General features: G+C 32.7%; 6 protein-coding genes and 1 pseudogene across 9 annotated transcripts; 6 read left to right on the forward strand and 1 right to left on the reverse strand.

The window, feature by feature from the left end:
• The first annotated feature begins 13,139 nt into the window (after positions 1–13,139).
• LOC141613393 (protein REVERSION-TO-ETHYLENE SENSITIVITY1) lies at positions 13,140–16,344 on the forward strand. Of its 2 annotated transcripts, XM_074432133.1 has the most exons (4): positions 13,141–13,368; positions 14,178–14,618; positions 15,685–15,943; positions 16,073–16,344. In XM_074432133.1, the coding sequence occupies exons 2-4, from the start codon at positions 14,334–14,336 to the stop codon at positions 16,105–16,107; spliced, it is 579 nt and encodes a 192-aa protein (XP_074288234.1). In that variant the 5' UTR covers positions 13,141–13,368; positions 14,178–14,333; the 3' UTR covers positions 16,108–16,344. The 2 variants fall into 2 exon arrangements, with proteins under 2 accessions (XP_074288229.1, XP_074288234.1); XM_074432128.1 differs by having other exon boundaries at positions 13,140–13,368; positions 15,685–16,344.
• Positions 16,345–28,072: 11,728 nt separating this feature from the next.
• On the forward strand, positions 28,073–33,151 carry LOC141613404 (pentatricopeptide repeat-containing protein At4g32430, mitochondrial-like; annotated as a pseudogene).
• LOC141613411 (uncharacterized) lies at positions 32,257–33,688 on the forward strand. Its single transcript, XM_074432145.1, has one exon. It carries the CDS (start codon positions 32,408–32,410, stop codon positions 33,515–33,517), a length of 1,110 nt encoding a protein of 369 aa, XP_074288246.1. The 5' UTR covers positions 32,257–32,407; the 3' UTR covers positions 33,518–33,688.
• A 1,203-nt stretch (positions 33,689–34,891) lies between these two features.
• Positions 34,892–36,007, forward strand: LOC141588856 (uncharacterized). Its single transcript, XM_074410246.1, has one exon. It carries the CDS (start codon positions 34,892–34,894, stop codon positions 36,005–36,007), a length of 1,116 nt encoding a protein of 371 aa, XP_074266347.1.
• An 839-nt stretch (positions 36,008–36,846) lies between these two features.
• On the forward strand, positions 36,847–39,480 carry LOC141613419 (pentatricopeptide repeat-containing protein At4g32430, mitochondrial-like). Its single transcript, XM_074432155.1, has one exon. The coding sequence runs from the start codon at positions 36,847–36,849 to the stop codon at positions 39,088–39,090; it is 2,244 nt and encodes a 747-aa protein (XP_074288256.1). The 3' UTR covers positions 39,091–39,480.
• Positions 37,409–46,234, forward strand: LOC141613428 (phosphoinositide phosphatase SAC2-like). Of its 3 annotated transcripts, none has more exons than XM_074432168.1 (14): positions 39,147–39,236; positions 40,233–40,437; positions 40,794–40,998; positions 41,089–41,251; positions 41,654–41,876; positions 42,488–42,564; positions 42,839–43,026; positions 43,113–43,213; positions 43,425–43,555; positions 43,645–43,773; positions 44,167–44,434; positions 45,359–45,480; positions 45,662–45,766; positions 45,853–46,234. In XM_074432168.1, exons 2-14 carry the CDS (start codon positions 40,306–40,308, stop codon positions 45,869–45,871), a joined length of 1,863 nt encoding a protein of 620 aa, XP_074288269.1. In that variant the 5' UTR covers positions 39,147–39,236; positions 40,233–40,305; the 3' UTR covers positions 45,872–46,234. The 3 variants fall into 3 exon arrangements, with proteins under 3 accessions (XP_074288273.1, XP_074288269.1, XP_074288264.1); XM_074432163.1 differs by lacking the exon at positions 39,147–39,236 and adding an exon at positions 39,996–40,116; XM_074432172.1 differs by lacking the exon at positions 40,233–40,437 and having other exon boundaries at positions 37,409–39,236.
• A 17,828-nt stretch (positions 46,235–64,062) lies between these two features.
• Positions 64,063–65,345, reverse strand: LOC141588873 (protein REDUCED CHLOROPLAST COVERAGE 3-like). The gene is made up of 4 exons (XM_074410247.1): positions 64,791–65,345; positions 64,627–64,689; positions 64,435–64,536; positions 64,063–64,257 (listed from the first exon to the last, which is right to left on the reverse strand). Exons 1-4 carry the CDS (start codon positions 65,328–65,330, stop codon positions 64,063–64,065), a joined length of 900 nt encoding a protein of 299 aa, XP_074266348.1. The 5' UTR covers positions 65,331–65,345.
• Between the last annotated feature and the right edge of the window lie 6,744 nt (positions 65,346–72,089).

Genomic DNA, 72,089 nt, shown 5'->3' on the forward strand with positions numbered 1-72,089 from the left:
ATACAGTTGTGATGACATGTTCAAACTATCTATTAATGAAATAAATAATGTGATTTCTTATGTTGTTGATTACTCCCCTTCCATTTGGCATTCTAGATTAGCACACATAAATTTTAGAATGTTAAAGTATATGTCTAAACATGGATATATTGCTTGTCATGGGAATTTTCCTAGAAAATGTGAAATTTGTGTTCAAGCAAAAATGACTAAGAAACCTTTCTCTAAAGTTGAAAGAAATTCGGAAATTTTTGACTTAATACATAGTGATATTTGTGAATTTAATGGTGTATTGTCTAGAGGAGGAAAACGTTACTTTATTACATTTATCGATGATTCTTCTCGTTTCACTTATGTGTATCTTTTAAGAACTAAAGATGAAGCACCAGAAAAATTCAAGGAATTTAAAGCTCTGGTCGAAAATCAGAAAGAAAAGAAGATTAAAATTCTTCGTAGTGATAGAGGAAGTGAGTACTTCCCTACATCCTTTGATAAATATTATGAAGACAATGGTTTAGTTCATCAAAGGACCACTCCTTATAGCCCTCAAATGTATGGAGTGGCAGAAAGGAAAAATCGAACTTATATCGATATGGTTAATTACATGTTATTGAATGCAAGTTTGCCTCCGTCCTTATGGGGAGAAGCACTCAAAACAGCTTGTCATGTAGGAAATCGGATTCCTACTAAAAAGACTCATAAAGCCCCTTATAAGTTTTGGTTTGGTCGAAAACCTAACTTGAATTATTTTCGGGTTTGGGGATGCATAGCTTATTACAAAATTATCGACCGAAATCTTTGAAAGCTTGGATCGAGGGGAAAAAGGGGCGTTTATGTAGGCTATGCAGAAAACTCAAAAGCATATAGAGTTTTAGACTTGGAGACAAATGTCATCATAGACTCGATTCATGTTGATTTCTTTGAAAATAAATTCATTAAGGACCCAATCTCTAATGAGCAACATGTCCCAAATGATCACAATAATGGTCAAACTAGTGAACTTCCTAATGATCAAAGTAATGTCGATATAGAAAATAATAGCATTAACAAAAGGAAACTTGTACCAGAACAAGTTGAACAAAGGAAAAGTCAACGACCAAGAAGCCAAAAACGTTTGGGAAAGACTTTATTCAAATGACCTCTTTGGCTTACCTTGTTGAAGGTAATAGGAACAAAATTTTGAATTCAATTCCAATTGTTTTACATGCTGAGGATGATCCCAAAACATATCAAGAAGCCATGACTTCAAGAGATTCACCATTTTGGAAAGAGGCTATTAATGATGAGTATGAATCATTAATGGCTAATGGTACTTTGATTTTATCCGATCTACCTTATGGCTCAAAAGCTATTAAGAACAAATGGGTTTTTAGGAAGAAATACAATACTGATGGTAGTGTACAAACCTTTAAAGCAAGGTTAGTTGTCAAGGGTTTTACACTAAAGGAGGGTATTGATGTAACACCCCCATACTGCAAGTGCCTTACCAGGACCACTTAAGGCATGAAAGTGCTATCATCTCGGTTACCTGAGTCAATGATAATCATAAGACAAAAAAGAAACGTACTTTAAAATAAATATAATTTAAATGATTACATGTCTCAAACCAAACTGTCAAATGAAATACAACCAAACCAAAACTGGCTACTAATAAAACTGGACAACTAAAAGACATCGTCTGACAGAGCGGAAGACTCTTCTAACTGCAAGTGATGACTCATCCCAGCTAGCCCATATGCATCATATCAAACCTGCTCAATAACTGCTCACATCCCCTAATGGATCACCACAATTTTTAAAACATTAAACGGGGTCAGTACTAATTACACAATACAAACCAATACAAAACATATGCCAAACAGCTCAAACAACACATCAATCCCCAGTCTCCATCATCAATCTCCACACAACTGACTACACACTAAAGTGTGTAGCCCTGCCAGAGTACCCATCGCAACAGGCACTTCACACCGCCAGTGGGGGACCGCAGCCGTTCCCACCTAAGCCCCGCTCATCTCATCGAGCGATAAACTCATGTTCCTTAATGTGCACATCCTTTCTGCGGTGGGTTCCACAGAAGGCGAATCAAGGGCGTGAAGCCACTCCCGCAAGTGACTCCACTCAGTCAGGGACGCACCCCGAAGAACACAGACAGTTAAACAATAATCACAATACAACCTCAACAACCGTCTGAAACAATCAACAATATGAAATCACAACCGTCTGAATCAATCAACAATCACTAACTACAGCACAATCACCACAAATCATGTAATTAATACTGAGCAGGGAAACCCTACCTGGACAAAGCAACCACCACAGACGGTCTATCAGCTAATCAAAATCGTTATTCAATTAAATCACCTCCTATCAAACATACAATCATACAATCATACAATCAACATCTAATAAACACAATACCCCCAAAACCCCAATTTACCCAATTAGGGTTTTAACCAAACTCAAAGAAACAACATAAAAACTATAGAAGGATCTTACCCTCGACACGACGAACTCAACGGTGTAAAGAACATGACGATCCGACAACCTTAGCCTTTGGGATTTTATAGTAACGCGATGACGGAGACAACGTAACTTCTTTTCTCTTTGAAGGGTTTTAGAAAAAGTAAAAGTGATGAATAAAGTGACGGAACCTTTAAATATGAATCACGCGTTATTAACAAATTTCGTCAAAAACAACCATGGAAACTGAATTTATAGCTTTGACAGCTGCAGGCAAGGAAGCAGAATGGCTAAGAAATTTATTACTTGATATAGAGTTGTGGCCACAACCGATGCCAGCTATCTCCTTATACTGCGATAATCAATCCACAATGTGTAAAGCTTACAATAACGTATACAATGGAAAGTCAAGACATATTGGTTTAAAGCATGCCTATATACAAGAATTAATCTCAAATGGAGTGATCACAATTGTATATGTTAAGTCTAAAAGTAATCTAGCTGATCCACTTACTAAACCATTACCAAGAGATTTAGTAAGTTTAACAGCTAAAGAAATGGGGCTTAAACCCGTTAAAGAAACCAGCAATGGGAACCCAAACATGAATTAGTATCACTAATTCAGGTTCAAAGGGTAATAACAAATTGTTGTAATGTTTATGCATGTCACCTATAAAGTCCCATGAAACTAATAAATGAGTGAAAGGTGACGACAGTTACGATGGTAAGATGAGCATATGCTCTTAATGGAGTTATGGTTGAAGTAACAGCATCTAATATAACTTCACCTATATGAACATAGAAGTGGTGCCACTTCTGCAACAAGATAACGGGTATCTGTGTTGTAAATGTTCATGAAACGGATACAGCAGCGCATGGCCATATACGCGCTGATTTATATTTAAGCCTATAAACATTAAAGTGTTATGTGCAGTATGTCTTCATTCTAACTTTGTAAGTTTTGGTTCAATCTTCGGACACCTAAAACTTTGTTAGGATCTTTGACATAGTTGCTAAGTGAAAGATCAAATCGAGAGATACTTTCATAATGCGTGATGTTTCGCATGATGAGTAATATCGACAAAACTCACAAACTAGTGGGGGATTGTTGGAACAGTTTGTTTCTTTGTCCCACATTAGTGGGTTAAGAGGAACTAGTATAGACCCCGCGCGAATGCGCGGTTTTTTTTATAGTTATATTAGAAAATTTAACAATTACATCATTAGTAAGTTATTATCAAAAGATAGAATAATAGGATTATTTAGAAAGTGTTTGCTAAAAAAGTGCTCGTGACCATCATACAAAAATAATAACAGTAAAGTAAAACATTTCTATCACATCATACGTATAATACTATAATTAGTTCAGTACAATTTCATTTATGTAACAAAATTAGAATATCTAATTAATATGTCAATATCTCTTGTTTGTAATAGCATCTATAAATATGATATAATAATTATAGAATACTTCATTTAGGTGGAAAAATTTTATTAATCTTTTATTCTTTTAGTATAAGAGAGATGAAAATGTTTGCTAAATAATTGCACGTAGTCATCGTGTTTAGTTTTAAAAATAATAATAGTAAAATATTTTATCACATCATATGTATAGTTAGTACAATTTTATTGATGACAAAATCAGAATATCTTATTAATATATTTATGTAAATTGAAAAATATATTATATATTATATATTACAAAATATAGATATTTATTGTTGGAAAGTATGGCCCATTGTAGATATAATAATGTGAAATCTAATTATAGAATAAATCATTTAGGCGGGAAATATTTAGTAATCTTTTATTCTTTTAGTATAAGGGGGATTAAAAGAGTTCAGCAACTCTCCTATAGGACCGTCCTATAGTATAGGACGGGCCCAAATAAAAAAGAGTCCAATTGTTAAATTGGAATTGCTAAATAGTAAAACTAAAAGGAAATTAAAGGCAGTTATAACTTCATTAAAAGAACAAAAAAGAAAAAGAAATAAACTACGTATATTTCATAAAAGTGCAGTAGTTTCTTTTCTCCGAAAAAAGGGAGCAGTTTCAATGATAAATAACCACCCATAACTTACTTTGCACGTTGAGTACTAGTTTAATTTTGACTCTTTTCTTCTTAAAAAGTGGTTTTTTCAATTTTATGGTATGAAACTCTAGCTCAAAGCATAGTTGTAGGCAGAGTTACAATCTTGAGTTTTCATCCTTCCAATGAAGAGTTTTCACATTGTAACAATGAGTTTTGACTTACTAGACCCTTTACTTTAAATTAATAGGTAAGAATTTTCAACTTAAATACGTAAATTATTAAGGTGCAACAAGTTGAGAGCAAACTGAAATCCTCAACTATCAAAACTCCTATATACTTTGTGTTCAATCTAAAGCTATGAGTTGTCAAGTTTAATACAAGAGTTTATTAGAAAGTTTTTTATCGTAAAAGTTCAATTTGAATACTAGGTTTTTTAACTTTAAAACCCAAAATTTTCAAAATAAAATCTAAATTTTCTTAATCTAAGTTTTAGTATTAAAATACCATGTTTTCAAGTTAAAAACATGAATTATCATTGTTTCTTAAGAATTTAATGTGGGACTTCATTTTTATAGCCGATGTGGGACTTGAACCCACATATTGTGCATTGCACACGCTCTTCCATTTGAGCTAATCAGCTTTAGTAATTTTTTATTTTTTATTTTTTTTTACTCCACTATAATACAAGATTAATATCAAGAGTCGTCAAACTAAAATCAACGTTTTAGAACCTAAAAATAAGAGTATTGAGACTTGACTCACTTGTTTTAAAACTGAAAATTTTTAAATTTAAAAGACATCTTTACTTGCATCATTAAACTGTACAATAAAAGTAGAAGAAATGGCGACGTCGACGACAACAACAAAAATTATTAAATTGACAATTTTAAGCTAATATCCTATATATTTAAGTTAAAATCATACAAGAGGTCTCGACATTTATTTTTTTTCTATAAAAGGGCTTTAAATTTTCAATTTAAAATCTTAATTAAGGCACCTACTTAAAACCAATGCTAGTTTTTTTTTCCGAGAAAAAGTTTCATTTTCACCCAAAGTCTATTGCTTTAATCCTAAATTATTCTATGCCAAATCCCTCTTATGACGATGAGTCGTCATCTTAAAGGCACGCGATTTTTGAGTTAATATCCAAAATTTTCGACTGAAAAATCTAAACTTTCAACTTTTTGATGTCAATTAAAGTACACTATCAAAATGAAACAAACAGTACTTTAACAAAAACTTTAGGTTCTAGGCTTCTAGCTTAAAAGCACCATAATGAAACCAAAAACGTAAATAAATATAGACTTACCAAAAAACATAAATAAATTCATGAATAAAATAACCTCTTTCGTCGACTTTACAAAGTAAATCAAAATTGCAAACATAACCGCTTGATTGCAGATGGTATTCATGGTCCAAAAGGCAAGAGTGGAGAAATAGTTTAAAAGGTTGGTTGAGATGGGATGTAACAAGAAACAAGATAAAAGAACGAAAGAAAAATGGTAAATATTAAATAGTACAGAGTAAATGAGTGGGGTTATTAAATTGTCAAGCAAAGATTTTTGGGCCTTTAGTTAGTGGACTGGTCTTATAGTAAGAGACCGTTTCATATAACAATTTGTGAAGAGAGTTTATACGTGAAACTAGAATGATTATATTAGTTAAGATAAATGGGCCATTAGTGAAACAAGTGTGAATTCACTAATATGGGCCTTGATCTTTAACAAATCAAGACTGGCAGTTGGGCACTTGGGGCGTTGGGTGATTCCGTATCACTTCAAGGTCTGTTTTGCAATTTCCGAACTGAAACCAAACCCTTGTTTTGCCCAAACAGAATGTCTGCACATTCCTGAATCAATGCAACTGTTCATTATGCCTCCTCTTCAACACTTATAAATACAATGCTCTCACAACAATTCAGAATATACAAAAAATAGTAATCTCATCAATAACAGAATAATTATATTGGCTTACAAAGAAAGCAGTATTGTATCCTAGAGGAATATTACCCTTATAGTGGGGGATAATTTCCTTAAGGAAAGTATAATTAACGCCTTACTGCAATTCGTTTCGATTAATTGCTCTAACAGTTAACCTCGTGGAATCTGCAATTTTTCCCTTTTTGTACTTTTGCAGAGAGTGTCATTCTTTCTCAAGTGATAATTTCCGACTCCTACGAATTCGCATTTGGATTCGTTAACGTATACCCCTTCCATTTCAATCAAGAAAAGTTTTATGCGAGAGACAATATAATTTTTTTTTTTTTGGCAGCTGATAAAATAATAAATAAATAATTGGGACGGATGAATTAAATTTCATGACATATAAGTGATATGACGTCATTGTATTTAACTATTTAATTGTGAAATGGATTCATTGTAATTGTAGACAAGTATCTTTTATGTTTGAGAAACAAGCGCGTATTTAACATATTTTACAACAACATATACATATGCATAGGGCTGGACATCGGTCCAGAACCGGACCGGACCAGAACCGGTCTCAACCGGAACTGGAATGGTGATATTGTATGGACCGGTGCTTGGACCGGTATCAAAAATTTAAAGACCGGGACCGGACCTGTAAAATTCTGGGTTTAGACCGGTCCGGAGCGGCTAGGACCGGAATTGCTGTAGCACACTACACACCTAGCACTCTGGCAGTTCTTAATTCTTATTTAATGATGTAAAACCACATCTAGGCAGCAGTTCTCAATTCTCAACAAGTCTTTGTGCAAAATTCATTAAGCCTTTTCTAGTTTGCTACACATAATTACATAAGTGCAAACTCCAAAAAATACAGTATATCAATGGCTCCAAAATTAGAATACTAGTACATCATTGAGACCATTTAAAGCTTTAAAAATACAGTCCCAGTTCAAATGTCCATTGGTACCCAAAATAAGAAAGATGTTATCAAGAGCCCCAGAGGTGTCGACGCAAAAAATTATCCACTTCCGTTCCGCGACTTCATGAAACAAAGATCGTGTCATCTTCCGCCTTCATATTCTCAAACTCTGCCAAAGAAAACAAGAGGTAAAAAAAGGTAAAAACACTAAATAGTCAAGTTAAAAAAAATACAAGACGCCAAGGAAGTTATATCGTAGAATAATTTGATAAGAGTATAGTACTAGTGACCTTTGCCTAGTTTCTCAAGGTCTTCCAAGCTCTCTTCCATATCAAGTTTATCTACACGAAGTGATGCTCGAATCCAATCTTGCCCACATATTTGAGCTTGCACCATCTTACACAAATCAAAATAAGATAATGACCAAATTAATCCATTAAAAAGCAAAGAACCAGTCGGTCAGAATGTGGTTGATAAGTTGGACAATCTGATTGAACAATATAAATCCAAGTTTTCACAAAAAAAAAAAAACAGATGTAGTGATGGCAAAAAGCAAGGTTCCAAGTTGCAGATTAAAAGATGGTTACGGTCATAAGTAATTCCCTTATGTTGAAGATTATGAGTCAATAAAATCTTAAATAGTACGAAAAAAATAGTGTACTTTACCTTTGGTGTTAGAGAGCTCCTAAACGAATCAAGAGTGCGCCCTCCAGCACTAAATGGAGATTCAGATGCCACGGTTGATATAGGAATTGCTAGAACATCCCTAGCCATGTGCTTTAAAGTTGGAAATCACATAGCGTTTGCTCTCCACCAAGGTAATACCTCCTTCTCTTCATCTTCTCCTTTGTGCTCATTCAAATAACGATCAAACTCGCTTCTAATAAGGGGATTTGAACCACTCATTTTTTTTTTAACTTGCTCCTCAATATTACTCATATACCGTAGGGCTGTCCGTGAATTGGTTGAAGATGTATTAGCTAACTCACCACTTTCACCAGTTTCACCCGTCATAGGAGATTAAATGCGTCTATACTCATCATACATATCATAAGCAAATTGCTTAACTTTCTCAGCTAACTTTTCCCCGTCCTTTTTCCCATACATTGCACATAGAGCAATGCTCACCCAAGAAATTTGAAACTTGGATCCAAAATCACAGCCAAATAGATGAGCATATTCATTTTATCCACCTCACCCCAATATTTGTCATACTTTTTTTTCATTTTAATTGTCATAGTCTGAAACTCAGCCAACCAACTATTAAGCAAATCAGGAGTATGAGCAATTTGAAAGAACAAAGAGTTACTTGTTACATACAATGAACCTTAGATCTGTTTAGTCAAATCATAGAACTCTTTTAGGAAAACAACAAGTTTTTCAAGTTTATCCCAATCTTCATCAACAATAGGACCCAAGTATCCCTCTTCCAACTCAACCGGAAGTCTAATCCTACCGAAAATAGCTCTATAGTGTAAAGCTCTCTCCAACATGTCGTAGGTTGAATTCCATCGTGTAGGACAATCAAAAGTCAATTCCAACTCACAATCAATTTTACACTTTTCCACTTGTTCTCTAAACAAGAGAACATATTTAATTGCACTTCTTATCCTATCTATGTATTTCCCATGTTTTTCTAAATCATCCCAAACAATAAGATTGATTATGTGAGCTATGCATCTAATATGCAAATACTTTCCTTCACTAATGCCACCATTTTTCTTCACAACCTTTTTCAAATAAGCACAAGCAACATCGTTTGAACTTGTATTATCAACTGTGACGGTAAAAAGTTTATCACCTAAATCCCATGCATTCAAACAATCTTCAACAGCTTTGTCAATTGCTTCTCTTTATGACTCGCAATTGGACAAAAATTCAAAATTCTTTTTTTTGAAGTCTCCAGTTATTATCAATAAAATGTCCAGTAAGACCCATATAATTTTTCTTTTAAATTGAAGTCCAACTGTCAGTGGTCACACATATCCTTTGGCAAGATTTTTTAAGAAAAGCTTTAAGACTAGCTTTTTCATCAAGATGCTATTGTAAGAAATGATTTTATATGTTCACATTGGCACTGTTTTAAAATACGTTTTTTTTTTGACAAAAGTGTACTAGTTTTATATATATAAAAAAGTTCGAGTACAAACGAAGCCGTTACAAAACAAACCGAGGGCCAGAAAAGACCCCTAAACTACTAGAAACACAACTAACATAACTACTATTACAAACCGAATTAACAAGAACACAAAGACGACACTTTTTAAATGGGGGATGGAAATGGCTATCAAAATGGATTGTGTTTTCCTCATTTCTCTTAAAACTCGTAACCTTCTCCACAGCTCCAAACCTGCAAAAAACAGATGAACCCCTATCCGTCAGCAAAGACTTACCCTTTACCTTTCCTCGAACCCAGGTTGAACATTGCCGGCTAAAAGTCTTCGTCTCAAATCTGCTACAAGCCTTATATGAATGTGTCTTCATGGCTGTGAAAATAAACATGCTTTGACATGGCGCGGGGATAGAGTTGGTGTTCCCAGGCTGGTCCAAAATGGCGCCTTCAATCATTGAAATATCACTACAAGTCATGCTTGAATTATCCCTAATAGGAGCAAATTGAAATTGAAATTGAAACTGATCCACTGAACATTTGCTAACAAGAGAAATGTTCTGCGAAAGGCGCTTCTTCTTCTCAATATGGATGATGGCCTCCTCTTCAACCAACTTAACCTCCGTTGAATCATCCGTTGAGACAACTGTAGATATCTAATTACGCATCTCGGGTAAATAGCTAGAAAGGGGAACTGCTGCTTCCCTTGAAGTCACTTCATAGGGAGTTCTCGTCTGGGCTTCCTTATGTGGAAGCGAGTGAACACGAACTATCATTGTAGTAAAAGATTTATTATGGTGAACATGAACTTCCTTACCTTGTAGAAGGTTATTGTAGAAGGTGGCATCAATTTTAAGGTGGGAATGACCTCCACCTTTCTTGTTGAATTTGTGAAAATGATCCCTTTGATTCGGAGTAGCGGAATCAACAACATTCATGTCTGAGGATGAAACTTTACTACTAGCACCACTACTACTATCAAAATGCATATGATCGACGGAGGATGTAACATTCTTATTATGACACAACTGAGATGATGTATGCTTGATGTCCTCATCCATTTTTGTTACCAAACATGCTTCTTTAGTTTTGAGAGAAGAAACACACTTTTTTCCCGGGCGAACCGTATCTTCAACCAAAGGGTCGATAACAACTCTCTTACCATTTTGATTAATCTCGAGGCCCTGCGTAACTTCATTCAATTCTCGAATAATATCTTTATTATGAAGTTCTATCGCCTATGCCTCCTTCAAAATAACACATGTCTCTGAAATCCTATTCAAATTCCTAATAGCCACAGCCTTGCGAAAGAGGGCCTTAGAATTATTAGGGAAGAAGGTTAAAACCATAGAACAGATAATTAGAGCACCCTCAAATGCTCGAAGCTTAATGGAACAGGCCGCTAAATTCAAACACAAAGATATAGCTAAGGATACGGTTGAGTTTAAATCAAAATAATTCCTATCCTTAAGATTCACACACAACTGACAGCATGCCTTATCATAACAATCTCTCGCAAAATCAAACTGATGTTGTCGAAAAAGACTATTACCAAAGTCTTTAAGAGCATGAATTTTAGAAAGGGGAGAACCATCCAATTGGATAAAAAGCTTCTGAAATTCTGCATCCTCACCCACCAACACATCACTCCCAAAAATAAAACCAAAGTATTGGAGAAAGTCGGTACCGGAAACAGACGACATAACTGGAAACGAAAATTGAGATTGATAAAAGAGGAAGCTCAACAATATCTGAATTAGATCTATAAAGGAGAAAAGCACTTAGCTAAGACCAGGAAAACAGATGGTTGTCAGAGATGGAGAAAATCGACAGCTACCACCACAACGAAAATATTTAATCGACCACCAAAAGACACCGCTTTGGAGTTGGAAGAACAACGACACACAACCAAGCCTATAGAGCAGAAAGGAAAAAGAGTCTCCCGCCGGCGATCTGAGGTGAGTCGGTGAAGGTCGCCGGCGAGGCAGAAGTTTTTAGGTTTGGCGGTGGGATTAATTGGGTTTTTCTAGAGAGGTTTGGCGGTGGGATTCTTTTCTCTCAAAATCACGAGAGTTGGTATTTGATATTTGTTTTTTTTTTAAGATGTGAGATGTCTTCTACCATTTAGAATTAGTATAGATGGTACATGGGAATGATGGGATATGTATTCTCCTTTTTTTAAAACTAGTATTGGTGCCCGGCTTCGCCCGGGCTACCTCTACTTAGCATTAATTTTTTTTTCATAAAATAAAATTACTTAAAGTTTCATAACCCATAAATTTATCATTAATATATTTTTTTTATGGCATACCCTAAAATTACGATGAAATAAATTTTGAGACAAATTCACTACTCCTGCTATTAATATTTTACTCTTATTAATGAAACAATAGTAATAACATTTCACAACTTGCCCGTAATCATTGTTACTTTCACTACTCCCGCCGTAATTATTATTCTACATCACTCGCCGCATTAATATTGATAATTTCACTACTCCCGCCGTAATTATTCTTACTTTCACTATTGTCGCATTAATATTGATTATTTCATTACTCCCGTTGTTGTTTCTACCACTTTCACCAATCTCGCTGATAATATTGTTACTTTTACCATTCAAATGAGTGACTATTATCATATAACTATATCCAATGTTACTACAATTCTTTTCTTTCTTGTGAAATTATTTTTACTACTTAGGCATGCAATTTTAAGAGGAGTATATATTTATATAAATATATTACATATATGCATTAAATCAAATCGAAAGAATTATGCAATATTATATATTATGGAATCTAACTTGAATTATTTATAACTTACTTATATTATTTTTTTGTATGTTAAATAATTAACATCTCTATACATCTAATAAACTATAAAGTTTAATAAAATTGCATAGATTTTAAATTAATATATAATTTTATGATGATAATAATTAATACCATAAGTGTGCTTGTTTATACTAATTAACTATTTTATTTTTAAGTAAATTGACCATCTTTTAGCCTTCTATAAATATTTAGAAAAATTACCAATCATCTTGTTTCTTTTAATCTCCTTGAAATTGACTATCTTAATTAATTATTTGATTTTAAGGAATTTGACCCTCATCTTAATTAATTATTTTATTTTAAGGAAATTAACCATATTTTAGTCTCTTACAAAGGTTTAGGAAAATTACCAAGCTTCTATATAATTTAATTATAACCCAAACTATATAATATTTTCATTGAGATCCCTTAATCAGGTCCATCACATGGTGCTAGTGATTTAAAATTATATAGTATAATAAATTTGTATAGATTTTTTAATTACATTGAAGTCCATTGGTTTCTGGAATTAATATATAGTATTGATTGATTGATTGATACGTTTTGATTAAGGGCTCGCCTGGAATCCATGGAATAATTCGGGGGTAAATTTTAATTGGGTGATAATTACGGGAGAAGTTAATTAGTTGGGTAATGAGTTAATTGATGATAAGTTTGGCATAAGGGTAATGATTACTGAGTATATGTTTTACTCCCTTAATCATTACCCAGAGAAAGGATAGATAATGTATTACCCTCATGGTGAATATTTTTTTTTTTTTTTTTAATTACCCTTAATTATTATTCTCATATTCATTCCTCTCATTTTACCATAATCCAAGCAAACCATAAAAATAAAAATGGTAACGAAAAAAAGCCCCAAAAGTAAGAATAAAACCCACAGTAAGACAAGTTTCAATTAGTCAATCAGCTCAATCTCTCTCTAAGTCTCAATCACACATCTCACTAACACAACGTCACTAAGCTGTTGCCTCTATGCCACCCGTCGGTCTCCACTCTGCCAACCGCCGCTCGCCTGTCTGTCGTCGCCGTTCGTTTTTGTCGCAGTCCGTTTCTGCTGCCGTCGCATCCTCCGTCGTCTACTGGTGGGTCTTTGTTTCTGGCAGTTTGTTTATTGTATTTGATTCAGTCATGATCTGATGATCTAAATATGTAATGATGTACTTCCTCCATCCCGGTCATTTGTTTACATTTTCCATTTTGAGTCAATTGTTTACATTTCTATGTTGGGAATGCTTTTGATTGACCCCTCCCCTTTTCTTGCTCTTTGTGCGAAAAAAATGCCCGGGATGGAAACGCAGATGGTTTTTGCAAATTTCTATGTGCGACCAAAACAAAATGAAAAAACAGTAGAACTGGTTTCGGATAACCGACAATCCAAACCAGTTTAATCGGTTCACCAAACTGGTCAAAACCGGATTTATTGTCATGTTAGTAATGTTGGTAGATTGATGATGAAAAACAAAAAGTTAGCATATTTTTGGAGATCGGAAGTCGCAAAGAAACACTTCAACGTCTCGCCCTCCCCCTTCCTCAATTTCTGCGTCTGCCCTTGTTTTGAGCTGTGGTTTTGATGGATAAATTTATCCTGTATCCCTTTTTAGAATAATATATACCATCAATTATGACTAGTTCTAAGCAAACTTACTCCTATGTCTGAAAGACTTGATTTGTTTCATCCAATTTCTCTACCACGATCCGTCTAAGTTTAGTATTGTAGCATATCAAGCTCTAATTACTGCCCCTTTCACCGTCATTAACTCATTAAGTACTTAAGGTTCACTTAAAAATATTAAATATGAAGTATTCCCGCTTAGGTCAACTCTTCTGTCTTTTTTGTTTCGAGAGCAATTATTTTCAGTTTTTTTGATTGCTTTTCATTTTTTTTTTTCAGGAGTATTATAATGTGCTTGAAGAGTTGAAGTAGTGTTCTAGCGTTGCACTGAAACAATCTTGTTTAATGATATGATAATGAATGAAGGAAGCAATGGAATGTATCTGATTACATGATTTTATATTTTGATAATCTCGACTGATCTAGGAAACCTAAATGATACCTTCAGCTGTTTCTGCTATGGTTCACCTTGATGAAGAAGGATGTTTGGAAAATGAGCTTTGGCCTCTTTATGAAATTGATTCTAATAAGTCGAGGTTCCCTTGTTGTTTAGTTTGGACACCACTTCCTGTTGTTTCTTGGTTGGCACCTTTTATTGGACATATTGGCATTTGTCGGGAGGATGGTTCTGTTTTAGACTTTTCTGGATCTAATCTTGTAAATGTTGACAATTTCGCATTTGGACGGGTGGCGAGATACTTTCAACTTGACAGAAGACAGGTAAATTCTCTTCGTAACACTTATTTCTGTTTGTACCTTTAACGTATACCTTCTGATGCAAGGCTTCTATTTCTTCTGCTTGCTTAAAAATTTTCGCACAACAATTCCATACAATAGTGTTATCCGATGAGGAGAGCTCATGGCCATGTCACTTTAGAATTTCTCAAACGGGTTATACAGTTGTGTGTCTTCTATTTGCTGGTGAATCATGAAAAAATAGATAATGACTAATGTTACTTTAAATGCTTTATTGAAGTGAAGTACTCCGTAATATGTATCTATGAATGTAGTTTCTAGAGAGGAATATGAAGTTATGATAGATTGTGTATTTTTGGAATATGTAATGCTTAAATTGGTTTCTTTTTGCAAATTTTTAAAATATCAAGACTAGTGAGTAAGAGTCACATAGGGGTGATAATGAGCCGAGCCTGTGCTTGACCTTGCTCGGCTTGTGCTCACGAAACATAACTTAGAGCTTGAGCCGATCTCGATCTTACTTGAGCTTGAAAAAAATTGAGCTCATTACCATGCTCGCGAGCCTTAACCCTAGTAGGACAGTAAATTACTGTTTAGATTTGCTCATAAATGTCTCTTGAGATTCGGTTGATGTATTAACTCTAAAGGCAACTGTCTAGAGGAACATAGTGTAGTCTGTTTGTCCATTACATAGAAAGATTGCCGAAGGCATATTATTGTTAGTGTTGTAGTATCAGCTTATTTCCATCTTTCAAATGGAGCCAGACTCATTACTCTTTGGTTCTGGATCATGTTGAAATAAATCAAAACGGCTCTCACTAAAGTATCAGTCCTCGACGCAATTATCATCTTAGGTCATTCTAAAACAATCTCTTTGTGTTATTTACACAAGCATAAGGTTGCGTACATCCGAACCCCCCTTACCCCACAGTTTGTTGGAGCATTGAGGCATTGGGGTAAATGGTAATGTTGTTGATGTGGTACCATAATTTATACTCCATATAATTGTTATATGTTTCATTGACTGGTTTTACAGTATCTCATCTGAGGTTAAAATTTTTTCACAAGTGACTGACTTAATTTCTTGTAGTGCTGCTTTCCTCCACATTTATCAGCGCACACATGCAAGCAGCGGTACAAGCATCATGAATATGGGACGACAATATCTTGGGACGATGCTTTGCACACGAGTATGCGTCACTATGAGAGTAAATCGTACAACCTCTTTACGTGCAATTGCAACTCTTTTGTGGCTAATTGTCTTAACCGGCTATGTTATGGCGGATCAATGGGCTGGAACATGATCAATGTGGCGGCTCTTGTTCTATTCAAGGGAAAATGGGTTGACGGTGTGTCTATCTTACGATCTTTCATGCCTTTTCTCTTTGTTCTTTGCTTGGGTATTTACATGGTTGGTTGGCCTTTTCTAGTTGCATGGCTTTCTTTCTCCTCACTCTTGCTCGTTTGGTTTATTGTAGGAACATATTTTGTAAAGGATATGCTAGACTGTTAGGACATTCAGTTTTAAGTCTAACTTTGTGGGGGAATTAGCTTTGTCGATAATGGTGGATTTCCTGATAAATGTACATGGATTTCTCTAGGATCTTTTCGATGGGAATGTTGTGGAATTAAGTTTGTATTAGTAACATTTTAATTTTAATTACTCAATATGTTTATTTGTAAGGCTTGTAAGTTGTAATGCTCGTGTTTTTCGATTAGTAGTTTTATTAAGGGCATCTCATAGTTTTGCTATGTTCTAGGTTCTGCTAAGTAGTGCTAACTAGACATTCTCGCTTGTATTATCCACCTACTACTTGTAAACTTCGTGCAGTTGAAAACTGCTAAATATATTTGCGCAATTGTTCATTCTACAATAACTTAAAGGCAACGAAGAGCCGCATAGAATTAGGCTATTGGTGTGAGTAAAGCTAAAGCAACATACTGTAGTATTTATCTCACTCGTGAGTTCGACCAACCCCCCGTGTGGTAAGCGTATTATTTTATTTTCCACTGGAAAAGAGCCCCTAACCAATTAAAAACTAAAATAAATAGAACGTAGTTCCAATAAATGGAACCCAAGGACATTTTCTTCTTCTCCAATTTGGGTTTTGTTCACGTCTCAATTAAATTCAAGGACATATTCCAAAAAAAAATTGTAACCCTTTGTCAGAATGGTTTGTGGATTTCGAGAAGCAACTACAGCCTACAGCTGAACCTAGTAAGATACCAATTACACAGAACCCAAGAAGTCATGGATTTGGAAACCCCCTGTTTGGGCGATTCTGTTGGTGATTTAAGAGTAATTACCGGTTCATTTGGCGTAATTAAGGTCGGTTCATTGATGGGTAATTTCGAAATAATATAATACGAGTTCGGGAAGTACGGAGTGTACGCTCTTATAATTATTTACGGGATTGCGGAATAGTTTTCGTTCGAATAACTATGACTGGGGTCTCGCTGCCCGGTCAGCAAGTCTGGGCCCAGAGGCAAAGCACCCTGGTTTAGGGGTTCGGGGACGCAACGTGGTCCCCGATGGGGGTTCGTGGACGCAACGTGGTCCCCGATGGGAAAACTTTGGCAGTAATTAAATTCCGCGTAATTTAATTAATTGCATCTGAATTTCTGAAGAGTTGCAACTCTTCAGAAATACATCATCACCCTGTTTCCCCTTTTTTCCTCAAATCCTTCATATATATATAGATGAAGGATGAGAAGAAAATATAGAACAGAAAATAATAATCTTCTATCTGCATCAAAGAACGTATAACATTCTACACAAAATATTTCTATATTACGTCTCTGATTTTTGTGCCAAAAACCAGAGGGCACCGTCTTATCTCAGTAGAAAGTTCGATTATACCCAGTCACTGTTAAGGGTCGAATTATTCTATTAGGAAAGCGGAGTCGATTCGGTGCAGTTTTATTGTCAATTCCTTTTTCGTACATACTCAAACTCTAACAGATTCTAGAATTTGGTCGTTGAGGCGTGTAATATCTATATATATATATATAAAAGAGAGTTTTTTCGAGCGATCTGAGAGCGTCCACATCATCAAAAATAAATTTAGGAAAGTATAATTTTTGATGTAAAAAATAAAGTGGAGAATCTTTTAATTATTATAGTATGTATATTTCTTAAATTATATTCAAGTGATATTTCCAATTTTTATATCAAACTTTTACATTTCATTTGTCAAAAAAAATATTGTTAAAAAAATTATGAAAATAATATAATTAGCTTTGTGGTAAAAAATGCTATCATTAGAGTATAAATTTCATATTATTTGCACATATTAAAGATGGTGTACTTCTTAATATGAAAAATTGTGTACTTTTTAGTATGTTTTGTCCCACATTGAAAAATAAGTAGGTGTGGTGAATATACTACATATAAATAGTAGAATTGTCCCACATCGAAAGATTAGTATAAGGTGGGTGATTCTATAATTATAAATATGAGGCATACTTGGAACTTAGGCATCAACCCAAAATTTTTTGAGTCTCTTAAGTGTTGTCTTGGAGAGCTCTTAAAAGTTTATATCATTATATTTTCTACCTATAGATTTTACATGTCCCACATTGAAAAATAATGTAGATGTGGTAAATATACTACGTTTAAATAATATAATTAGAATTGTGTTAAAAAAATTCTATCATTAGAGTATAGGTTCATATCATTTGCACATATTTTAATTATGATAAAAAATAAATAAAAAACAAACGTATGAATATTAATAGATCAGATAATATAGTATTTGCTTATTATTAAATCGGGTTGGATGTCGAATTAGGTTCAAAAAATATGGTGTACTTTTAAATATGTTATTCGTCTCACATTGAAAAATAATGTAGGTGTGATAAATATATATTACGTATAAATAGTTGAATTGTCCAACATCATAAGATTATCATAAGGTGGGGTGATCCCATGATTATAAATAGGATTTATCCTTGGAACTTAGATATCACCCAAAATATATTGAATATCTCAAAATATACTTATTATATAAGAGACTTTAAACATAATCTTGAATTAAAAGTTAAATTTTTAAAGTTGTAACATTTTTTTAGGTGGGAGAAAGATCGATAAAATGGTCGATATTATAACGGAAATTTTTCATGGTACCCTCGAATTTTGTTAGATTACACATAATACCCCTAATTTTAAGTTTGTACATATAATACCCTTGTGTTTACTTTTTTCATAACGCCGTTACTCCTTTGAGTAACTAGATGAGTAATTGAGCATGCCATGCTATTTGTGTTTTGTTATTTAGGTATTAAATGTTAGTTTATTAAATAAAATATGGATTTAAGAATTACATGATGAAGTGTTTGTGTAATAGATAACAAAATTAAAGAAAAAGGCGTCAAAAGTCATAGACGTTATGACGGACGTTGTCAAATGGTATTCTGGGAAAGAAAAAGGTGAACACAAGGGTACCATTTGTAAAAACTTAAAATTAGGGGTACCATGTGTAATCTATCAAAATTCAAGGTTACCATGAGAAATTTCAAATATTATAATGATATAGTTAATTAAATTTTCATTTAAAAGAGAGAAATATTCGTACCAATAAAACAATAAAGAGGGTATTATTTTTTAATTGTTATTTTATTGTCACGCCATCAAACTTAACGTCTATTTAACAGCCTTTATATTAGGGGGTGCCATGGGCAAAAAAATGGAACTTCAAGGATACCATACGCAGATTCTTAAAAGTAGGGGTAACATGGAAAATCTGACAAAATTAAGGGGTACCACGAGAAATTTCCGTATCTCAATTATGATAAAAAAAAAATGAAGAAAAACAACGACAAATATTAATGGAGAGTACTTAATCATATTATTAAATTTAAATATAACTATTAGATATAATGAGTAACAATTAACCGTATTCGGGATCTGGTTGAATGTCGAACTAAGTGCAAAAAAGATGGTGTAATTATGAGTATGTTATTTGTCCCACATTGAAAAACAATGCAGGTTTGATGATATACTACGTATAAATAGTAGAATTGTCCCACATCAGAAAAATAATCCAAGTTTGGTGAATATATTACTTATAAATAGTAGAATGGTCCCACATCGAAAGATTAGTATAAGGTGGGGTGATTATATGATTATAAATAAGAGTTAACCCACGTATATATTAATCTTTTATTTTTTTTGAAAGAGATATTTTAATAATATGTAAACAAATCATTAGACATAGAATATAAACATTAAACCCTTATATTTTTTTGACATTATAAATAAGTTAATTACCCCGTTGCAACGCACGGGTATTCAAACTAGTTTTTACTAAAACCAAGAATGTAAACAAAAATTGTTCAATACAAAAATTGAACACAAGACCTTTTAACCACCAAATAACACTTGAGGCCAAATAACACAATACAAGGGGGGTTAGTTCATACCATTGATATAAGTGGGAATTTTTTTTTTTTTTTGTTGGAACAAAAGCGGAATTAACCCAAAAATTAAAAGGCAAATACAAAAACGGGGATGTAGCAAATTACCCCCATAACTTATGAACTATGTGCAAATCAGTCCCCTAAATTTCTCTTGTAGCAAATTAGCCCCATAACCTTCCAAAAATGTGCAATTAAGCACAAATCAAGTTTTTTTTACCATTTTTTTAACTAAAACCTATTGTTTTCTATTATAAAAATTATTATAAATATATTTCTTAAATAATTAAATAAAATATTTACATATTCAACAATATATGCGAACCAATTTTAGTATAAATAAAAATTTGGTCATGTAACTTTTCATTGTAACATCATTAACAATTCTCATATTAGGAATATTTTTCGCCAAAATAAATAAAAAAAATATTTGAACATTTTTTTATTAAACAAGAATTTTAAAGTTAAAATCTAATGAATAATTTTGATTTTCAATAATAGTAAAATATTTAGCTTAGCAAATTTTATTCTTAAAAATAAGATTTGTGGTTAATTGCATATCAAGAGAAACTTATGGATTCGATTTGCTACATTTATAAGTTAGGGAGCTTGATTGCACATGATATCAAACTTATGGGGTGATTTAGGGAAAAAAGAACATACATCGGATGTATTATCTCCAATTTTTTTTGTTTTTGAGCATATATATATGTATATTTTTTGAGCTTATTGCCTGAAATTTTATTTGTTTTCGAACATATTTAAATTTTTTTTGAGCTTTTTAAAATTTATAAGTTAGATTTTAATTTTTTCCATCAAAACTCAAATTTTACTAAATTTATATGTAATGTCCCTGGGTTTTATTGTAATTTTTTAAGAATTTAATATTTAAGTCAATAAACTCAGAAATCTACCTAGTATAAAAGTCGAGTTCTTTAAAGGACTCTCATTGGCTGCTGCTTTTTAGGGATGAAAAAAACCATTTTTTTATGTAGGGACCGCCACTATCTTAGTAGGTTTAATTACACCTCTATTCTTTTGTTACTCTTATTTAATTATCGATTAAAAATTTACACCAAACTATACATTATACAATTACTGACATGATATTTTATAAATTTTCGTAAACATAACCTATTACAAGAAGATCTGAAATTTTTCGTAAAAAATAAATTAATAAGAGATTTTTTTTTTTCAAATCGAAAGATTATAAACTTTAAAATAAATACAAACAAATATTAAAAAAATGAAATATAACATAACCAATATAGTACAAGTAGGCTTGAAAATTTTCGCAAAATAATACTCCATCCTATTCACTATATTCTTCCCTATTTCCTTATTCGGGTTTTCTTCCCTATTTCCTTTTTTGGGTTGATTTGTGTGGTCCAAATTAAATTATATGTGGGGTAGTGTGTTTTGTGTGGTCCAAATTCACTTTCTTATTTCTTGTGCAAAAAGGAAAGGGGAAGAATATAGTGAATATGAGGGAGTATAAAAATAAGACTTTTTTTTTCAAATCGATAAAATATAAATTTTAAAATAAATGCAACGGAATATAATAAGAACAAAATATAAGCTTTGTATCATACTTACATGAAATTTTTCCGATTATTCTCTTTAATTGACCTCAATATTAAAGTCAAATACTTTAAATTTGATGAATTATAAAAAGGTAGCTGATAAAGAGAGAGAGAAACGGAGGGTTTGATGTATGTGCGGCGAAGTACACAAATTGATGGAAATGGTGAGAGTAAGAGAAATATCTAAAGTTGTATTTCAACTATTCTTTTTTCTTTTTCTTTTTACGTAATTTTTCTATGACTTATTGGATGTATGAGGCAATGATGGTTGTATTTTATTGATTAATAGCCGTTATTAGAATAACTACTAGGCTTCATGCTCCTTCCGTCTCATTTATCTATTTATTTTTTATTAAAATATTTCTCATATTATGAAAAAAAGTAAATAAATAAATAAGATGGAAATAATACTAATTTGTGTTAAATAAATATGGAAAACAATATATAATTGTAGACTTACTTTTGTGATTGTATGTTAACAAATACACAATCAATACTAAAAAAAATTAAAAGTTAGTATATGTATGAAATTACTTGCTTGAAACTAATGCAATAAAGTTTTAAATACATCTAACTACTAGTTTGATTGCCCGTGCGTTGAAACGGGGTAATTAACTTATTTATAATGAAAAAAAAACGTTATAAGTATTTAATGTTTACATTCCATGTCTAATGATTTGTTTACATATTATTAAAATATATCTTTAAAAAAAATAAAAGATTAAGATATACGTGGGTTAACTTTTATTTATAATCATATAATCATCCCACCTTATACTAATCTTTCGATGTGGGACAATTCTACTATTTATAGGTAATATATTCACCAAACTTGGATTTTTTTCTGATGTGGGACAATTCTACTATTTATACGTAATATATATTCATCAAGCCTGCATTTTTTTCAATGTGGGACAAATAACATACTCAGAATTACACCATCTTTTTTGCACTTAGTTCGACATCCAACCAGATCTCGAATACCGAATACAGACAATTGCTACTCATTATATCTAATAGTTATATTTAAATTTAATAATATGATCAAATACTCTCTATTAATATTTGTACGTTGTTTTTCTTCAAAAAAAATTTAACATAATTGAAATATGGAAATTTCCCGTGGTACCCCTTAATTTTTTCAGCTTTCATGTTACCCCTACTTTTAAGAATCTGCCTATGGTACCCTTATGTTTCCATTTTTTTGCCTATGGTACCCCCTAATGTAAAGGTTGTTAAATGGACGTTAAGTTTGATGGCGTGACAATAAAATAACAATTAAAAAATAGTACCCCCTTTATTGTTTTATTGGTACGGATATCTCTTTCTTTTAAATGAAAATTTAATTAACTATATCATTATAATATTGAAAATTTCTCATGGTAACCTTGAAATTTGATAGATTACACATGCTACCATGGACGTTTATTTTCTATTTTTTTTATCATAATTAAAATATGTGCAAATGATAGGAAAATATACTCTAATGATATAATATTTTTAATACAATTCTAATTATATTATTTAAACGTAGTATATTTACCACACCTACATTATTTTTCAATATGAGACATATAAAATCTATAGGTAGAAAATATAATGATATAAACTTTTAAGAGCTCTCTAAGACAATACTTAAGAGACTCAAAAGATTTTGGATTGATGCCTAGGTTCCAAGGACGCCTCCTATTTATAATCATAGAATCACCCACCTTATGCTATATTTCGATGTGGGAAATTTTATTTTTTATATGTAGTATATTTATTACACCTATATTATTTTTCAATGTGTGACATATAACATACTATGGAATACACCATCTTTAATATGTGCAAATTATATGAAATCTATATATACTCTAATGATAGCATTTCTTACCACAAATCTAATAATATTATTTTCATAATTTTTTTACCGACATTATTTTGTCAAATGAAATGTAAAAGTTTTTATATAAAAATTAGAAAAATCACTTGAATATATAAAATAAGAAATACAGAGTATATATTATAATAACTAAAAGATTTTCCAAAGATTAACTTAGGTTAGAAATCATTATTGTAGAGATAGTAATACAAACTCTTTTAAAAGCTCTCTCTGACAATACTTAAGAGAATCAAAAGATTTTGGGTTATGACTTCTATTTATAATCATAAGATCACCCTGCCTTATGACAATCTTCCGATGTGGGACAATTCTAATATTTAACATAGTATATTCACCACACTTACATTACTTTTCAATGTAGGACAAATAACATACTAAGTACACCATTTTTTTCACCTACTTTGACATCAACCCGATTTAACAATGAGAAAATACAATACAATACAATCTACACTCTAATGATAACATTTTTTTGTCACAATCTAATTCTATAATTTTCATACGATACTTTATTGTCAAATGAAATATAAAGTTTTTATATCAAAATTATAAACATCACTTTAATATAATATAGAAAATGCATATATATGGGACAGTTCTATTATTTATACATAATATATTCACTACATCTACATTATTTTTCAATTCGGGGCATATAACATAATAAAAAGTACATATCTTTTATATCAAAAAACTTTGGGTTAATACCTAAGTTTCAAGGATGCCTCCTATTTATATTTATAGAATCACCCTACCGTATACTATTTTTTCAATGTGAGATACATAATTTAATTATTTAGACGTAGTATGTTCATCATGCCTACATTATTTTTCAATGTGAAAGATATAACATACCAAGAAATACATGCCTCTTCTTAAAAAAAACCACTATTGTATACATATTATTTTTCTTTGAAGATAAAACCACTTAGTCTCGATCATTCGATAGGGATCTCTACATCGTACATATAATGACTCATTAACGCTCTATTAGTACATTCAGAAGACAACCATTAGTAAAATCTTTAGTTTTGTACTGTGTCAGAAGACGACCATTAGTAAAACCTTTAGTTTTGTATTTTTTGATTTTCTTGTTCATGTTCTTAAATCTTTCTCGGGTAGTTCCCATCGATTTCCACTTTATTTTTTATATCATATCGTAGATAATGATAGAAAATCTTGAGAGCTCTTTAAAACAATATTTATGAGACTCAAATTTTTTTGGGGGGATACATAAGTTCCAAATATGTCTGCTATTTATAATCATAGGATCACATCACCTTATATTAATCTTTCAATGTGGGACAATTCTACTATTTATATGTAGTATATTCACCACACCTACTTATTTTCCAATGTGGGACAAAACATATTAAAAAGTACACAATTTTACGTATTAAGAAGTACATCATCTTTAATATGTGCAAATAATATGAAATCTATACTCTAATGATAGCATTTTTTTTATCACAAAGCTAATTATATTATTTTCATAATTTTTTTAACGATATTTTTTTGCCAAATGAAATGTAAAAGTTTGATATAAAAATTGGAAATATCACTTGAATATAATTTAGGAAATATACATATTATAATAATTAAAAGATTTCCCACTTTATTTTTTACATAAAAAATTATACTTTCCTAAATTGATTTTTGATGATGTGGACGCTCTCAGATCGCTCGAAAAAAACTCTCTTTTATATATATACTAGATTTAATGCCCGTGCGATGCACGGGCCATTTTGTAATATCCTATAATCTATGAATCGATAATAATTCGGTACTTATAAACATAGAAAATTTAGATTTAGAATATAAATTACTTTTAACAAAAAGCTCGAAAAGTCCCCCCTTAGCTTAATAAATTAAAATAACTTTCAACTCGATTCGGTTTTAAATTTTGATTTTTGCTCTGATTTATTGAACCCGTCCACATATTAACACGAAATTATTATGTGTGAATTGACCATAGTCTCAACTCCTAGGCATAAATTTAACTTTAGGGATATACATGTATACCCAACATATATGTATAATATTTTATACTCACACCAGTCTAAGGACAAACTTAACTCTACTTATAGTCGCTATAACCGAAACAGATGCAATGTCGTATTGACTCTTAACTTCAACATTAACATCCCAACTAACGTACATATACTTATAGTCGTTGCAGCTCGATTAGAGTTTCACTTGATTCCAGTTCAGCTTGATTCTTCACAAAATTAACTCGTATTTCAACTTCATTCACTATATTTCAATTCAGCTCGTTTCAGCCGAAAAGAACACGGTCTAAAACAGACCATTTTTTAAAGAAACATACATTTCATTGTAAAGTCTTTCCAAAGATCTACGAATCTCATTGTTAAAAAATATGTTTCATTAATATTGAATAAGCAAATAAATTGTACGACTTTGAATAGATCGTAATTAGTTATTTCAAAAAAAAAAAAAATAATAGATCGTAATTAGTTTAAGCGTATTGAAACAAACACCAAAAGAACAAACTTCATGAACCGTTTGTGATGCACAAATGCACTCTGATCGTCTCTTTCTCTATAAATACTATTAACAGTCACCTGTTACAAAAGAAAACGGTTTCATATTGGACTCATTAGTTAGAGTTCCAAGAAAAAAAGGAGTCTATATTGCACCACATAGAAAAAGTTACTCATTAATTCAATAATACTTGCAAAATATTATAACTAAAACTCTAAAAAAAATTACAATTATTATTTAGGACGGTTTTAACTTGTAAGCATGATACGTATTTAAATAAACTCATTACCCATATACTCTAATACTCCGAACTTAGTAATGAACATTAAGTAGGCGATATATAAGTGGAATTTATCATCAATGATACAAACCTTACGAACTTTATAGTGGAGAATTGTTAATGGGATGCTATTTATATACAATCTATTTTTTTTAGGAATGTATAAAATCAATATTCAAGAGGCGTGTTGTAGTTTGAATGTTTGATTAGCATAGGAATTTGTATATGATTCCATATATAGATAATCACGCATGTGTTCATCGTTTCCTCATCAGGGTAAGACTCACCCATATAATATTATATTCTATTAATTCATTTTATACAATTTTAGCTAAATAACACTAAAAAGAACTTCAAACAAATAATATCGCCAAGTAAAAACTTGTACTATTCATACTAATCACAATCATAATGGCTAAATGGTGAAAACGGAAAAGGGAAAGAGCCGAATACCTCTAATATTGTGAAACGTTAAATATCATCTTCGCCAGAATTTACTCCTATGGACATCACAAAATTAAGCATAGATTAAAGGTCTAAACTCTAAAGGTTAGATTTTTATATGCAAATATGTGATTACAGTACTTACATAAACTCTCTACCATCACCCATGTTTTTCACAACACCATTAAATAATTTTTTTGAGAAAGAACGTAAGTCTCTCTTTCATTAATTAAATCACAAATTTATTATACGTGTGAAAACTACTACAGTACAACAATAACATTAGGCATACCCGGTAGTCGGGTACTCCTAGACATGTACGTAGACATGTAATCACCAACTTACCTTCAATAACATTGATATTATAATAATAAAAATACTAAACTGATTGTTGATGTTGCAATTATTCAACCCCTTTCCTGCAAAATTATAAAAAGTACAATACAAAATTAGATTTCATTGTATAATAAAATAATAATAATAATAATAATAATAATAATAATAATTATGTATATTAAACATGATAAACTAAACAATTAAAAATATGACACATTCACAAAAGTTAATTTCTAGGGATGGGGGATGGGGCATTGAAAGTTAATGAGCAAATATTCATCCGTTGTAGGATTTATATATACTAATTCTTTGGTAGTTCTATTTCTAATTAATTTAGCTACGTAAAAGATAATACAGAGTAGAATTTTATTAGCAGTACACTCCATACGGCTGGGTTTATGATTTACATCTTGATTATTATCTCTAAAATAATGGAAAATATTTTAGGTAGTTTGTAAAAGTTGGAGACTCTGAAATCGCTCGAAAAAAGCTTCCTTTATTAATATAGATAGAAGATAGATAGATATAGATATATAGATTGTATTAGCTAACATGTTTCGTATGTCATAATCTAAAAATTGACCCGTGCATTTTTTGCACGGGATTAAAACTAGTTTTATAGTAAAACTCATAATTTTTAATACAAAACTTAAAATTTTTATTATAATATTCAGAAATTATAAGATTAGTAGTAATATATACTCCCTCCTTTCAACTCCATTTTAGATGTTTGCTTTATCACGTTTGCCAATGCAATAAAGTTTTAAATACTTCTAACTTTGTACTCTTAAAGACGAATCAAATAAGATCCCACATGAATATATTTTAACTTATGTATCGAAAGAAAATTGGAGTTGAATGTTCGCTTCTGAATAATGTGCAAAAGAGAAACATGTAAAGTGGAGTTGAATGGAGGGAGTAGTGGAGTACTAAGTAAGAAACTGAACAACTCGAGGCCACGCCGAAATAACAGGATTATTGAGCTGTAAATTGACAAGAAAAGAAACAAGAACAGAAAACCTCTAAAGAAGAGCCCTCAACCTAGTAGAAAAAACCCGCGAAACTTCACCATTGTTGAATGCTTCAAAATCTTGACATCCAACGTATATTTTCTAAAATGCTTCAATATTTATGTTAATTGCTAAATTTAATTCTATTTAATTCCTTGCAAAAGCTTGTAGCAGCTCAATTAACGAGTTTGATTGTGTTTGCTGGAATTAGAGTGTTGCATAGAAGGTGTTTGATGAATTGCTCGAACCAAAGATTCAATATTTCGCTACGTTACTATAGTTCTAGAGCCCTTAGGGTATTTAAAACAGAAATGATGCATGGTTTTAATCGCGGTATTAGTGAAAAAGATGTGGCTATGGCCATCAAAGATTATCGGGGTGACCCGAAAATGGGTCTGGCCTTCCACAGCATTGCCGTGGTATCCGGTTTCATTCGATATCCGTCAGTCGTGAATTCGTTGATGAGTAAGTATTGTAAAGCTGGGAAATTAGATCACGCTTTTAAAGTGTTTCGCAGCTTAGATGAGCCTGGTATTGTCTTTTACAACACTATATTATCGGGTTTTCGGAATAGAGATGTTGCATTGTGTTTTGCAGCAAACATGAATGCAAATGGTGTTGTTTTCAACCCTGTTACGTATACTACAGCTTTGTCGTTTTGTGTGGATGATCGGGGGTTTCTATTTGGGTTTCAATTGCATTCTAACATACTAAAGTCGGGGTTGGGTTCTGAGGTTTTCGTAAATAATTCACTCATTACATTGTACTCTAGATGGGGTCGTATTTTCGAGGCTGAAAAAGTGTTTTATGAGATGCCCACCAAGGATCATGTATCTTGGAATGCTATGTTGTGTGGGTATAGCCAAGAGCAAAGTTGTGGAATTGAAACGATTCGGACATTTTGCAATATGGTGAAACAAGGAGTGAGGGTTGATAGAGTTTCTTTAACTGCTGGAATTTCGGCTTGTGGACATGAAAAATATTTAGAGACGGGGAAATTGCTGCACGGCTTGAGTATAAAGATTGGTTATGGAAAATATTCTTCGATTTGTAACCTTTTGATGTCAGCATATGCAAAGTGTGAGGTAAATGGAGATGTAAAACTTGTATTCCAAGATATGGCTGAAAGAAATGTCGTTTCTTGGACGACAATGATTTCAGTATTTCCGGAGGAAGCACTTGGCCTCTTCAGAGGGATGAGAGTGGATAGCGTCTACCCTAATGAGGTGACCTTCATTGGTTTACTCCATGCAATTACACAAAGGAATATGGTCAAGGACGGTCAAATGATTCATGGGTTTTGTCTGCGTAGTAGTTTTGTATCGGAGTTACATGTTTCAAATAGTCTTATTTCAATGTACGCAAAGTTTAAATCAATGGGAGATGCAATGAAGGTTTTTGAAGAGCTCCATTATAGGGATGTTATATCTTGGAATACTTTGATATCTGGGTATGATCAAAATGGATTGTATGAAGAAGCTCTTGAAGCATTCCGATCAGCTATATTAGACACCCGTCCTTATCAATACACATTTGGGAGCATATTAAGTGCAATTGGATCAGCTGAAGCTATTTCACTGAGATATGGACAAAGATGTCACTCTCACCTGTTCAAATCCGGACTAAATTCCAATCCAATTGTTTCACTTGCCCTCTTTGACATGTATGCAAAACGAGGATGTCCCTCCGAGTCTAAGAAGATATTAAAGGAAAGTGTTCAAAAATCAAATTTGCTTCGGAATAATTTCAGCCCATGGCAGTCATGGGGACTACGATTTAGTCATGGCGATATTTTATCAGATGAAACAGGAAGGGGTAAGACCTGACTCAATTACCTTCTTGTCCTTGTTTACAGCCTGTGGTAGAAAGGGCATGGTTGATAAAGGTTGTCAAATTTGGGACATGATGTCAAAGACAATCTCATTGTTCCATTACCAGCACATTATGCTTGTATGGTGGATATGCTGGGTCGTGCAGGACGTCTGAAAGAGGCAGAAGAGTTTGTTCTTGGGACTCCGGGAAAGCCGCCATTCTTGCCATTGCAGAGTTTGTTAGGAGCATGCAGGACACACGGGGATATGGAGTTGGGTGGGAAGATGGCTAGTGCATTAATTGAATTGCAGCCTCAGGAATCAAGCTCTTATGTTCTGATGTTGAATCTATATGCTGAGAAAGGGGACTGGGATATAGTAGCAACAATGAGGCGGCAAATGAAAGATAGGAGAGTCAGAAAGGAAGTTGGATTGAGCCGGGTTGACGTGGGTTGTAATGATGGTTGCATGATTATGCACGTGTTCTCTTCGAAAGACACGTCCCACCCCAGGTCTGTGGAGATCTACCATTTGGCTAGATGCATACGAATAGATTGAAATTCCTAGAGAGGGAGCCAGGGAGTGACCTAATATGACCTTGGTGGACGGACATCTGTTGAGGTGGTCATAAATTAAATGATGTAGGGTTAGTTGGATCACCAGAACTCGACTTTAACGACAATTTAGCATGTGAACTTATGAGGGTTTTGGAGGCTCCAGGGGATGCCATTACACAACAAAATGTGGTTCCCAGAACATAGTAAGGTACTATTCAGTCCAAGTTCAAGTTCATTGTTTTAACATATTTGGCACCTGAATTGTAGATTATACTGACATGACTGACATCTAGATCTTGACAAAAAGTCTAGATATTTTGTAGGATTTGGCAATTCACCATTATGACAAAAAAAATGTCAACCAAACAAGCCGTATTTTTGCAATTCGTCGGATTTTCCCTATCCCATGATTTTTTAGCGTCAGCCAAACAATACCTTAAAATTGCTCAAACTTTACTCAGTAAGTCAGTAGTAGCAAGTCTGAAAATACAGTAATATATATATATATATATAAATTTATATTATTGATGATAAGATGGACTTTTTTCAATTCTCATTATGCCTATCACTCTCCCCCTCAATTTCACTATTCTACGATTATAAATTGTGGGTTTTTCCTCGACTGTTTGTTGGTTTTGATAAAAAAAGGGAGGGAGAAGCTTAAGGAATGGTTAATTGGAAGAGCTTCATGTTCCTTTGACGGAGGAAATATGGCCTGGGAGTGTTTCTTGCAGCGACAGTGGTAGCGGAGATGGCGACAGTTAGCTAATTTTCCATATAAACTTTCTTTTATTGTTAGTATTGTTACTTTTATTACATTCATTATTACTACGGTTACTTTCACTACTCCCGCCATAATTATTGTTACTTTCACTATTGCCGCATGAATATTGATAATTTCACTACTACTTGTTGGTTCTATTACTTTCACTACTCTTCTTGCTAATATACTGTAGTTACTTTGACTATTCAAATGAGTGATTACTAACATATTCACTACTACTTGTTGGTTTTATTACTTTCACTACTCTTCTTGCTAATATACTGTAGTTACTTTGACTATTCAAATGAGTGATTACTAACATATTAATATATCCAATGTTAGTACAATTGTTTTCACTAGTAACATAATTACTTTCACTATTTAGCCATACAATTTTAAGAGGTTATATATTTATATAAATATATTACATATATGTATTAACTCAAATCGAAATTGTTGAATATTATATCTTTTGAAAATCTAGCTTGATTTATTTACCTTTTAATAGTTTCCAAAATATAACCTACATATATTATATTTGTGTATATTAAATAATTGTATAATTATATGATGATACTAATTAATAACATAAGTGGGGCATGTTTTTTTTAAGGAAAATCACCATATTTTAATATTCTCTACATTTATACTTCAAACAAAACTATATAATATTTACAGTGAAGTCCCTTGGTCGTGTCCATCACACAGTGCTATCGATTAAAAACTATATAGAATAATTAAGTTGTATAGATTTATTTAATTACATTGAAATCCCTTAGTTTCTAGAATATATATATAGTATTGATACGAGTATTTATATGTTTTTTTTTGTGCTGACTAGGAGTATCTCCTAACGAGAGTTGGACGATTTCCTTTGAGGTACTGAAGATAATTTAATAGGTTGACTCCTCTTAAATTTGACTTTTTTATTGACAAGAGTCAGTAATAAGTCTTGACGACTCATACCAAACAACTTTGATACGAGTGTTTATGTGTAACCTAAGTCAAGTTGAAAACAATAATAAGTTGCCAAACAAGACTTTTAGGGAAATGTCTTGGACATACACAACATTCAATTCCAAGCTTTTTAAATTGAGGTGGAAAAGCCAGGGTTGACTTGGAATAGTCAAAGTCAAGTGTCTATCTAGTAGTGATTGAGTTTAAAATGAGTCTTTAAAGTCTAATACTATAGAATACTCAGTCTGTATTAGCAACATAGCTGCTATGAGTGCACCAGAGGCTGATCAGGCTCAAGCTCTTCTAATCCCTCACCAAGACGATGTCGACTGTCGAAATGAGATGCAAGAAGCACAAGGGGATACCAGATTGATTGGCATATGCGAAGCTATCTGTAATTTCAAGCACTTGAAATGTTTTCATATTATGAAATCTGCTCTTACTATTATTATTACCACTAGTACTAAGCTTATGTCCCTAATGATCTTTTCAATTATCCCTTTATATGTTTTCATGGTGTTTTATGAGATTCAACTACTCAAAGCAATAGTTGCTGCACCAAATGCTCTTAAAGACCATCATAATATCATTACTATGTATTATTCTAGTAACGGGTCTCGTTCTCACTCTCGCATCTCTAGAATCCATGAGTACGACGATAAAGTGGGGTTTCTAACTCATGTTCTCCTACTTTGCCTCTTGTATTTTGTTATATACCCTCTACTAGAAATCCTAAGTATGACTATTACAATACAAATTGCTGCAAAGGTATACGCAAACGAAAAACCTGCAGCTACTCTAAAAGACGTGTTTTACCGGAGAAATAACCTCAAAGGGGTTCTTATTACTTGTGGTTATGTTCACTTGGTTTCGTGTTTGACTCTACTTGGCTTAATCTGGGTTGTTATGAACTCTCTACTTTTCAGTGGCACTGGCACATCGGTATATTGGGTGTTAGACGACCCAGGGAGTTACTGGCATATACTCTCAGTTGGGATTCATACAATAATATTTGTAGCTCTATTATACAAGTATTCAGAATGGAGTGCATTTTGGAGCTTGTCCATGGTGATCTCGGTTTTGGAAGAAGAAAGCGGGTTAGATGCATTTGGAATGGCCAATTATTATGGCAAGCAGTTTAAGCCAACCAGGGTCCAATTGATGGCTGCGTCCGTGGGATTCGGTATTCTTCTCAGACTGCCCTATCTATTTGGTGGATCAAGTAACTGGATTGTCCCCGGTGTCGTAATTGGATTGGTTTGCTTGGGGTATTTGATCAAATGGGTTGCTTTTGTGTTGTATTATTTTGATTGCAAGCACCAAACCATGGAGAAGAAGAATGATGAGGAGATTGGCAAACCTGTCAATATTGGATGATTTCTACATTTTCTTGTTGGAATGTCTGTGTGTAGTACTACATGTGTTATGTAATACTTGTTCTATCTATGTGGATTTCGTTTTTGTTTAGTACTCCCTTCAATTCAATGTAAACCTCTGTTTTCTTCCCTATTTTCTTATTTGAAAGCTTTGTGTGGGCCATATTGAATTGCATGTGAGTAATGTTTTTTGTGTGATCCAAATTCATTTTCTTAATCCAAGTGCCAAATGGTCCAAACAACCAAATTGGTAAAAAAAGTGAAGGGTATTCGCCAAATTGGTAAAACAATTATGACTTGTGACGAATTGTTAAAAAAAAATAAAGAATTGTGATGAATTGGCCAAAAAAGTTACATTTTGCTTAATTTTTCATTATTCCAAATAGAGTCGACAAAACTACCCTTACACAAGTAGTCCGATTCAAAAAAAATGATCCGAGACTCGTCCTTAACAACTCAATTATGATCCCAAATTTGAAATAATCCAACCTTATTAAACTCGATCGAAATCAGATACTTCTCCATTCTCCCATGACCCATCCTTTTAAGTTATAAATTGACCACAAAAATGATGAAATTCAAAATGGCCTTTATTCAATTGACGCATAGCCAAATAATTGATTTTGACATAAATGACTCGTACTTAGACCCGGTAAAAATGATCCAAAACCCGAGTTATCCTACCCAATATAATCAACCCAGATGCTTATTGTTATAAACTGATTATTGTTCATAAATAACTTGATAATGACTGACTCGAAAATGACTCGAATTCAAATGACAAGACCTGAATTATTGCAAACCCGAAATCGACCCGACTCGAAGTGACTCGTCCTTAGTTGGGTCATTGATTTGGCAAGGGTAGTTTGGATTATATCGGAACTGAGATGTCTCAAATTGCCATATTTGCCAAGATTTCGATTAGTGTTTTTAATTGGGTCATTAATTTGGGCAAAGGTAGTTTGGTCAAATTTAGTTATAAGAATAGTAAACAAAACATGGTTATTACTTTTTTGGCCAATTTGTCACAATTCCACATTGTTTTTACCAATTCGTCATAAACCATAGTTTTTTTACCAATCCGGCAAATACCCTCCACTTTTTTTACCAATTTGGTTATTTGGCCGTGCCAAATGAGACTGTTTTTGTCATTTGTGATCATTGTCGATTTAAGTCTACACATTTCGTCACATCATATAAAGAAAACATCCAAGCCTATTGTGATTTGTGAGGTGCAAAAGCAAGGGCTGACTAGAGTATTCAAAGTCAAGTGTAGTTCTTTGAATTAGTACTGCAAATGCATGTCTAACATTCAGCTTAAAAAGAAAGAAAAAAAGTGAATCGTATACTTATAAGAATATAGTTACGACTTACGATGAGTACATCAGAGGCTGATCAAGCTCAAGCTCTTTTACAGCCACAAGAAGACGATGTTGAGAAAACAAAGGTGGTTAACAGGTTAACTGCCAATTGGGATGTTATCCATAATTTGAAGCTGGTGAAAAGCTTTGATATTATGAAATCAGCTCTAAAAATGTTGACAAGTAACACCAAGCTTATGTTGTTAATGATGTTTTGTATTATCCCTCTATATGTTTTCATGGTATTTTATGAGATGAAATTACAAAAGGTAATAATTGCTGCACCAGGTGCTTTTAGTGACCCTTACAGGATTACTACCGTTTATGTTGGTGACGATGAGTCTCGTTCTTTTGATCAGGTCACTAAAATCCATAATGATACTGATGGAATGGAGTATTTATTTGATGTTTTCGTACTCTATCTCTTGTATTTGGTTATATACCCTTTACTAGAGCTCCTTAGTATGTGTATTACCATACAAATTGCTGCAAGAGTTTATGCAGGAGAAGAACAACCACCAGCAGTTGCTCTGAAAGAGGTGTTTTGTGGGAAAATTAACTCGAGAGGGGTACTAATTACTTATGGTTATGTACACTTGCTTTCATCTTTGACTCTGCTTGGCTTAATCTCGGTTGTCGTGACCCATCTGATTTTCACCAGAAACTATGAATCACCATTGGGTGATTTTCAGTCGTTAGGCATAGGAGATTGTTTGTGTTTACTGTTATTAGGAATTCATATAATGATATTTGTAGCTCTCTTATACAAATATCTTGATTGGAGTGCATTCTGGAACATGACCATGGTGATCTCGGTTTTGGAAGATGAGACTGGGTTAGACGCGTTTGGAATGGCCGTTCATTATGGCAAGCAGCATTCTTCTAATTTAACTGGGTTGCAGTTGATGCTCGGCTTCACGGGATTCAGTACCCTTCTGAGACTGCTATGTGTGTATGGTGGATTCAGTAAATGGAGTCTTACTGGAGTCACTTGTGTTGTAATTGGTTTGATTTGCGTCGGGTATTTGGTCAAGTGGGTTGCATTTGTGCTGTTTTATTTTGATTGTAAGCAGCAAACCATGGAGAAGAAGAATGATGACGAGATTGGGAAAGCCGCTAATGTCGGATGATGATCAAGTATTTATGTATTTGGTGAAGTGGGTTACAAACTCAATTCATAAGAAGTATCATGAGTCGATGACTTTCTCGTCTCATATAAATATAACTAAAAGTTTTTGTACTCAATTCATATGTATTCTGTTGTTCTATTGTACATGTATTATAGATTTGTTAGCTTGGTTGAAAAAGAGCATAAGGATTTTCGTTTTCAAATAAAGGCTATGATATTGCTTCATATGAAAAGGCAGCTAAGTATGGGACGCATTTACAGCAGACGTACTTGAGTCGGATCGTCTGTGGTTTTTTTTTTTTTTTTTTTGCATATAGACTTGTTACAGTATGTTACTGACTTACTAATTTTGGGTTTTATTTTGTTATTATTCTCAGAATTGTTAGTGGACCAATTTTTATATCAATTGGTCTCCCTTGTGACGGTTACCATTTGTGGCGGATATTTTGTGAGATAGAATGGTTTCAAAATGGGTTAGTGGAGAAAGAAGACCACATAAATAGTGTTGCAGAGAGAGAAAAAGTGGGTACTTTGTGAGGTAAAATGGTATCCGTCACTCAAGAGTGATGCTCAAGAGTGACGGATATGTGCCGTCACAAACAAGAAATTGTGTTTTTATATTGGGCTCATCCTATGTTATACTCCGTACGAGAATTGCTGAATACCCAATAAAAATTAATAAAATAAAATGGGCAGAAAAAACCCGCGAAACTTCACCATTGTTGAATGCTTCAAAATCTTGACATCCAACGTATATTTTCTAAAATGCTTCAATATTTATGTTAATTGCTAAATTTAATTCTAGTTAATTCCTTGCAAAAGCTTATAGCAGCTCAATTGATGGGTTTGACTGCGTTCGCTGCAATTAGAGAGTTGCATAGAAGATGTTTGATGAATTGCTTGAACCAAAGTTTCAATCTTTCGCTAAGGTACTATAGTTCTGGAGCCCTTACGGTATTCAAAACAGAATTGATGCATAGTTTTAATCGCGGTATTAGTGAAAATGATGTGGCTATGGCCATCAAAGCTTGTCGTGGTGACCCGAAAGTGGGGGCTTCCTTCCACAGCTTTGCATTGTCATCCGGGTTCATTCGATATCGGTCGGTCGTGAATTCGTTGATGAGTACGTATTGTAAAGCTGGGAAAATTGATGATGCTCTTAAATTGTTTCGCAGCATGGATGAGCCTGATACTGTCTCTTACAACACTATATTATTGGGTTTTCGGAATAGAGATGTTTCATTGTGTTTTGCAGCAAACATGAATGCAAATGGTGTTATTTTCGACCCTGTTACGTATACTACAGCTTTGTCGTTTTGTGTGGATGACCAGGGATTTCTATTTGGGTTTCAATTGCATTCTAGCATACTAAAGTCGGGCTTTGGTTCTGAGGTTTTCGTAGGTAATTCACTCATTACATTGTACTCTAGATGGGGTCGTATTTTCGAGGCTGAAAAAGTGTTTTATGAGATGCCCACCAAGGATCATGTATCTTGGAATGCAATGTTGTGTGGGTATAGCCAAGAGGGAAGTTGTGGAATTGAAACGATTCAGACATTTTGCAATATGGTGAAACAAGGAGTGAGGATTGATAATGTTTCTTTAACTGCTGGAATTTCGGCTTGTGGACATGAAAAATATTTAGTGGCTGGGAAATTGCTGCACGCCCTGAGTATAAAGATTGGTTATGGAAGATATGTTTCCGTTTGTAACCTTTTGCTGTCAGCATATGCAAAGTGTGAGGTTAATGGAGATGTAAAGCTTGTATTCCAAGATATGGCCGAAAGAAATGTCGTTTCTTGGACGACAATGATTTCAGTATTTCCAGAGGAAGCACTTAGCCTCTTCAGAGGGATGAGAGTGGATGGCATCTACCCTAATGAGGTGACCTTCATTGGTTTACTCCATGCAATTACACAAAGGAATATGGTCAAGGACGGTCAAATGATTCATGGGTTTTGTCTGCGTAGTAATTTTGTATCTGAGTTGCATGTTTCAAATAGTCTCATTTCAATGTACGCAAAGTTTGAATCAATGGGAGATGCAGTGAAGGTTTTTGATGAGCTTCATTGTAGGGATGTTATATCTTGGAATGCTTTAATATCTGGGTATGCTCAAAATAGATCGTACGAAGAAGCTTTTGAAGCATTCCGATCTGCTATATCAGACACCCGTCCTAATCAATACACATTTGGGAGCATATTAAGTGCAATTGGATCAGCTGAAGCCATTTCACTGAGATATGGACAAAGATGTCACTCTCATCTGTTCAAATCCGGACTAAATTCCAATCCAATTGTTTCAGCTGCCCTCCTTGACATGTACGGAAAACGAGGAAGTCTCGCCGAGTCCAAGAAGATATTCAAGGAAAGTGTTCAAAAAACCCAATTTGCTTGGACAGCAATAATTTCAGCCCATGCCAGACATGGGGACTACGATTCAGTCATGGCGATATTTTATCAGATGCAGCAGGAGGGGGTAAGACCTGACTCAATTACCTTCCTGTCCTTGCTTACAGCCTGTGGTAGAAAGGGCATGGTTGATAAAGGTCGTCAAATTTGGGACATGATGGTCAAAGACAATCTCATTGTTCCATTACCAGAGCATTATGCTTGTATGGTTGATATGTTGGGTCGTGCAGGACGTCTAAAAGAGGCAGAAGAGTTTGTTCGTCAGATTCCTGGGAAGCCGTCATTCTCGGCATTGCAGAGTTTGTTAGGAGCGTGCAGGACACACGGGGATACGGAGTTGGGTGGGAAGATGGCTAATGCATTAATCGAATTGCAGCCTGAGGAATCAGGGTCTTATGTTCTGATGTCGAATTTATATGCTGAGAAAGGGGACTGGGATAAAGTAGCAACCCTGAGGAGGCAAATGAAAGATAAGAGAGTCAGAAAGGAAGTTGGATTGAGCTGGGTTGATGTGGGTAATAATGATGGTTCCATGATTATGCACGGGTTCTCTTCAAAAGACACGTCCCACCCGAGGTCTGTGGAGATCTATCATTTGGCTAGATGCATAGGACTAGAGTCTAAATTCCTAGAGAGGGAAGGACCTAATATGAGCTTGGTGGACATCTATTGAGGTGGTCATAAATTAAACGCTGTAAGGTTAACCGGATCACCAGAACTCGGCTTCAACTACAATTTAGCATATGAACGTATGAAGGTTCTGGAGGCTCTAGGGGATACCATTACGCAACAATATGTGGTTCCCCAGCACATAGTAAGGTACTATTCAGTCCAAGTTCAAGTTCATTGTTTTAACATATTTGGCACCTGAAGTGTAGATTATACTGACATCTAGATATTGACAAAAAGTCTAGATATTGGGTCCATTTTGTAGGATTTGGCAATTCATGTGAATTTGCAAGTCACCAATTTGACAAAAAAAATGTCAACCAAACAAGCCGTGTTTTTGTAATTCATTTTATGAAAGAAATCTGAGCTTTGATTTTCAAAGCTATAATTTTAACTTGGCTTTTGTGTTATGTTTCACTCCCCATTTTCTTTTCACTCCCCATTTGCTTTTCATTTTTCTTTTTCTATCTTTTCGGATTTTGAGGCGTGCAATCACCTAGGGATGGTTCCAAAGGATGATATATGTCGGCCCACCCAAAATCATTTTGGTATTAAGACTGATGTTGTTGTTGTTGTTGTTGTATTGAATTTTCCAGTTCACATATTTTTTTTAGTGGCAATCAAACAATACCTTAGTATTGCTCAATCTTTGACTCATAGCAGGTCCGAAAATACAGTATAATATAAATTAATACTCCATATTATTCATGATGAGATGAACTGTTTTCACTTCTCACAATGCCTTATCACTCTCCTCTCAATTTCATTAAATACTCCCGTTTGACTTTCTAGCTAAGATTAAAAATAGAAAGTTCAATAAAAAATTCATAAAATGGGCAGGAATAAAACCCGCGAAACATTTACCATAGTTGAATGCCTCAAAATCTTGACATTTTAAACTCCATAAACATGGAATAACACCAATTCAAATATCAATTCTACAATTCTCCCTACACTTTTGATCACATCTTCTCTTCCATTTCTTCTAATTTCCCTCTTAATTTCATTCTTCTTTAGCCTCTACTACAAGGTTAATTTTCTTTCTCCTCCCCTTTTTCTTATTTTGTTACTAGTACTCTAGTAGTAGTTTTGCTTTGTTCCTCAATTTTCACCATACTACGATTTTAACATTTGGGTTTTTCCTAGACTGTTTGTTGGTTTTGGAAAAAAAGGGAGAAGCTTAAGGAAGGGTTAATTGGAAGAGATTCATGTTCCTTTAATGGAAGAAATATGGTCTGAGAGTGTTTCTTGCGGTGACAGTGGAGGCGGTGGTAGCGGCAGTGCTGGCAGGGAGATAGATTTTGAAGCTTCATATTGTTTGGAGAAGTTTTCCCTCTATGAGACCTCATCTGTATGCATGTTTTTTTTTATCAACTCCCGAACTTATATTTGTGAAAATTCCCCTTTTGATGAGTTCAGGGTTTTAGGAAATTCCAAATTTGTGTCATGATATTTACAATAGCATCATGTTATGTGTTGTATTATTGCTGCACTTAACTACCTTAAAAATGTCCTCAATTTGATTTTTTGCGAGTCTTGTGTGAGACAGCTGGATGGTTGATGATAGTACTGTTAGATTGGTTGATGATACCATAAGCGAGCAATGAAATATGATATTCCACCAACTATACCTACTCAAATGGATTTGGCCCCAATTGTATTTCACCTTCTCGCGGTATGTATTATCTGTCTGATTTTGTGGAGCAGAAGTTTTTTATGATTGGAAGAGATAAAAGAAGAAAGTACTGGAGAGTGTTGAAGATTGATAAGTCGAATCCTTCCAAGCTTGTCTTCTTCGAAGATCCCACAGTTTATTCATTTTCTCTTTGCAAGGCTCTGTTGCAAGACATAAAGGAAGCTAATAAAAAGAGCGGCGGACTTAAATTTGTCACCTATTGCTATGGGATTGTAGGTAAGTGGGTGAGAACATGAATCAGAATGAACAGTGTCTAGCTGTCATTTATGCGGTTTCTCTTAAAAAATTGATTTCTTTGTTATTCAGGGTTCATCAGACTATTGGGACCTTATTATGTCATCTTAATAACAAAGAGAAGGAAGATTGGTCAGATTTTTGATCATCCGATTTACACCATTGCGGAATACAAGATTATTCCATTTGCTCAGCCTACATTCTTGTCCATGGATGAATTTGAAAGAGAGAACAGGTTAGTGTGTCATCCACTTGTTGAATGTTCGACATGTCAAAGGTATTCTATGTTCAAAGTATCATCTTTGGTTTAGCTATTTGCTACTTTAGAACAGAAAATATGTACTGTGTGTTAGCTTATGTGGGTTGGGGGTGATCTCATACTGATAGTTTGTCTTTGTACATTAATAATTACTAAACAAAAAATATCTCCTGTGGTGAACGTTACTGTTGTAGATTTATTTTAGTGATTTATATTATACTTTTTCCAAAGTTGTATTTAGTATGAGATCACTGATCCCATTAAGAAGCAGGAAAGAGATCAAGGATCAATCAACGACCAACAAAAATGGAGATATCTTTTTTCGGTTAATTTGCTAGGTTGTTACTGAACTGTTCTTCTATGTTCAATCATGGATAGGTACAAGAAGCTTCTAGAGTTGGTGGATTTAAGGAAGGACTATTACTTCAGCTACTCATATCCGATTATGCATAGCCTGCAGGCTAACTTGAGCCATAATCAAACAGAACAAGACACTGCGGGAACAAAATTTGTATGGAATGAGAACTTAACTCGTAAAATTCGTGATAAACTCAAGAGCTCTCACTGGACAGTTGCATTACTGCATGGGTTCTTCAAGCAGGTGTTTTTAGTACCTGATCAAATAGTTGTCGGCATCTTTCTTATGTCATCTTACAGATGATATTTGCTGATCTTTATAATAAGCATTCTTTTTCAGGAAGATGCTCAGCTAATCTGTTAGCCAACACATAAATAACTAGATTTCAGAATGTTTAATGTGTATTCAGTGTACCACAACAAATCGTAAACATGGAAAAAATGACTAATGCTTCAAGAGACTCAAGACGTCACAGGAATAGGTCTTTTCTCAAGACAATCAATTTTTTTGGTTATTATCCGGTTTTCCTTGGATTCTAGCCGGATAGGACCACAGCTGCGGGAGAACTTTCCCTCTAATATTTAGTTTTAACACTGCGGCACTCCAAGGAATCGAAATTGAGATCCTTTGGTTAAGTTAGATCAACCCCTTACCATTTGCTTTAAGAATTTAAGTGCTCAGGGGGTCAGGCTACAATATTTAAGGTTTTGTTCTTTTCAACTAAAATGTAAATAGCGGAGGCTTCCAATTTTGTGAACAAGTCACAGAGAGAACTTGTTATGTTCAAAATATTTAACTTTTTTTAATCACTATTGACAATCTGTTACTCACACTTGTATCTTTTCCATATCCAGGTGAGGCTATCGGCCAGAGGAAAGACTTTCAAGCTAACCCTTATTGCAAGAAGGTCATGTCAATTTGCAGGAACCAGGTTAGATCAAATGTCGGTGGTGGTACATCTTTACTGCCAGTCCCATTTCTGCATGGAAAATACTCATTATGTGCCTGGTGCAATATATCTTGGAAACTATCTAGTCTTTATTTGAAGCTTTAAAACACATCATTTATATATTGCAATATTTGCAAATACACATACTTTCTTACTTTCAGAAGTCATTCACTCTTTAGATTCTTTGTACTCAGTTATAGAGCCTGCGTGTGTTGTTTTAACTCGTTTTCCTTTCTATCTTTTAAATTTGTGCAAGATATCAGAAAAGGGGCGTTGATGAGAAGGGTCATGCTGCAAATCACGTGGAGATTGAACAGATTGTCTGTGAAGAAATCAGTGGTGAAGGCTCACACAAATGTACTTCTGCTGTGCAGAACCGCGGTTCAATACCCCTTTTCTGGTCACAAAATCCTTCATTATTAAATCCTAAGCCTGACATTATATGTATGTATGAATTTTCTTTGAGATATACTTTCTACTATGTTTTGTAATTTTGTATATTGTTTGACCATATTCTACATCTGCTATAGTTTCTGATGAAGGAAGCAGCAGTGATGAGGCCACAGAACTTCATTTCCAGAATCTCCGTCTAAGATATGGAGATCCATTAATTATACTGAATCTCACTAAGGTATTACTCACATGACTGAATTATAGCCTACTATATTTCTTACGCGTAAATCGGAATGTCAATTTTAGCTGAAACCGGACCCACTGGATTTCGTTAAGTTGATGACGAAGTGGGTTAAGGTCCAACCAACTGCCACTCGACCCATTGTCATCTCCAAGCTTAGTGATATATCTAATACGGAGTACATTTCATGGTGGCTTCTGCACTGTAGGTGGATGAAATGCACCCGGAATCACTTCTTCATAATGCATTTAATAATGCTGTTGAGTGCATTAACAAGGATATGGACAAAGAGAATCAGTTAACCTTATGGAATCTGGACCTTAATACAGAGTTTCGAACGTATGCTTTTTTCCCCTTTTGTATTCTTTCAGAAAACGCCATTATCATATTCAGAAGGGTAATGAGGAAACCCTTTTTTTACTTTGCAGTGAAGGTTCTGATGTGCTGTCAAAACTGAAAGATGTGGCTACAAATGCACTGAGTCGGATCGGGTTCTTCTCTTGTCAGGCACCTCAATCAGTAAACTTCAAGGCATCATTTGACTTGTCTTGCCTCTGGTAATTAAACGTCATGAAATCCAATTACATTTGCATCAACGTTGGTATTTCTTTTGTGTTTTAATTTTGCCATTATTGGCAATTACTCCCCTCTTAACAAAGTTTTTCCACATTTTCAAATTTATTTTTAGCAAATTTACAATGATTTTTCACTTTCATTTCTTTCCTTCGTTTGGTAAGAGTAATGACCATACTGTTCTGATGACTAACTTCAAAATACAATTTCATTGAAAAACCCATGTTATCTCCACTTGCAATTACATCATTTATAAGTATTGTTTTAATCACCATAACAACACCATCTATACTTTCAACTTTTTTATATTGAATATTTTAAAACTTGTGCTAAATTATTTCGAAGGAGAGAGACATGCTTATGAACATAAATTGTAGGATCAATGGCGAAGATGGGAATCTTCAGAAAAACAAATATCAGAATGGGGTTTTAAGAACCAACTGCTTGGACTCTATAGACCGCACAAATGTTGCTCAATATGTGTACGGCTTTGTTGCCCTTGATCAGCAGTTAGATGCTTTAGAGATCACTGACTGTTCAGTCCGAGATTCTGAGCACATTTTAGCAAAAGAATTGATGAGAATATATGAAGCTATGGGCAATGCCCTTGCTCGTCAGTATGGGGGATCTGCAGCACACAGTCAGGTATCCTTGAAAATCTTGCTACTAGATATTGTCCAGTAGAATAATTAATAGCTGCAGATTGACGCATACAACTGAAAAGTTAAATAATTTTGAGATATACTCCTCTATTCACTATTTCAAAACACTGGCAAAAAAAAAATCATAATTTGTCTTTTAAGGATAACAATTACTCTCCCCCTCCCAATCATGCTTTTACCTTGCACAAGAAGATTTATTTACTGCTTTGTAATCTGTTTGAACTTTTTGAACAGATCACGCTGTAGTCTGTCATCTGTATGGTATATTTCTTAGTTTGAAACATAGACAATGTGGTTTCCATTTCCAACTGAGTTAAAGACTCACTATTCTTTGATTTTGCATTATGATGACACACTGCAAAAAAAAAAAATGGTTCCTCTCTATTCATTGTGAAGTTGCAAACTTGCAATCGTTAGATGTAATCTTCTTGTAGTTTTCATTATGGATCATCTAGAAACGGCCACTTTGTGTTGTTAACATAGAGGAAAGGCTTTGTACATCTTGCCCCTTACCCCACCATTCTCGGGAGTCCTTGTGGCACTGAAGTAATAATTATCTTTATTGTTGTTGAAACATAGAAAATGCATTTATTTATCGTCTAGCCAGAATATTACAAATTGATATCAGCAATATTGCAATTGCGACTATTGCGTGGAAACAAACAAGAACGTTTTTTTTTTTTAAAAAAATTGGTTTGTGTTTCTCCTGTACTTGTGTCCGTCTTGTATGTCTGGAGTTGCAGCTCCTTGCCAGAGCTATTATGTTCCACTTCCACATGTATTAGAGAGTGGTCTTTCCTTTATAAATTATGGATGCCATGTTGTCCTTGAGTTTCTTTCGTAGCACTTTCAGGAAATGTAACCTTTGCAAGCTAACTGTTCTTATTTGTTTCCCTGTGAACATTAGATTTTCGCTAAGAGTAGAGGTCGTTGCCCAGCAGCCACACTGATTCAGAAGTGTGTGATTAGCATACAACGTCATTATAGCAATGCCTTCATCGACGTTCGAAAGCAACAAGCTATTGATATGTAAGTTCATTATGAATGCTCTTGTTTATGTTGGGAGTTTTGAGATCCATCTTCTGTCATGAATGTCATGTGACATTCTGCCACTCAATTATTTTACCATCTAAGCTAACTGATATCTGCGGAAAAAGCAAGAGGTTGTTTATTTTGGCACATTAATCTTGTGTACAATTACATTGCGCAGATTTCTGGGGAACTTTAAACCAGCTGATGAACCGGCCTCATTCAGAAGCAACCCAGTTGAGAAGCGCGGAAACCTTAATGCTCTATGTTTGCAAGACATTCTTAGGTAAAGGCATTAGTAGACTTTAGTTTCCGTCTCTTAACTGTACCCTTCTGACTCTTAACAGTCTAACTGTCAAAAATGTTGTGCAGGATTCTTTCCTTTAACTAAACCAGCACATATTTGACACCTCTAAGGGCGAAACATCTAAGAAGCATGGTGCCGTTGATCAACAGACACCGTTATCATCCTGGCCTGATGTCAGTCACATTTTGCAACATTTGTGTAGTAGGTTGAGTTGGTCTCCCTTGCGATGGTCGCAAGTTATGATTAAATCTTTCGAGGACATGTAGTGAGTTGTAGACTTGTAGCCATGTCGAAGATCTCAACTCAGTTGCACATTGCACTCTGCTTTGATTTTGTTTTTTGATTTTCTGTGGCAAACTTAATTTTTTTAACTCTAATCTATACTGTTAATTTTCAAAATTATTTAACCTATTACTGACAAAACAAAAGTTCTTCAAACAACAAAAATACTTGAGCACGTTTTTTAAATTATTTTGTCGAGGCACTTTCAATTGATTACACACACCCATCATATAATAATTGTTTGCTCATCAATAAACAACACGAACTAACCTAATAAACTCAAAGTATGTTATTTAGGTTAATTAAAATAATACTTATTGAATTAATATAGAGTACATATTTTGAAAAAAAGGATATTCTACATGGTACCCCTCCATTTTTCGACTTTCTACATGGTACTCCTACACTTTTTAAAACATACATGGTAGTTGGTACCCCTAATTGTTGTCATTATCACTAAGTGTACCCTTAAACTTTATTTTGCATCAATTAAACTCAGTTTTAGGCGTTAGGTATAGACTTGGATGCGTAACCAAACTTGTCATTTATTATCCCATCACATAAGGACTCTATTAGGCTCAATATCCATCTGGATTCTAATATTTATTGATACTAGTATTGGTGCCCGGCTTCGCCCGGGCTACCTTTATTTACCATTAATTTTTTTTTTCATTAAATAAAATTATTTAAAGTTGCATAACCCATAAAATTATCATTAATAAATTACGATGAAATAAATTTTTCTATGACATATCCTAAAATTACGATGAAATAAATTTTGAGAAACTCACTACTCCCGTTATTAATATTTTACTCTTATTAATGAAATAATAGTAATAACATTGCACTATTTGCCCGTAATCATTGTTACTTTCACTACTTCCGCCGTAAATATTGTTACTGTCACTACTGTCGCATTAATATTGATAATTTCACTACCCACGCCGTAATTATTGTTACTTTCACTATTGCCGTATTAATATTCACTACTTCCGTTGTTGTTTCTACCACTTTCACTAATCTCGCTGATAATGTTGTTACTTTTACTATTCAAATGAGTCATTACTATCATATAACTATATCCAATGTTACTACAATTTTTTTCTTTACTGACGAAATTACTTTTACTACTTAGGCATGCCATTTTAAGAGCATTATATATTTATATAAATATATTACATATATGCATTAAATTAAATCGAAAGAATTATGCAATATTGTATATTATAAATGTTTAGGAAAATTACCAAGCTTCTATAATTTAATTTTAACCCAAATTATATAATATTTGCATTGAGATCCCTTAATCGGGTCCATCACACGGTGCTAGTGATTTAAAACTATATAGTATAATTAATTTGTATAACTTTCTTTAATTACATTAAAATCCCTTGGTTTCTGGAATTAATATATAGTATTGATATATGGGCTAAATAAAATTTGACGGAAAATTTATTGATTTCTTGCCAAATTATCACGTCCAAAGATGGATATTGAGCCTAATAGAGTCCTTATGTCATGTGATGATAAATGACAAGCTTGGTTACACGTCCAAGTAATCACTTAACGCCTAAAACTGAGTTTCATTGACGGAAAATAAAGTTTAGGGGTACACTTAGTGATAATGACAACACTTAGGGGTATCATGTATGTTTTAAAAAGTGTAGGGGTACCATGTAAAAAGTCAAAAAATTGAGAGGTACCATGTAGAATATCCTTTGAAAAAATGACTTGCAGAAATGACAAAATTAACTTAAATTGCACCATTCAAATACAACTCGAAACTTGAATGGACCAAAATCGATCTAATCTGAGCTCGAAATTGACTTGACCTAAAATGACTCTAGCTTGAAAAGATTTGATGCGTAGTTTAACACGATTTTAATGGTTCGAAATGATGATTCAAAATCACGTTGGATATTATCTACATCCCCCCTACTACTAAGAGAATAAAAATTCTCTTAGTTTTCCCTCCAAAAAGTATCTAGCTAAATAAGGTAATAAATAAATGAAAATTATGGGTGTTGAGTAATATAAGGAGTTTTAATAAAATTATTAACATATTATATTACAAAAATTAATTAAATAGGAAAAACTTTTAATTAATTTGGTGTGTGTTAAGTATTATGAAGAGTTTTAATCAATTTATTACCATGTTTAATTAAAAAAAAAATAGGAAAATGTTAATAATAGTGGTTGTTCAGTAATATGAAGAGGTTTAATTAATTTATTAACAGGTTTTATTACAAAAAATTTAAAAACAATGAATTAAATAGAAAAATGTTAATAATGGTGAGTGTTTAGTAATATGAAGAGGTTTAATTAATTTCTTAATATATTTATTACAAAAATTTCAATTAAAATTTCAATTTTAATTATAAATTATGAAATTTATTAACATGTTTTATTACAAAAATTTCAATTAAAATGTCAATATTAATTATAAATTATGAAATTTGATGTAAATTTGTAAGGGATATATAAATTTTGGAAGCTATATTTAATATGCAAAATTAATTAAGAATAATGATAATATCCTTTAATATTATAGATATAAGTGAATTAAATTAATTTATAGATAAATGATTTAAATTAATGTCATGTAATAATAAATTGATAATCCATGTCACATTAATTTGCCACGTCACATTAAAAATATGCAATATCACATTTAAATATGCCACGTCACATTAAATTTTAATCTAGATGGCTTTTTGGATCCTACGTGGCTTTGTGTAGGTGGCATTTATTTGTCATTTTAGGGTAGCCTTTTAATTATATTTTATAGAGCAATTTGAACAACAATTATAAAATATAATTAAAAGGCTACCCTAAAATGACAAAAATGCCACCTAGACAAAGCCACGTAGGATCCAAAAAGTCACCTAGATTAAAATTGAATATGACGCGGTATATTTAAATGTGATGTTGCATATTTTTAATGTGACATAGCGAATTAATGTGACATGGATTATCAATTTATTATTACATAACAATAAATCATTTATCTATAAATTAATTTAATTCACTTATATCTATAATATTAAAGGATATTATCATTATTCTTAAATTAATTTTGTATATTAAATATATTGTCTTCTAAAATTAATATAACCCTTACAAATTTACATCAAATTTCATAATTTATAATTAATATTGACATTTTAATTAAAATTTTTGTAATAAAACATGTTGATAAATTTCGTAATTTATAATTAAAATTGAAATTTTAATTGAAATTTTTGTAATAAAACATGTTAAGGAATTAATTAAACCTCTTCATATTACTAAACACTCACCATTATTAACCTTTTCCTATTTAACTCATTGTTTTTAATTTTTTTGTAATAAAACCTGTTAATAAATTAATTAAACATTTTCATATTATTGAACACCCACCATTATTAACATTTTCCTATTTAAATTGTTTTAATTAAACATGGTAATAAATTGACTAAAATCTTCATAATACTTAACACACACCAAATTAATTAAAAATTTTTCCTATTTAATTAATTTCTGTAATATAATATGTTAATAATTTTATTAAAAATCCTTATATTACTCAACACCCATAATTTGCATTAACATTTTGTCATATTTAATTCATCTCTTGAGGTCCTCGACAATTAATTATCTAATTTAATAATAAGGACAAAATAAATTAAAAATTAAATTAAAATATGGGAATTTATGGTTGTGTAATGACTATAAAACCTACAATACCTATAATAGTTTATATTCACTTTATTTATTTAAAATATGCCAATTTGTCATGAGTTTCTAAGTTGTGGATTGTATTTTATGGTTTAATTTATTTTTTTGATTATATTGATTATATTGAGTATTATTGTCGAGTATTATTGTTGAGTATTGTTGTTGTTGTTGTTGTTGTTGTTGGTGGTGGTGGTGGTGGTGGTGGTGGTGGTGGTGGTGGTGGTGGTGTGTCCCATAAAGTATATTTTAATTTGTTATGTTGTTGGTTTTATGAATCGTTTGCTTTATATTTGAATTTATGTTTTCTAGTTGGTTTAATTTAAGTGACTTACATCTGACAATGTTTTGATTCGTTTGTCAAGTTTTTGTCAGGTTGATGTTTTATCTTTTGGTCAATGTATTTTTTATATAACTTTAAAGCATCATGAAACGTATGTGAATGCAGATAAGGCGAACCATCACGTGGGTAATCTAAAGAGGGAAGAAATACAAAAGGCACGAAACTGAGATAAAATTAAAGGTAAAAAATGTAAGGTAGAAACTGATAAGTAATGGATGATTGTTGATCTCAAAATAGAAGTCTTATAATATTTCTTTTAATTTGTTATTAAACACATATTGTGGTGTAATTTTACTATTATACTTTCCCGATCAACCTATTTGAATTTTTATTTTTGTATTCACGAGTATAATCATCTCTAACATATATTTTTTGTTTTCATTTTATATGAACTATTATCAAGGCATGTAATAAAAGGAAGTAAATGTGAACCTTCGGGTATATATTAAATAGTATGATTTCTAAATTCTACTTTGTATGTTTTTAAGTTTATGTGTTTTTTGTCAAAACAGGAATAATACATAAAATTTACTCTCATAATTTCCTTAAAAAAAACTTACTCTCATAATTAATGGTAAATAAATAAGTACAAATAATTGAATGAAAAATATTTAAAATTTCACAATTTACTTTTTGAACCATCATGACAATAATTTTTTTTTTTTTTTTTTTTTTTTGCAAGCAAAGGGAGAATCCCTCTCCCAGCTACCAGCCCCAGCTTCATCGGGGTTGCCCCACGAAGGCGTCATCATGACATCATGACATCATGACAATAATTAATTATTTTAATTATGTCATTTCCTCTTCCAATTTAAGTTTTCTCCAACTCCCACCTTTTGATTATTTTTCTATAAAATTTACCTTACTTTTTTAAGCGGTTTATGCTTTTTTAATCACTAGTATTGGTGCCCGGCTTCGCCCGGGCTACCTCTACTTATCATTAATTTTTTTTTTCATTAATTAAAATTACTTAAAGTTGCATAACCCCTAAATTTATCATTAATATATTTTTCTATGACATATTCTAAAATTACGATAAAATCAATTTTGAGACAAATTCACTACTCCCGCTATTAATATTTTACTCTTATTAATGAAATAATAGTAATAACATTTCACTACTTGCCAGTAATCATTGTTACTTTTACTACTCCCGCCGTAATTATTGTTACTGTCACTACTGCCGCATTAATATTGATAATTTCACTACTCCCGTCGTAATTATTGTTACTTTCACTATTGCCGTATTAATATTAATTATTTCACAACTCCCGTTGTTGTTTTTACCACTTTCACCAATCTCGCTGATAATATTGTTACTTTTACTATTCAAATGAGAGATTACTATCATATAACTATATCCAATGTTATTACAATTCTTTTCTTTACTGACGGAATTACTTATACTACTTAGGCATGCAATTTTAAGAGAATTATATATATATATATATATATATATATATATATATATATATATATATATATATATATATATATATATATATATATATATATATATATATATATATATATATATATATATATATAGAAAGGATCATGTAAGTCCACCTATTTTGGTTGAGTCCATAAGTCCTCATCTAAGCCTTTGGATGAGAAAGATGAAGGATTTGAGATTAGATCTAAGAAAGTGATTGAATGGCTCAGATTATAACAAAATATGTGGACTAGATTACTCCTATAAAAAGGAAAAAACCCTATTTTGTTTCTCATTTTCTGCCTCCCTCCTTCTCACTCATCATCTCTCTCTAAAAACTCTCCCCTCTCTACACAAACCCTAAATCTCTCCTCTCCTCCAACAACCACCACCGCCTGCTGCCCCTTCACCCGCCGCTGCCGCCTCACCAACCACACACCACCACGCAGCACCCGCCGCCGCACCAACACCATCCCCACCGACAACCACGCCGACAACCACGCAGCACTCCGCCTCCTCCCGTTCTCCTTTCTTTTTTTTTTTTTTTTTCAGATCTGAAAAAATGAAGTGGCGGTTGTTGTTGGTTGTTGATGGGTGAGTTAATGTCGTCTTTTTGGTGGTTGTTTTTCATTTTTTGATTGTTTTTGGATGGTGGTGCCATGGTGGGTTTGTTGTGGTTATTTTTTTTCAGTTTTTTTTTTTTTTTTTTTTTTTTTTTTTTTTTTTTAGTGCTGTCGCTGGGGATGGGGGTTGGGGTTGGGGATGGTGTTGGTGGTGGTTTTGTGTTGAGAAAGAAGAATTACTATAAAGTTACACTTCCGAGGACTAAAGTTACAATTTCAATGACTAGAGTTACAATCGTAAGGTAGTACAGTTACACTTCCGTGGTGGAGTTTGTGAATCTGTTTTTTTTTTTTTTTTAAATTTACGGTTGGTGGTGGCGGTCACAAGTGGTTTCATGACGGATTGGGTGCTAGTGGTCGTTATTCATTAAAGTTACAACGCTAAATGGCTAAAGTTACGCGTATACGGACTGGAGTTACACTCCTAACACGATAAAATTACATCTATATTGACTAAACTTTCACCCCAGGCTAAAGTTACATTTTTGAAGGACAAAAGTTACACTTGAAAGGACTAAAGTTACAATAATGATGTATATTAAATCAAGTTTCTACCTACAAACCACCATATAACTAAAGTTACGACTTTAACGACTAAAGTTACACTTAAAAGGGGTAAAGTTACACTCGTAAAAGTATACAAATTCAAATTTATGCATAGAAATCATCATACGACTAAAATTACACTTAAAACGACTAAAGTTACACTCAAAATGACTAAAGTTACACTTGTGGGGCAGTATAGTTACACTCCTAAAAATATATAAATTCAAATTTATTTATTTAAAATTTCATTTTTATAACATAAATTTAAATTTTTGTGAATAAAATGTCTTGAAAAGGTTAAAATTACACTCTAAAAGTTAAAGTTACACTAAAAAGTCATTAAATGAATAAAGTTACACTCATAATACAGTAGAGTTACACTCAGAAAATATGTGGCTAAGAATAGGACTTAGGGACTCAACCAAAATGAGGGACTTACCTGAACCTATCTCTATATATATATATATATATATATATATATAGAGAGAGAGAGAGAGAGAGGCCGGATCCGGTGAGGCCGCTAATTATGGCGAGGCAGCCGGCCTCACCATATTTCTTCATGGACTGATTTTTAATGTTTATTGGGCTGGAAACTTAGGGTAATTCTTAACTTTTCTTTTGGCCCAAATATTTTCTCACACACAAAAGCCCAAATACTTTACTCTATGTCTCTAAAATATAACAAACAAAATTCTTAAGCTACAGCTTGTGAGACTACTTGATTTATCTAAGCTTGGACCTGATTTTGTGAACCCTATGCATATTTTTGTGAATCTTGGACCTTATTTTGTGAATCTAAGACTTGAATAGGTGACTTTAGACATACATTGGCAATGGTAATTATTATATAATAATCGTATATTTATATTTGTTCATCTATGTGGGTCTCGAACCCACACCTTGCGCAATAGCACAATGCTCTACCTTTTGAGCTAATAGATGATATTGTACCAAAATGAAATTATGCATCAACAAGTAACAAAGACATGAAAACATTAGTAACTTCATGTACATGTGAAACATGACACATTGGCTTATACAAGTATTTATTACAATGAAATTAACCAATTTAAGTCCTACCTTCACAAAATCAGGTCCAGGTTTCACAAAAACAAGTTTCACAAAATTAGGTCTAAAGTTCACATAATCATGTCTAGGTTTCACATAATCAGATCTAGGTTTCACAAAATAAAATCCAGGTTTCACAAAATGAAGTTTCACAAAATCAAGTCGAGATTTCACATAATAAGGTACAAAGTTCACAAATCAGGTCCAGGTTTCACATAAACAAGTTTCACAAAATTAGGTCTAGAGTTCACATAATCATGTCTAGGTTTCACAAAATCAGATCTAGGTTTCACAAAATGAAATCCAGGTTTCACAAAATCATTCTTTAGAAATCAAGTCGAGATTTCACATTATCAGGTACTAAGTTCACAAAATTAGCTTCAAGGTTCACAATATTAGCTCCAATATTCACAAACACTGAAAATACAAGGTCTATGATTCACAAAATAAGAAAAAGAGCAAAATAGGTGATTTCGACCATTTTATGACCAAATTTCACAATATTACCTTCTAATTTCACAAAACAAGCTCTAAGATTCACAAAATAAGGTATATGATTCACAAAATAAGAAAAAGAGAAAAATAGGTGATTTTGACCATTTATGACCAAGTTTCACAATATAAGGCCTAGGATTCACGAAACAAGGTTTATAATTCACAAAATAATAAAAAGAGCAAAATAGGTGATTTCGACCATTTTGTGACCAAATTTCAAAATATTACCTACTATTTTCACAAAACAAGCTCTAAGATTCACAAAATAAGGTATAAGATTCACAAAATAAGAAAAATAGGAAAATAGGCGATTTTGACCATTTATGACTAAGTTTCACAATATAAGGCCTAGGATTCACGAAACAATGTCTATGATTCACAAAATAATAAAAATAGCAAAATAGGTGATTTCGACCATTTTGTGACCAAATTTCATAATATTACCTTCTATTTTCACAAAACAAGCTCTAAGATTCACAAAATAAGGTATATGATTCACAAAATAATAAAAGGAGCAAAATAGGTGATTTTGACCATTTATGACCAAGTTTCACAATATAAGGCCTAAGATTCGCGAAACAAGGTCTATGATTCACAAAATAATAAAAAGAGCAAAATAGGTGATTTCGACCATTTTGTGATCAAATTTCACAATATTACCTTCTATTTTTACAAAACAAGATCTAAGATTCACAAAATAAGGTATATGATTCACAAAATAATAAAGAGGAAAATAGGCGATTTTGACCAATTATGACCAAGTTTCACAATATAAGGCCTAGGATTCACGAAACAAGGTCTATGATTCACAAAATAAGAAAAAGAGCAAAATAGGTGATTTCGACCATTTTGTGACCAAATTTCACAATATTACCTTCTATTTTCACAAAACAAGCTCTAAGATTCACAAAATAAGATATAGAATTCACAAAATCACCTCTTAGTTTCACAAATCACCTCTAAAGTAAACAATTTCACATATCGCGCTCCAAGTTTCACAAAATCACCTTCTAGTTTCACATACCGCGCTCCAAGGTTCACAATATTAGCTCCAATATTTATCAGGTACTAACCACCCTCTACCTTCTCTAGTTGAATAACGCTTTCCCCCACAACCACTCTAGATACACATGTTAGTATCTCAGATACACATATCAATACTTTAGGATACACAATTATTTCTTACTATGAAATTAACCAATTTAAGTCCTAACTTCACAAAATTAGGTCCAGGTTTCACAAAAACAATTTTCATAAAATTAGGTCTAGAGTTCACATAATCATGTCTAGGATTCACAAAATCAGATATAGGTTTCACAAACAAGAAACTCAGAAGTTAAGAACTAGATAGAAAAACTATAATAATGTCCTTTGATTGTTTATCGTAACCAAGTTTTAAAAGTAGCGAGGTGCGACAAAGCAACAACAATCAAGTGGCTACCGGTGCAAGGACACACCTCATGCACACAAGACAAGGTTGTTTCTCTACAAAAAACAATGTCCAGGATTAACAGAATAAGAAAAAGAGCAAAATAGGTCATTTTAACCATTTATGACGAAGTTTCACAAAACTGTCATCTAGTTCCACAATATAAGCTCTAGGATTCACAAAACAAGGTATAAGATTCACGAAATGAGAAAAGGAGTAAAATAGGTGATTTCAACTATTTATAACCAAGTTTCAAAAAATCACTTTGTAGTTTCACAATATAAATTTTAGGATTCACAAAATAAGTTCTATGATTCACGAAATAAGAAAAAGAGCAAAATAGGGAATTTCAACCATTTATGACCAAGTTTCACAAAATCACCTTCTAGTTTCACAATATAAACTCAAGGATTCACAAAACAAAGTCTAGGATCAACATAATAAGAAAAAGAGCAAAATAGGTCATTTCAACCATTTATGACGAAGGTTCACAAAATCGCGTTCTAGTTCCACAATATAAACTCTAAGATTCACAAAACAAGGTATAAGATTCATGAAATGAGAAAAGGAGTAAAATAGGTGATTTCAACTATTTATAACCAAGTTCACAAAATCACTTTGTAGTTTCACAATATAAATTTTAGGATTCACAAAATAAGGTCTATGATTCACGGAATAAGAAAAAGAGCAAAATAGGGGATTTCAACCATTTATGACCAAGTTTTACAAAATCACCCTTCTAGTTTAACATTATAGCTCTAGGATTCACAAAATAATGTCCAGAATTAACAGAATAAGAAAAAGAGCAAAATAGATCATTTTAATCATTTATGACGAAGTTTCACAAAACTGTCATCTAGTTCCACAATATAAGCTCTAGGATTCACAAAACAAGGTATAAGATTCACGAAATGAGAAAAGAAGTAAATTAGGTGATTTCAACTATTTATAACCAAGTTTCAAAAAATCACTTTGTAGTTTCACATATAGAGGCCGGATCCGGTGAGGCCGCTAATTATGGCGAGGCAGCCGGCCTCACCATATTTCTTCATGGACTGATTTTTAATGTTTATTGGGCTGGAAACTTAGGGTAATTCTTAACTTTTCTTTTGGCCCAAATATTTTCTCACACACAAAAGCCCAAATACTTTACTCTATGTCTCTAAAATATAACAAACAAAATTCTTAAGCTACAGCTTGTGAGACTACTTGATTTATCTAAGCTTGGACCTGATTTTGTGAACCCTATGCATATTTTTGTGAATCTTGGACCTTATTTTGTGAATCTAAGACTTGAATAGGTGACTTTAGACATACATTGGCAATGGTAATTATTATATAATAATCGTATATTTATATTTGTTCATCTATGTGGGTCTCGAACCCACACCTTGCGCAATAGCACAATGCTCTACCTTTTGAGCTAATAGATGATATTGTACCAAAATGAAATTATGCATCAACAAGTAACAAAGACATGAAAACATTAGTAACTTCATGTACATGTGAAACATGACACATTGGCTTATACAAGTATTTATTACAATGAAATTAACCAATTTAAGTCCTACCTTCACAAAATCAGGTCCAGGTTTCACAAAAACAAGTTTCACAAAATTAGGTCTAAAGTTCACATAATCATGTCTAGGTTTCACAAAATCAGATCTAGGTTTCACAAAATAAAATCCAGGTTTCACAAAATGAAGTTTCACAAAATCAAGTCGAGATTTCACATAATAAGGTACAAAGTTCACAAATCAGGTCCAGGTTTCACATAAACAAGTTTCACAAAATTAGGTCTAGAGTTCACATAATCATGTCTAGGTTTCACAAAATCAGATCTAGGTTTCACAAAATGAAATCCAGGTTTCACAAAATCATTCTTTAGAAATCAAGTCGAGATTTCACATTATCAGGTACTAAGTTCACAAAATTAGCTTCAAGGTTCACAATATTAGCTCCAATATTCACAAACACTGAAAATACAAGGTCTATGATTCACAAAATAAGAAAAAGAGCAAAATAGGTGATTTCGACCATTTTATGACCAAATTTCACAATATTACCTTCTAATTTCACAAAACAAGCTCTAAGATTCACAAAATAAGGTATATGATTCACAAAATAAGAAAAAGAGAAAAATAAGTGATTTTGACCATTTATGACCAAGTTTCACAATATAAGGCCTAGGATTCACGAAACAAGGTTTATAATTCACAAAATAATAAAAAGAGCAAAATAGGTGATTTCGACCATTTTGTGACCAAATTTCAAAATATTACCTACTATTTTCACAAAACAAGCTCTAAGATTCACAAAATAAGGTATAAGATTCACAAAATAAGAAAAATAGGAAAATAGGCGATTTTGACCATTTATGACTAAGTTTCACAATATAAGGCCTAGGATTCACGAAACAATGTCTATGATTCACAAAATAATAAAAATAGCAAAATAGGTGATTTCGACCATTTTGTGACCAAATTTCATAATATTACCTTCTATTTTCACAAAACAAGCTCTAAGATTCACAAAATAAGGTATATGATTCACAAAATAATAAAAGGAACAAAATAGGTGATTTTGACCATTTATGACCAAGTTTCACAATATAAGGCCTAAGATTCACGAAACAAGGTCTATGATTCACAAAATAATAAAAAGAGCAAAATAGGTGATTTCGACCATTTTGTGATCAAATTTCACAATATTACCTTCTATTTTTACAAAACAAGATCTAAGATTCACAAAATAAGGTATATGATTCACAAAATAATAAAGAGGAAAATAGGCGATTTTGACCAATTATGACCAAGTTTCACAATATAAGGCCTAGGATTCACGAAACAAGGTCTATGATTCACAAAATAAGAAAAAGAGCAAAATAGGTGATTTCGACCATTTTGTGACCAAATTTCACAATATTACCTTCTATTTTCACAAAACAAGCTCTAAGATTCACAAAATAAGATATAGAATTCACAAAATCACCTCTTAGTTTCACAAATCACCTCTAAAGTAAACAATTTCACATATCGCGCTCCAAGTTTCACAAAATCACCTTCTAGTTTCACATACCGCGCTCCAAGGTTCACAATATTAGCTCCAATATTTATCAGGTACTAACCACCCTCTACCTTCTCTAGTTGAATAACGCTTTCCCCCACAACCACTCTAGATACACATGTTAGTATCTCAGATACACATATCAATACTTTAGGATACACAATTATTTCTTACTATGAAATTAACCAATTTAAGTCCTAACTTCACAAAATTAGGTCCAGGTTTCACAAAAACAATTTTCATAAAATTAGGTCTAGAGTTCACATAATCATGTCTAGGATTCACAAAATCAGATATAGGTTTCACAAACAAGAAACTCAGAAGTTAAGAACTAGATAGAAAAACTATAATAATGTCCTTTGATTGTTTATCGTAACCAAGTTTTAAAAGTAGCGAGGTGCAGCAAAGCAACAACAGTCAGTGGCTACCAGGTGCAAGGACACACCTCATGCACACAAGACAGGTTGTTTCTACAGCAAAACAATGTCCAGGATTAACAGAATAAGAAAAAGAGCAAAATAGGTCATTTTAACCATTTATGACGAAGTTTCACAAAACTGTCATCTAGTTCCACAATATAAGCTCTAGGATTCACAAAACAAGGTATAAGATTCACGAAATGAGAAAAGGAGTAAAATAGGTGATTTCAACTATTTATAACCAAGTTTCAAAAAATCACTTTGTAGTTTCACAATATAAATTTTAGGATTCACAAAATAAGTTCTATGATTCACGAAATAAGAAAAAGAGCAAAATAGGGAATTTCAACCATTTATGACCAAGTTTCACAAAATCACCTTCTAGTTTCACAATATAAACTCAAGGATTCACAAAACAAAGTCTAGGATCAACATAATAAGAAAAAGAGCAAAATAGGTCATTTCAACCATTTATGACGAAGGTTCACAAAATCGCGTTCTAGTTCCACAATATAAACTCTAAGATTCACAAAACAAGGTATAAGATTCATGAAATGAGAAAAGGAGTAAAATAGGTGATTTCAACTATTTATAACCAAGTTCACAAAATCACTTTGTAGTTTCACAATATAAATTTTAGGATTCACAAAATAAGGTCTATGATTCACGGAATAAGAAAAAGAGCAAAATAGGGGATTTCAACCATTTATGACCAAGTTTTACAAAATCACCCTTCTAGTTTAACATTATAGCTCTAGGATTCACAAAATAATGTCCAGAATTAACAGAATAAGAAAAAGAGCAAAATAGATCATTTTAATCATTTATGACGAAGTTTCACAAAACTGTCATCTAGTTCCACAATATAAGCTCTAGGATTCACAAAACAAGGTATAAGATTCACGAAATGAGAAAAGAAGTAAATTAGGTGATTTCAACTATTTATAACCAAGTTTCAAAAAATCACTTTGTAGTTTCACAATATAAATTTTAGGATTCAGAAAATAAGGTCTATGATTCACGAAATAAGAAAAAGAGCAAAATAGGAGATCTCAGCCATTTATGACCAAGTTTCACAAATAAAATAAGTTGATTGAAGATTAGTCTGAAATCACTTACTTATGATGAGGGGACTATTAAAGACACCCCCGCAAGCTCAATAGGGGAATGGTGACCAATCGAAACTAACAGGATTGTTGCCGTCTTTCCTCACGTAAGAAGACAAAATGGACTTTCTCATTTTGTTTGCCAACAAGTTAGGTTGGTTAACGGAAAAGAATGCCCTAGTCCCATTTCCTGCACCAATTTTAAGAGTTAAAGACGACGGGTTAACATATGAAGCGCTTGATGACAAAATTTACAAATCGCACAGTTCTTACTAATAACTTGACATCTAAAAAAAAGAGAGATAAAAAGAAATTAACCTAACCTGACTTGAAAACCCAGGCTTTATCAGTACTAGAGATGCTATAGAATTCTAAAAGCCTTTTTGATAGAGAAGTATATTCTTCTGTCATTGTTGGATCAAAACCCACAGGCAGCTTCTTTGAAGATGCATTTGCAGAAACATCCATTTTTGAGACGATTGACAACCTTTTGCTGCACAAACAAGAGAATGTTTACATGACGAGAGGGAAAGCTGACTGAGGAAGATTTGAGGCATAAGTGGTACATAGACTAGCATATTTCTACAGAAAGTCGAAATTTTGACCATGAAGGTAAACCATGCACACATAAGTATAGGTTTCTTTGGGTGTAGAACTGTGGAAGTATAGACTAAGTACTGACTAGATTCGTAACTTCTTAACGCACTCTGTTACTACATCATCGGAAGGAAAAAGACGGGCATCAATCTGGTCTTTTATACAAGTATTTATGGATGTAAACTGTGCTATTTCATAAATGTTTTGTAAGATGTAGTGACTACACGTCATAAATGTAACTCGTTTCGTATATAATGTAAAACACAAAATTGACTCTTCTAAAACGAGATAAATCAAATGATAAGTTGATAAACCATCTAAAACGGAAGATAATTAACCCAAAATAACTTGACTCGACACTAATGAGAACTTAAGTGGTAGCAAGTGATGAGCCAGTCCGTCTTGCTTGTAACGGTCACAAGCTTGTGACCTCTCACAACCCCCTCCCACTTGCCCTCCCACTTGCAAGTTTGTCTCACGTCACAAGCTTGTGACGGATTTAGTCTGTCACAAATAGTAGTGCCTTTTATGGTCTTGAGGCAATTCATGTCACTTGTTAGCACTGTTTAAAAGTGAGAGCACTTTACTATAATATCCTTATCTGTGTTAACTAGCACTATTTCAACGTGCCCTTACTTTTGTGTATAACCCTTTCTTACGACCTTCCTACTTACCTAGTGCTCTGCCCTTATATATACATACACTCCACAGTCCACTCTCTACTCCTTTTCATCCTTCTAAACAAACACGCACTTGCCTGTAAAGGATAATTCCGTATCCTAGTTAGCAATCAAAGGAGACCAGGAGTTATGTCGGGCAGGGGCCTGACGCTCCCTATTAGCTTTTCAAGTTTATATACGAGTCAATAAATTTATCAGTTGAGCACTTGAGTTCCTCGGCTTTATTTTAAGTAGTTAATGTTCATAAATAAGGTATAGGTTCAAAACTCTGGCCCTTACTTGTTGGTTCCATGAATGAAGCATTTAACTGGCTAAAAGGAAACTGATACTACTCGAAGCGTATTTCATAATTCATATACGACTAGCCGACTAGGCAACATAGATCAGAATTCATATCCATTTTCTTGCCCTGCTCTTGAACAAGACATTAGCTGTGTTTTAATTTGTACTCCGTGTGTCCCTAGCTTACATTTTCTTTTGTATGTAAGCACATGTGTATAGGATAGAGATTCCCAAACCACCACACAGAACACGCCAATGGAAACGTAAACTATAGTCTGGGATTTTAGAGTCTTAAGACAGATGAAAAGCAACTACGTAAAATATCTGCACAGGAGTATAAAAAAGAACTTAAGAATGAAACATTTTGGCTTGACTGATAGAAGAGATTAACTCACGTTATTGGGTCTGAAAATATTGCTCTTAGTGACTCCGCAGGATCACAAAAGCTAAAACCATCCTTTCTTCCACTAAAACCACATCCATTATCTCTATGTGCATCCTTTTGACCTTGGCTAGACCCTTCTGTTCCAGGTAATGAGGACGTATGGTACCTATCACTAACATGTTCTGCAACTGTAACCATTTGATTGAAGAGCCAGAATCTTCCTTTCTGACCGTTTCCACTGGTACTGGCTCTATTCACATCATCCCCTGGTTGCACAAGTACCCCATCCATCATTATTTGCCTGACTGATGTGCCTACCAACAAATTAAAATATTACCCAAACATCCATCTTTGCTCTCACATCTAAATATCAATTCTTCAGCACTATGTCAACACAAAGGAAAACAAAACTCTCAAATCTACGCATAAGTTTCTGAAAATAAAAAGTTCCGACTTAACTTTGGAAGGCTTAAATCTTGTACACAAGGGAATAAAAAAACTCTCTAAACAAAACCAAACCCATGATCACATGCTGCCAAATTCTACGACCCAACAATTTAATAAGACCCCCTATTTACCCAAGTATGCAGAGCTTCATCAGCTCTACTGATGAAGTCTTACCATGACCAATCTCTAAGGTCTCTAACTAATAGAGAAGTCACAACCACTAATCAATCAAAATTTAAACTTGTGGAACACAAAAACTAAAATAGGCGATTTTGACCATTTGTGACCAAGTTTCACAAATAAGACCTAGGATTCACGAAACAAGGTCTATGATTCACAAAATAAGAAAAAGAGCAAAATAGGTGATTTCGACCATTTTATGACCAAATTTCACAATATTACATTCTAGTTTCACAAAACAAGCTCTAAGATTCACAAAATAAGGTATATGATTCACAAAATAATAAAAAGAGGAAAATAGGCGATTTTGACCATTTATGACCGTCACAATATAAGGCGATTCACGAAACAAGGTCTATGATTCACAAAATAATAAAAAGAGCAAAATAGGTGATTTCGACCATTTTGTGACCAAATTTCACAATATTACCTTCTAGTTTCACAAAACAAGCTCTAAGATTCACAAAATAAGGTATAGGATTCACAAAATAATAAAAGGAGCAAAATAGGTGATTTTGACCATTTATGACCAAGTTTCACAATATAAGGCCTAGGATTCATGAAACAAGATCTATGATTCACAAAATAATAAAAAGAGCAAAATAGGTGATTTCGACCATTTTATGACCAAATTTCACAATATTACCTTCTAATTTCACAAAACAAGCTCTAAGATTCACAAAATAAGGTATAGGATTCACAAAATAATAAAAGGAGCAAAATAGGTGATTTTGACCATTTATGACCAAGTTTCACAATATAAGGCCTAGGATTCACGAAACAAGGTCTATGATTCACAAAATAAGAAAAAGAGCAAAATAGGTGATTTCGACCATTTTATGACCAAATTTCACAATATTACCTTCTAGTTTCACAAAACAAGCTCTAAGATTCACAAAATAAGGTATATGATTCACAAAATAAGAAAAAGAGGAAAACAGGCGATTTTGACCATTTATGACCAAGTTTCACAATATAAGGCCTAGGATTCACGAAACAAGGTCTATGATTCACAAAATAATAAAAAGAGCAAAATAGGTGATTTCAACCATTTTGTGACCAAATTTCACAATATTACTTTCTATTTTAGCTCCAATATTCTTGTCCCAAAGAAACAAGTAATATTTGTTAGAGGAATGAGCCAAATTTCACAATATTACCTTCTATTGTCCCACCTTCTATTGTCCCAGAGAAACCACAACCAAGAAGGTTCCTTGAGTATCTGAAACATAGAAACAAGGAATATTTGTTAGTACGTAACAGCTAGCAACAATGAATGCTAGGATTAAATATATATTTCCGTGTATATATCGAGTGACCATCTCATGGACACACAGAGATTGTATGTGAGGGAGCTTTTCTGCCAACTCAACCTAGAACACATGGCAAAATGAGGAATGTCGGTAAGATCATCTTAAAGCATTTATGTGAACTCTTTTACTCATGAACATGCCGGCCTCTGGAGAATATTTTGAAAAAACTGTATTATGTAATTTATCAGGAACAGCGTAGAAGTCACAGATAAAGGATAAATGGTAAACAATCCTTACCACACGACCCAAAGAACGCATCTTCAGTCCTCTGAGATGCATGAAGTCCGTCAAAGTACGTCCCTCAACAGGCGAAAGTTCTAGTGATGCAAAATCAGATACCTGTGTACAATAGCATTTGTCTCTGTCAGAATCAGGAAAAATGTGAACCTAAGTCAAATGACATGAAAAGAGATAATACTTAATAGATACCAGTTTCGGTAGAGCAACTTCTTCGTAATAGCTTTGTACCATTGTCTTAAGCTCATCAACGGTCTGTGACAAAAAGAATAATGGCATTAAGAAAAAAAATCCAAGAAAACATACTCCGGCTATATAATAAGACATTTACGGTCCAATCATAGAGGTTAAGGGACCTTTAGGTGAAGGCATGTTCCTGTTTCCTTCAAGCGTAAGAAGGCGTCTTCTGAAAGTAGCTTTTCCAACTCTACTCCTGTAGCCTCTTCTGTAACTTCAACTTCTTTACTCAATCCTTTATTAGGGTCAACACCAGAAACTTCAGAATCATTCTCTTCTTTTGCATCTAAGGATGATTTCTTCCCTCTTTTTTTCAGTGACTTGAATTCCTTTCCCAAACCTTTAACTGATAATTCATCGTTACTCTTTTTCCCAACTTCCTGTGGACTTTTATCATCATTATCTTTCTTCTGCAAATCCTGTATCCAACAGCAAGCTAGTTCCCATCTGATCGCTGATTTACTGTCAACTGGTTTCTCCTCTTGCAGTTTAGTTAAGCTGTCATTAAGTATTCTGATGACCTGACCTCTTGAATCTTCCAGTCTATCCACATCCATTGGAGATGCACTTTCTCCAGAAAGTTCAGCATTCGGCGCCTTATGTAATAGACGGCGTAAACTGAACATAAATGCAAAATAAACCGTGTCACAAGTTACCATCGTCTAAGCAAAATACATTCCAACATTACATTGCTTATGAATTTAGACAACATTTAGGTAGCGTAACAATGACAAAAAATCCTAAAGATTTTAACCTGTATTATGTTTCAGGAACAAAATATTATCTTATGAACAAGATTTTAACCTCGTATCATATAATCATAGAACAAAAAAACAAATAAAATCAAATATCATAAATTCAAAAGAAATTACCAGTGACGGCGATCAAAAGAAATACACTAGCTTCATCAGCTCCGACTCTCTAGCAGCAAGTGCGGCCTCAATTTCTTCACACTTAACAATTTCGGACTCAATTTGCCTTGTAATCTGAATATTCGCTTCAATTTCATCATTAACCTAAAAAAAAGAGGAATTTTGATCATGTTTTCGAAATGATAAACTTCGGCATTACCAGTAGGTCCGCAGCAATCACAAAAGGTTAAAATTTCGAATAATCGCTTCGATTTCATCATCTAGCAATAAGGAAATAGAAACTTCGATTATTCGTTTCGATTTCATCTTTAACCTAAAACGAATTAATTCTTCGATTATTTGCAATAATTTAAGACACTCAACAACATAGGAATCGAATGAGATGAAAATTAGAGTAAACCTTGTCAAACATATCCTTGAGAGTCGAAATTTGGATAAGAATTGAGCTTAAGCCGTCCATGGCGATGGTGCGCGCGCCAAAACCTAAACGACAATGCCTCCTGATTTCTCCTTTGCTTCAAACTTCGAATCACTGGAGCTGAGTTGAAGAGAGAGAAGGAAACGCAATCAAATGAGTAATTAAACTAGTTGAGCTTTAATTTAGCAAATTAAATAAGTAGATCGAAAATTAGTATGATGGATACGGATGAAAGCAGGATGAATCGAAATGAAGATAAGTTGATCTAAGTTACCTAATTTCAGGATGATAATGGCGGTCGAAAAGCTCGCTGATAATGGCGAACATGGAGTAGCTCAGTTGAAGATGAATTTTTTTTTTTTTTAGACAAACGGTTGAAGATGAATTGTAGACAGAGAAAGTGGACAAAGTAAATGAATTCGGTAAATGAACGAAAAATGTGGGTGTTAGTTAATTAGAATTATATAGGGGACACGTGGCATAATCTAGTGGGTCTATTATTTTTAGATCTAATGGTTTAGGATGGGTACAGCTACCTCACCCTAAAGAGGGTGCCTCATATGATTCAATTTCTATATATATATATATATATAATATATATAGAAATAGGATCATATGAGTTTGATTTTTTTGGTGAGTTACCCCTCTTAATCTGAACCACTAATCTAATCTAAGATGGATGGCTGAGATTAGATCTTTCATCTTTTATATAAACCTTCTATTCTATGCACTTCACGTCTTCTGCTTCTTTTTTTTTCATTGTTTCTCCAGTTCCTTTCCCCCTGTTCACATATTCACTTATTCGTGCTTGCTCACTAATTCGACTTCATCAATTCATGGCACAATTTTACTAATTCTTCACAAAATTTGAGTATTACAAAACGAAAAGCACAAAACTCATCAATTATCTTACGATTAATTTGATTGAAGAAAGCAATTCTTCAAATTTTGCCCCAAATATGGAGAAAACCTTAATGTAAGATTGCGAAAAGAAGGTAAGCATAATTTTTTCAATTTCATGACTAATAACATTAGGAAACAACAAATTTAACATAAAATTTGTTCATTACAATAACTTTTGATAAGATTTCGTTATTTTTTTGCGATTTGCAGCAATTTGAATCATGATGAACAAATATAATTGATGTTCAATAAAATAATTGACGCAATGTAATAGAATAATTGACGCAGTATAATAGAATAACTACGTTACTGTAATAAAATAACTTGTGTTTTACTTTACTATTGAACTTAAAATAAATATGAATTTGACTCGATTTGTTTGTCCAATTATTTTATAGTGTTTTTATGGTTACTTCAATACTTATGGATGGTTATTGTATTTTAGTTGCATAGTTATTTTCAACTTACGCCCTTTTTTGTTTTTATTTCTTTCAGCAACGAGCCTTCACTTTTTGCTGGTTCAACCCTCATCAATAGGCTACACATGGTTCTCGTTGGGAAGAATGGTGAAAACATCAGCAAGACAACTTCATGTTAATGTTTAACTCCAAGGATTAAGTATGAGACAAAGTACACAATAGTTCAATCATAGTTATTGTAAAGTTCAATCACGGTTATTGTAAAGCTCAATCATGGTTATTGTAATAATTATTATAGTACGCAATAGTTCAATCATAGTTATTGTAAAGTTCAATCACGGTTATTGTAAAGCTCAATCATGGTTATTGTAATAATTATTATAGTACGCAATAGTTCAATCATGGTTATTGTAAAGTTCAATCACGGTTATTGTAAAGCTCAATCATGGTTATTGTAATAATTATTATAGTACGCAATAGTTCACTCATGGTTATTGTAAAGTTCAATCATAGTTATTGTAATAATTTACGTCAATTTTCCATTAAACGTCAATTATCCGCGTCTATCGTGATTCAACCTGCAAATCACCAAACTAGAACATAACTTAACAGAACACCCAAGAAGTAAATGGATTGCAAAATAAATGGACTGTAAAATAACTAAACTGACTTTAAACAACTAACGAGTGAATAATCAATAACATATAGAATAATCGACTTTATTCATTACAATAACCGAGTTTCTACATTACAATAACTACAAATACCATAGTTTCTACATTACAATAATTGAGTTTATACATTACAATAATTGAGTTCCTACATTACAATAATCGAGATTCCAAATTACAATAACTTAGTTTCGCATTTGAATAACTATTAAATAACCACGTTTCTTCATTACAATAAATCGAGTTTCTACAATACATCAACTACAAATACGAGTTTTTACATTACAATAATCGAGTTCCTACATTACAATAATCGAGTTTCTACATTAAAATAACTATACATACCAGAGAACATTATTCTCAATAAACAAGTTATTTTATTATAGTAACGTAATTATTTTATCATACAACATCAATTATTCTATTACACGACGTCAATTATTCCATGGAGCATCAATTATCCCTGTTCAACGTCGTCATTCAACCTGCAAATTACAAAAAATAATGAAACCTTATCAGAATTTGTTGTAATCAACAAATTTTCTGTTGAATTTGTTCTTTACTAATGTTATTAATCATGAAATCGCAAAAAAAGAAATCGACGAGTGTTTGTTATTCTCATCCCGCTTTTTTTACCGCAATTCACGGAAAATTAAACACAAAAATCGGATTTGATTTGATATATTAGGGTTTTTTCGAAATTTCATCATTAATTGGAGGAAAAATTGATCGTATCAATTAAAATAATTAAATTTGTGAATGAATTTGGTGTAGACGATTGAAATTACAAAAAAAATTGAAGAAATTAGGAAAAAGAGAGAAAGAATGAAGAAAATAGGATAGAAAAAAAAAGAAGATGAAGAAAATAAGAAAAAAAGAGGGGAAGAATGGAAGCAGGGAAAACGTAGGATGAGAGGAGGAGAGAGAAAAAAAATGAGTGTTTTTTTTTTGGTCTAATCTCATTTCGATCTTGTTAGATCCAATGGTATATAAAACGGGGTAACTCACGAAAAGGGGCAAACTCACCTAGGATCTTGCCTCTATATATATATATATATATATATATATATATATATATATATATATATATATATATTAAATATATGCATTAAATCAAATCGAAAGAATTATGCAATATTATATATTATGAAATTTAACTTGAATTATTTATAATCTACTTATATTATATTTTTGTATGTTAAATAATTAACATCTCTATACATCTAATAAACTATAAAGTTTAATAAAATTGCATAGATTTTAAATTTGATATATAATTTTATGATGATAATAATTAATACCATAAGTGTGCATGTTTATACTAAAAAATTATTTTATTTTAAGAAAATTGATCATCTTCTAGTCTTTTATAAATATTTAGGAAAATTACCAAGCATCTTCTTTCTTTTAGTCTCCTTGAAATTGATCATCTTAATTAATTATTTTATTTTAAGGAAATTGACCATCTTAATTAATTATTTTATTTTAAGGAAATTTACCATGTTTTATCTCTTGCAAATGTTTAGGAAATTACCAAGTTTCTATATAATTTAATTTTAACCCAAACTATATAATATTTGCATTGAGATCCCTTAATCGGGTCCATCACACGGTGCTAGTGATTTAAAACTATATAATATAATTAATTTGTATAACTTTTTTTAATTACATTGAAGTCCCTTGGTTTCTGGATTTAATATATAGTATTGATTATAAGATGACCGTTGATCTCAAAATGAAGATCTTATAATATTTCTTTAAATTAAATCCCCCTACTACCAAGAGAATAAAACTTTTCAATAGTTTTCCCTCCAAAAGAAATCTAGCTAAATAAGGAAATAATAAGACTCTATTTTTAATAAATGATTATCTTTTAATTAAGATATAATCTTTTACCATTATTATCTTTTTTTATAACTAAATTATAAGCTTTTAATTAAAATAAAGTAAAATTGGTATAAATCTAAAAATTCGAAAACCCGATAAATTGATATTATTAGTTTGGTATAAAAAAAATACCACTTACTTAATTCGTATTAAAAAACTTATGAACTGACATTATTAACTTTCTGACAAAAAAAACTTTAAAATTATTTGAGAAAAATTATAAATTGGCACCATTAGTTTTGTAGTAAAAAATTTCACTGAAATATACATTTATGGCTTTGTTCAATTCTTTTGATTAGTTTTCCATTTCAATTTTTTATACTCATATTGAAATATAAAAAATGAATAATATGTCAATTTCAAATCTATAAATAATACTCCCTCCTATTCATTCATTTTGTCCCTATTTCCTTATCGAAGCTAGTCGGATTTTTGTCCCTCTTTCCTTTTTTGTGGTCCAAATTTAATTACATGTGGGGTAGGGTGGAATAAAGTGTTTTGTGTGGTCCAAAATCATTTTCTTAATTCTTGTGCAAAATAGAAGGGGGACAAAATGAATGAATAGGAGGGAGTATATTATTTATAAACTAAAAGATATATAAATACCGCGCATATACAAGGTGAGATCTTACTTTACTTAGATACGGTCTGAATTAATTAAAATGTCATTTATGTGGGATGAACTTCCAACCTTTGTATTGAACTTTTGTAATTTTGAATAGGCAACTTGTGCCAAGCTTTTACTATACCCTCTTTCTGAACATTGTAATTTCGGATTCAGCTTTTTATTTAAAGTTCTATTTAACGGAAAAAATAGTATGTGTCCTATATTATGGAGGGCTTAAACATAACAGCGTACTACGTATCTTTGTAACAAAATTATTTGCAAGAGTCTCAGTATGAGCATTTTCAAAAACCCTACTGTAATTTTTACGACTGTAAAGTAACAAGAAAATATTTTCAAGCCTGTTAGATTAGATATCTTCGACTGTTAGATTTTGTATACAACAAAAAAAAACTCGGCCATTTGCAATTGCGACGCTGATAACAATTGCAAATTTAGTGATTTCTGTCGCAAAAGAGATTTTGAGACAGGGACACTCGCAAAAGCAGGGTCCCCAGTTTAAAAAAAATGACACTGGTACAGAACCGTTGCCACTCGGTTTCATAGCTTCAAATAGCGACCCGTTTTTATTTAATCGCAATATCCCGTTGTGTTGGAGCGTTTTTTGTAGTGGTAGATATAAGTACTTGTTTTCCTTGATCATTAGTTACATGTTAATTAACTGGCCATTAAGTTGAGGATTAGTAGATAATTAGTAGTAGGCCATTAGGTGATAATTGTAGTGTATAAATATGCCATGCATTTGACGACCATTATTGCATTTACACGTAATCAAATAACTTTAGATTTGTTCTTTTGAGATATTGTTAGTATGGAAAACAAGAGGGTGATTGTTATTGAAAATAGATTTCCGTTCAAGACAGAATGAATCGGTGAAGACTCGTGGTTGATAACACACAGTGTCGGGGTCTTGTTAGTGCCTTAACACGTATTGCCTACCTAATTTTCGATGTTTTTTTATTAAGTATTTCTAAAACCGTGTATAAGTCTTATTAAGTCTTGTTTTTTTATTTAGTGATATTGTGGTAGTTGTAAAAAAATACTTTTAGCAATGGTATGTGTAGAAAATAACAATTTTAACTTTGATACATTGTCATTATGTAAATACATGTTTAAATGTATTGTGGATTGGATGTGCGGATGTTTGCGTTGCTGATGAAATTGGACAAAGATCTCTTAGAGAAGTTCTTATGGAGGAGGTTAGATAGTTATTTGATTTTGTACAATGTATAGAATATACAATTTAAAAATATTTAAAAAGTTATTAGTTTTAGTCCTTTAAATTACATACAATTAAAAAAAACTACTTGTTTTAAACCCGTGCAATAATTGCACTGGTCGTAATAACATGCGCTATTAACAGAATTGCAAAAAATTGTCGTCTCGTTTCAGCTAATATATAATATATGAATAATATATAATATACAATAGTATTTTGTTAGATTTAAATTGATTATTTGACATGTTAGATGCAAAATAATGATTAAAATCCCTTACTAGTAAGAGAAAAAAAATTCTCAAAAGTTTTCCCTCTAAATTCCATCTACTTATATAAGGAAAGAAATTAAGTTTTCTCATTAAACTATTAACTTTTACTTAAAGCCTGATTTTTTTTATTAAATT

The sequence above is a fragment of the Silene latifolia genome, chromosome 1, assembly GCF_048544455.1.
Source record: "Silene latifolia isolate original U9 population chromosome 1, ASM4854445v1, whole genome shotgun sequence".
Lineage (NCBI taxonomy): Eukaryota > Viridiplantae > Streptophyta > Magnoliopsida > Caryophyllales > Caryophyllaceae > Silene > Silene latifolia.

Coding starts and splice junctions, on each gene's coding strand:
- LOC141588856 (XM_074410246.1), top strand. CDS start 34,892: ATGAGTACATCAGAGGCTGATCAAGCTCAAGCTCTTTTACAGCCACAA.
- LOC141613411 (XM_074432145.1), top strand. CDS start 32,408: ATGAGTGCACCAGAGGCTGATCAGGCTCAAGCTCTTCTAATCCCTCAC.
- LOC141613428 (XM_074432168.1), top strand. CDS start 40,306: ATGGAAGAAATATGGTCTGAGAGTGTTTCTTGCGGTGACAGTGGAGGC. Junction 41,252..41,653: donor GAATTTGAAAGAGAGAACAG/GTTAGTGTGTCA, acceptor AATCATGGATAG/GTACAAGAAGCTTCTAGAGT. Junction 43,027..43,112: donor TCCTAAGCCTGACATTATAT/GTATGTATGAAT, acceptor CATCTGCTATAG/TTTCTGATGAAGGAAGCAGC.
- LOC141588873 (XM_074410247.1), bottom strand. CDS start 65,330: ATGGTAACTTGTGACACGGTTTATTTTGCATTTATGTTCAGTTTACGC. Junction 64,690..64,790: donor GAACATGCCTTCACCTAAAG/GTCCCTTAACCT, acceptor TTTTTGTCACAG/ACCGTTGATGAGCTTAAGAC. Junction 64,537..64,626: donor AAGTTGCTCTACCGAAACTG/GTATCTATTAAG, acceptor TATTGTACACAG/GTATCTGATTTTGCATCACT.
- LOC141613393 (XM_074432128.1), top strand. CDS start 14,334: ATGATACCTTCAGCTGTTTCTGCTATGGTTCACCTTGATGAAGAAGGA. Junction 14,619..15,684: donor TTCAACTTGACAGAAGACAG/GTAAATTCTCTT, acceptor AATTTCTTGTAG/TGCTGCTTTCCTCCACATTT.
- LOC141613419 (XM_074432155.1), top strand. CDS start 36,847: ATGGGTTTGACTGCGTTCGCTGCAATTAGAGAGTTGCATAGAAGATGT.